Raw genomic sequence first — 69,271 nt, forward strand, 5'->3', positions numbered from 1 at the left:
GATTCTCCTCCTGTTTCCCCTGGATTTACCCCATCCACCCCAGTGGGGTGACTCATGATTTACACCTGTGTGGAGCAAATTCAGGCCCTTTGCATACCGAAAAGCTGATTGAAGGCTGGAGCCAAATCCTGGCCCTGAATATCCCCAGCCCCCAAGAGATCCGGATCCCCATATGGTCCCAAATCCGGATTTTGTGGCCGAAGCCCTGCGTCTCCCTTTGCTGCTTGTCCTGGCGCTGGGGGAATCTGCCTGCGGCAATGGCCTTTCCCAGCCTCCTGTCGACAGAGGTTCACATAACAGGAGGAGCCAGACGCTGACCGTGGCCAAGCACCTGCCCCATCCGGGGAGCCAGCTGCTCACTTCCGCTTGTCCAGACAGAGCGGAGCCGCTCACTAAACTATTCCAGACTTAAAGGCACAGTGCCCCAATTCGGGAGCCTCTCTGCTCACTAGGCATGTGAACGTGCAGACCCTGGAGTGGCCTGGCAGAGAGCGGGTCCTTGCTCTGGTGTGTAACTGTTCAAGGGAACTTCTGCAACATTGGGCCCAAGAACCCTGCTGCCCCAATGTGCTGGGCTCTTTGGCTCATGGATCCGGAGCTCGTCTGGGCTGGAGCCTGACACCAACGGTCTGGGCTGTCCAGATCCAGGCTGATCCCCGATTCTGACAGCTGCCCGGGGAGGTGCCAGCCAATGGGAACCCCCGACACGCCCAAGCAGCAAGGCCAGCTGGATACAGGCTGCATGACCCGAGGCAAGGTCAGCACCCTGTCGAAACACCTGCTGCAGACCAGAGACTCTCCTGCAGCCCCACACCTCTGCCTTGCTGCAAACCGATCTCCCCACACTTAAGGGATCCAAGCTGCAGCTCATAACCAGAGGCCCTGCTCCTGGGCTGCAGCCAGACTGCTTAGTGAATCTCTCAGGAGGAGAGTGCAACATAGACCTTAAACCTCCTTTGTGCTTCCCCCATGGACTTTGGGCCAACTGGGGCTGGACCAGTGCCCTTAGCGTTATGTGGAACAGCCCAGAGGCTGCTGTTAGCTACACTGGCTGGCTGGCCTGCAACGGCTGTGCTACTAGCCACAGATAGCCAAGATACAGGGGGACCTGCCCAGCCACAGCTCCTTCCCCCCGGCCACGTCCCAGGAGCAGGGCCGCCCAGAGGACTCAGGAGGCCTGGGGTCTTCAGTGGCGGGGGGCCTCCACTTCGGCGGTAATTCAGCGGTGGGGGGTCCTTCCGCTCCACGAACCGCAATCGAAGTGCCCCGAAGACCTGCGGTAGGGGCCCCCCACTGCCGAATTACTGCTAAAGACCCAGCACTTCAGCGGCAGGTCCCGCTTCGGTGGTAATTCGGTGGTGGGGAGTCCTTCCGCCCCCCTCTGCTGAAGACCTGGAGCAGAAGAAGCTCTGGGGTCCAGGCCCTGTGAGAGTTTTCCAGGCCCCCCGGAGCGAGTGAAGGACCCTGCTTCAGGAGCCCCGAAAAACTCTTGCGGGGGCCCCTGTGGGGCCCAGGGCCTGGGGCAAATTCCCCCACTTGCCTCCCCCCTCTGGGCGGCCCTGCCCAGGAGTCAGGAGCCGGATGGAGTCACTATGCCAGAGAATCCCCCTGCATTGGTGAAGCCAGCTGTAAATCAGCGGCACCCGACAGGGAAATGGGGCACTTTGCCTCCTAAGAGGGGTGGTGACCGCATCTCCCCCTGCCTGGCACCTTGTGCCCTCTCTGACAGCCATGCAAGGGGAGTGCCAGATGCTACCAAGGCCGGGACAGCACCCATTGGGCACCAGAGTAAATCTCTCTTCTGGCAGCAGGGGATCAGTATCAGTGTCGTGAGATGCACTGGATCTCTGGCGCCAAAAGTCTCCAGGGCTCCTGCCCCTCTAGCTCCCCAGGCTCTGGGGAGGCCTGGAGGTTTTCTCTCCCTTGCCCCACAAGCTGGCTCTGTTTGGCCCCAACAGGAGATGTGGGTGCAAGCGAAGGTGCTGGGGGGGGGGTGCTGCTGTCGATAAAGCCAAGCACAGGGGTGAGGGTGGAGTGGCCACAGGGCGTCAAGGAACATTCTTGCAACTCATCTTCCCAGTACATCACGAGCCCTGCGGGGCTGGGAGCGGGGAGTCCTCATGTGCACCCAGCCCTAGACGTTTGGGCTCCCCACCCATCTCCAGGCCAGACCATAAGAGCATACGAATAACACTCTGCCTTCGATCTCAGGGGCATCCTCACCCCCATTTTGCAGATGGGGAAACTGAGGCATGTGGCAGGGCAGCGACTTGCCTCGGGCATGGCGTGAGTCGGGGATAGGACCTGCCCCTGTGCGATGGACCACATGGCGTGGACGGGAGGCTGCATCAATTGTGTGGGGCTGGGCGGGGAGCCTGCTCTGGCACTGCCAGGAAAGGGGGGGAAAAGGGCAACTGTGGCAGGATTTGCCAGATCATCCCCAGCAGCCTGTGTGCCCAGAAGCTGCCGCCTGGTCTCTACCCAAACCCGCTCTACAGCTGTCCTGTGCTTCCAAAGCGTGGGGGGGCTCCTGCCAGGTGCCAGCCCTCGGTAATTCCCAAGCAACTTCCTGGCACAGGCACAGCTCCAAAGGAGAAAAGGTTTGGGATCCTCTGTATGCATCTGTCTCCTCTTTCATCCTGCCCACCCCGAGTCAGGCACGCCCTGCCCGACAATAGATGCCAGTGTCAGCTGGAGGGCGGCCTGCCAGGCCTGTGAAAGGGGCTCTCCGGCTGCAGGCATCATCCGGGGCAGGCACAAGGGCCGGGCTGGGTCAGCACCTTAGTGCCCCAGGTTCAGGACCAGGCACGTAGGCAACTAGGAAGGTCCTGTCTCCTTGGCATGGCCATTTTGGGACACTGGCTCCATGGCAGTGGGCAGGTGAGTGACCTTCCTGTGGGCCGATGGCCAAGACCCTCGCGAGAGCCGCTTGCTTCTGACACTGAACAAGGAACTCTGGTCGCAGGAGGGAAGCAGCCTTATCCCCAAAGCTTCACTGCAGAACTTCTGCCTCAGCTCTCCCCTGCCGCTCTGGTGGGCTGGCTCCTTGCTACACATTTAAAGGACCAGGGCACCCAGACTCACACCCTGCCTGCCCTGCGGTGCTGCCACTGGGGAAGGGAAGTCCTGGTTCCTATTGGCCCCTGTCGTGAACAGAGGGTTAATAGATAAAGGGGGCTGAGGTCTGGTGGGCAGAGAACTGGGAGCTAAGACGCCTGGGTTCTGTTCTCAGCTCTGAGAGGGAGTGTGGCCTAGTGGCTAGAGTATGGGATTACCAGGCTGGCAGGGCAGGCTTTAGGAAGCGCGGGGCCCAATTCGGGGGAATTGGTGGAATAGGCCTAAAGCAGGCCCTGCAGGCTGGGCTCTAGTCCTTGCTCCGGGAAGGCGTGCCGCTTGGTTGCCAGAGGAGGGGAGAGGGGATCTGGACGCTGGTGCTTCCCTTCCCGTGCAGCGTGATCTCTGGGCCCCAGCATCCCCAGCAGGACACCAGGGCCAGCGGGAAGGAGGGGCGAAGCGTCAAAGTGCTGTGATCAGGGATGGATGATGCTGGGGTAGCACAGGGCGGGAGCAGCCATTCCGTCGGCTGTTTGGCTGTGGCCCGTTCGGCTTTAGCCAAGCAGTGTCCGGAAGCCACAGGAATTGCAGAAACTCCCACGGCCAAGTGCCGCCCTGCTCTCTGGCCGGCCTTCGGGGCAGGAAGGAAGGGCTTCTGCAGCTCCGGGGGCAGGAAACGCCAGCTGGGCCGGATCCGCATTCCAGCACCCCCGCTGACCTGCGCCCTGGATGTGCCACCGGCCTCCCGCTGGGCCTGAGGGGCGGGCGCCCCAGCACACAGGCGTGGGGCCAGGCTTTGGGCTCAGTTACTGGGTGGGCTCAGTCGGATGTCTCTGCTTTACACCGGGGTAACTAAGAGCCCAATCTGGCCCTGAGTCGGGGCCCACTCCCTGAGCCCGCTGCCCCAGCTTTCACCCCACAGAACTTGCCCTTCTCTCTTGGGCCTCTTGCCAGCCCCAGCGGTGGAGACGGGGTGCCCGGGAGAGTGGCTGGCTTGCTGCTGCAGGGAGACGCGCCAAGAGCAGGGTGGGCTCTAGCAGCAAAAGCTCCTCCCCCTGCTCTGGGGTCTCCCCAGCAGACTTGTGTAAGTACGTGCACGTGTGTGTGCCGGGGTCTGCCCCGATCACCTGGGACAATATCTTCCTTGCCTCCTCCCCTCTCTGTGATGCAGCGTGCGAGATTGCTGCTCACCCCAGAGGTGGCTGCATCTCACCTGTGTTCTGCACCTGTGCAATCACGAACCCTGAGGATGACGCCCCTCATTGAACCAATGCAGAGATTGGCACGCCCTGCTCCTTCTTGGCCGTGCACAAGGTGGGACCAGTGACGGGCCAGCCTCCAGAGCTGGGGGTTCAGTGCTTTTCAGAGGCGTCTCCGCATCTTGTGTGAATAGCCCTGGGCTGGAGAGCGCAGGAGGGAGCCCGTCCCAAAGAACAGGGTTTTCTGAGAGGCAGCCCAGCCCTGTCGAGAGGGCCCTGGCCTAAGACCTGAGAGACCACATTGTATTCCTGGCTTGCTGTGTGACCTTGGGCAAGTCACATCACTGCCCGTGCCTCAGTTTCCCTTCCTACTCTTTGTCTATTATGCCAGCTTAGCTTAAGTTCTTTTGGTCAGTGACTGTCTCGCACAGAAGACTGGTAGATGACAAGACCAGGCGCCCTGGAGGCTTGTGGGCAAGGGCTGGCAGCCCATCATCTGTCGCTCGTGGGAGCTGCTGTGGCTGTGCAGCCTCGTTTGCATACACCTCGAGTTAGCAGAAAGCCAGATGAGTTCATTTCCTGGCTGCCCGACACCCCTGAGCCTGAGAACTGGGGGGTAACCTTACGGTCTGCCTGACACCCCAGAGCCTGAGAACTGGGGGGGTAACCTCACGCTCTGCCCGATACCCCAAAGCCTGAGAGCTGGGGGATAACCTCACGCTCTGCGTGACACCCCAGAGCCTGAGTGCTGGGGGATAACCTCACGCTCTGCCCGACACCCCAGAGCCTGAGAGCTGGGGGATAACCTCATGCTCTGCACAACACCCCAGAGCCTGAGAGTTGGAAGTAACCTCACGCTCTGTCCTACACCCCAGAGCTGGGTGGTTGGGATACCCTCACACTCTGTGCTACACCCCAGAGCCTGAAAGCTGGGGGTAACCTCACGCTCTGCCCAACTTCCCAGAGCCTGAGAGCTGGGGGATAACCTCATGCTCTGCCCAACTTCCCAGAGCCTGAGAGCTGGGGGATAACCTCATGCTCTGTCCTACACCCCAGAGCCTGAGAGCTGGGGGATAACCTCACGCTCTGTCCTACACCCCAGAGCCTGAGAACTTGGGGGGTAACCTCACGGTCTGCCTGACACCCCAGAGCCTGAGAGCTGGGCGGGGGGTAACCTCATGCTCTGTCCTACACCCCAGAGCCTGAGAACTGGGGGGTAATCTTACGGTCTGCCCGACACCCCAGAGCCTGAGAACTGGGGGGGTAATCTCACGTTCTGCCCGATACCCCAAAGCCTGAGAGCTGGGGGATAACCTCACGCTCTGCCCAACACCCAGAGCTGGGCAGCTGCCTGGTGGTGGGGCCGAGTGGCACTGCTGAGGGATGCTGATGCCTGACCAGAGAGCGTGTTACTCTCGATTCACAGGGCGTTAAATATGTGCCTGCTCAGCGCCTTGCGCGATGGGCCCCTGACCTCAGCCGCTGCCATGATGGAGCCGTTAATCTGTCTTGGGGCCTCGGTTCCTGGCTGGGGTGCACGGCTGCTGCAGTGAACATGGAAAATGACGTTAACCACAGCTTTTTCCCAAATCGCAGGAAATGTTTCGTTTGTGTCGGCTCCTACTGGATCCAGCCCAGCTTCCCGCTGCCCCCTCCCACCTCGGTGGGACATAGAAAGGGAGGAGGGGCAGGGCACACTTTCCACCGAGCAGCAGTAACCGTCTGGGTACCGCGTTTCCCTGAGTCAGCGTTTGGGAGGCAGCTCGTGAGGGAGCAGTGGGCTGGCGCAAGACAGAGGGAAATTTGGGTCCAAGAGGGGAAACAAGTGAGTTACGGGAGGAAGAGCTGCGGTGTGGCTAAGACGCAGGCCTGGCAGCGCAGAGCCCTGGCTCCGACGGTGATTTGTTTGTATTGTGGTAGCGCTCGGGAATCCCATTCGTGGCTTCGGGCGCCGTTCTGCTAAGCGCTATATAGACAAGTAACAAAGGAGACAGGCCCTGCCCTGGAGAATTTGCTGCCACTATCTTCTTGGGTGAGCTTGGGCAAGTGCACCGTGCCTCAGTTTCCCCATCTGTTAGGCGAGGCTAACAATGCTGCCCTGCCTCCTGGGGAGTCGTGTAAAGTGCTCTGAGATCATTGGCCAGCAGGAGCCGCAGAGCAGCCACAGGCTCCTGGGTACTAATTTCTGGATGAAGTGAGTGGGAGTCAATCCTTCCTTGCTAGGACTCCAGTAACCCCCAGGGAGATGCCATGGGGGTGAAATCGGCCCAGGAAACTACAGCAACCCCCTTCAGGCTCCCCTAGGAATTGGGGCCTGCTGGCTGCCGGGGATGGAAACGTCTTCCCAGCTCCATCTGACTGCTGCACCTCCCCTCCGACCTCTGTTCCCGCCTCCGAACATCCTGCAGCTTCCCAGCTCCAGGAGGGTCTTTGCCCCACTCCCTAGGGCCCAGGCCTGTCCATTGACATTTGTAACAAAGGCAGCGGTGGGATCAGACAGACCCTCCATTTCTTTGTGGATCGTTTGCTAAATTCCTGAGGATGGACTGTGCCCATTGGCTGTGGCGTCAAGGCTTCCCCCTTGGCAAGCTGGCATAAACCACTGGCTGCGCTCCAGGGGCAAAGGGATTGGTCGTGGCTGCTTGGCTAAGGGGGCTGGCACCCGTCACTCCCAGTGGTAGCAGATAACAGAACAAGGAGCAATGGTCTCAAGTTGCAGTGGGGGAAGTTTAGGGTGGATATTAGGAAACACTATTTCACTACGAAGGTGGTGAAGCACTGGAATGGGTTGCCTAGGGAGGTGGTGGAATCTCCTTCCTTAGAGGTTTTTAAGGTCAGTCTTGACAAAGTCCTGGCTGGGATGATTTAGTTGGTGTTGATCCTGCTTTGAGCAGGGGGTTGGACTAGATATCTCCTGAGGTCCCTTCTGACCCTGATATTCCATGATTCTCTGGTGTGCAGAACCAGAATCACACTGGATCTGACACTGGGGGCAGAGGTGAACTCATCCGGAGCCAGACGCCTGGCGCTCACCACCTGCATCCAGAACCAGACGGTAGCAGCCACCTCAATCCCACTAGGACATCTGTTACTGAATCCAAACACCCCAAAACCACAGCGCAGCTGGAAGCTGGCCCCTGATTTGGCAGCCTGGCCTCATCTCGGTGTATCTAAAGCATAGGCCTTGTCCACACACATGGCCTGAAACCTGTTCGGCTTAAATCGGTGTCTAAACTGGGTTAGCGAAGCCTCTGCCGGCCCCTTTGTGGGCACTCACATTTCAGTTCCAGAAGGGCTGATTTTAGCTTCGCTTTAACCTCTTCCCGAGCATTGACCCCTACCGGGGTTTGTGTGGCTTCAAGACAAGCCACACAACCTCAGAGGTCCTATGGTAGCCTGGGCTAGGGTAGGGGGCTGACCTGACCTGTGTGAGTCGGCCCAGTGGGGAGCCCCTGCTCTGTGTTGTCCCGGGGGTGTGTGTGTGCGGATGGCTGGCGGGGGTGGGGTGGCAGGATTGTAGATAGTGACCCCCCTCCGCCCACCTGCCAGCACATCCAAGGCTTTATGGAGATTTAACGGCAGAGGAAGCAGCCCTGTGTGACACCAGAGCCCTATTCAGACCGGTTGCGCCATCCTCCCCCAGCGATACACATACAGCTTCCTCCCCTTCCCCCCTGGTAACAGCTTTACGAGGCGGGCTGGGGTTTTCTCCCTTTGAATGAGCCGAGGCCCATAAAACGCAGGCTGCCCATGGCAGGGGCTGTGAGGAGCAGCACCTGGTTTACAAGGTGGAGGCAGGAAGCTGGGGGCACAGGGAGGCGATTTAGCAGGCCGGATGGTTGCAAGGAGGGGGCCAGGCTGGCCCTCGGACAGCAGATGGGGAAGGGCAGAGAAGGACCAGCTCAGGGTAGGCATGGGTGCCCCACCTCGCGGGCACCTTACAGACCAGATTGCACCCACCTTTAATAGAGATGTGGCCACAAGACTACCGATTCCAACGTGCCACGTTCCATCTTGCACGGAGCAGCCGGCCACGTTGCATCTGGGCGCTCATGGGCGTAGACGGAGGGGGGGGCACCCCACCCTCCTGCAAAATGCAGGGGTTGTATCGATGACTACAGTGATTTCCTCTTTGCACCTTGAAAACAGATGCTTTGGTTTGGGGTTCCCCTCAGTGAGGCTGGTGTCGGCTTGCAGACCTAAAACCCCCACACACCATGGGTGGAATGGACGAAGCCACCCCTAACTTCTACTGATGCTCCTAACCCCCGTGGATTTCAACGTAGCATGGTTGGAGCTGTGTTCGTCCCAGGAGATGAGGGAGACAGGGTGGGCAAGGGAGTATCTTTTACTGGACCAGCGTCTGTTGGTGGGAGAGGCACACTCTCGAGCTCCGATCCACCTCTGGGAACCATACTCAGCTTTCCAGGGAAGTTAAGCCCTAACTAGAGGTTAGGAGCCTACGGGCTGGTCTGCACCGACGTCACTCAGAGCTGTGAAAAATTTTCAACCTTGAGGTTGAACTGGGGTTAGGTTGACCTGACCCCTGGTACGGCTGCGATTGGAAGCAGTCTTCCATCAACTTTGCTATGCCTCTCGGAGAGACAGACTAATCACACTGATGGAAAAACCCTGTCCAGCGACGTAGGACGTGTCCATACAACAGGGCTACAGCAGCATAGCTGCTGTGCCGTAGTGTAGACAGATCCGAGTGGGCTTTGCAGCTTGCAGCCAGTGCTCCTTGGCCAACTGATGCATTGAACTGGCCCCTTGCTTGTGACCGATAGTCCTAGTAGGTCAGTCTGGAAAGTGGCTGTGGGGAGAAAGGGGGCAGCCAATGCCACTGGAAAACAATGGTTCCTCGCCCCCAGCGACTCCGACGCGGAAAAGACTGCCAAGAAGGTGGAAGCCCTTTGACCCCACCCCAGGGTGGATGGGCCTGGGGTGTGAGGCTGCGAAAGGACAGCCAAGGAGTCTGCCAGGCGCCATGAGCTGGGCTGTTCTGGGAGGAGCACGAGGCCCTTGTGCAGGAGAGGGGGGAGGAAGAGCAGAGAAGACACAATCGGGAGGTTCTGGAAGTCAGCCCCTGAGGCGTGACAGCTGGCTGGACCTAACCCGGGTCTCTCTAGAGAGCGAGAGAGGTTCAAAAGTCTCCATGTGGCTCCGTGACTTTCAGAAAATGACACTTCCCGCAGCCGTGCACAATTCCCCATCAATTCACAGCCAGGGCAGACCAGGCTCACTGAGCCCGCCCAGCCAGGGCAGCGAGGAGCCTGAGCCTGCTGCAGGAGAGCCTACCCCCTGGGCCTGGCTACCAGAGCCAGCAGGGCAGAGAGCAGAGCTCAGCCGACTGGAGAGAGCCTGGGATCCCTTCTCAGAGGACGCCTGGCTACGACAACTGAAGTGTAGCGAAACACCATTCAGCCGCTCGGATTGTAGCCCCTCTCCTCCCGATGAAGAGTTGCCTCCGCCCCTGAACCTAGAGCCTGCCAGGGCTTCGTCTCTTCCTATATGAATGGCGAACCCCGGGGCTGCCTTCAGCTGCCCTGTAGGCGCCACATTGGCCATCTTGGGCCTTGCTGTGTTGCAGAAGAAGCCAAACACCTTCCGAAGCCAGTGGCCTCCTTCGTGGGCTGCCATTAACAGCCTAGTCCGTGCCGGCTGCTTCCCCAGCCAGGGCACCTCGTAACAACAACGGCTCCGGTCTGGAGTTCCGACGCTCTGGTCCAAGGCTGGTAAAGTGGGGTGAAGATCCTCCTGCGTGTGGAGGTGATTCTTTGCTCTCTTCCTGCTCTGATCCCCGGTCTCTGGGGGTCCCCAAAGCCAGGAGAACCCTTCCCCTGGTATTCACACACTGAGAAGTTCTTCCAGGGGATCAGATAGTAAGTGTGAAAAATCAGGAGCAGGGGGTGAGTGGTAATAGGAAAAAAAATCCCTATATATAAAAAAGCCCCAAATATTGGGACTGTCCCTATAAAATCGGGACATCTGGTCACCCTAAGCTAGATGGCCCAGTGACCAATATATGCTAAGGAACATGTGTGCCCCAAGACCCAGTAATGGACAACATGGGACCCAGTGGGCTTTTCTGTCTGTCTCATGTGGCTCTGAGGAGATGGTGGCCCCATAGAGGGTCATTAAAAATGGTGCTGGTGAAGCACTGGGCACCATGGTAACAGTGATGGGGGCCGCTGTGCTGGGAGCGGGGAGATGGCCTCAGGAGCCCGCTGGGCCTTTCCCATCTCTAATGGTGCTGCTCCCATGTGGGGTCCTTCCCCAGCATCGCCCAGCAGCTGGTGGCCCCTCCCCTGCTTTACTGGATGGGAGCAAGGAGAGGCCTTACCTTGCCTCAGGGTATGGTGAAGCAAAGACCCTGGAGCTAAAGGAGGAAACCATCATCTTAGACTGTCAGAGGAAGGCTGGCCTAATGGGCTGGGCACCTGCCTGGGGCTTGGCCAACCTGGGATCTATGCCCTGCTCTGCCACAGGCTCCCTGCGTGACCTAGGGCATGTCCCTGAATAAGAGATTCAGCATGGTCGGGGTGCTGTGGGGCGCAGGACTGGAGCAGTCCAGACAGCTCCTCCTGAGATGAGACTAATCCACCATAGTGCAGCCAAGGCAGAGGACTCGCAGCCACTCTTGGCCCATCCTTCCCAACCCTGCTCCACCGCTCACAGAAATCAGCGGGAAAAGCTCCTGCTGATTCCCCTGGGCGTTGAGTCAGGCCCTCAGAGCAGGAACAATGGGCTCCCTCCCCTCGCCCCGACCCCACTCGTGTGCCCAGACGGGGCTTTGGAAACCGGCGGGTTAGATTTGCCTGGTGACCATCTCTCCAGGCTCCGCAAGGGACCTTGTTCTGGGGCTGGGAGCAAGGGGAGGGGGCTGGGATGAAAGGTTAACAAGCCGTTTAATTGCTGATTGCTGTGAAATGGATTGACACAGGCCTCAAATGGCTTCCTATCTCCTGATGGGCCGGCTATCTCCAGCTGTGCTGCTAGCTGGCCTCCAAGCAGGGCAGGGGAGCAAAGAGCTGTGTTATCTCTGGTATTTGCATTCCTGGCTGTGAACTGCTGCACTCCACACCCTTACCTGTAGCTTTCCATTCCCCTCTGGGCCTTGCAGCCTGCAGCCCCTCAGTGAGGAGCAGGCTGGGAGCCAGAACCCCCGTTTATTTCATTTGGCCTTCTTTCACGCTGGTAAAAGGTGCTGGTGTGAGTGGGAATGCCAGACATCTCACAGCCCCAGAGCATGGAGTTGTCCGTCTGTCTACAGACCAGGCACCGAATTCCCCCTGGATTAGTGATTTTGAGTGCCCCATCCAGATTTTCAGAGGTCAGGTGCTGAAGATCATGCACTTTTAAGGTGTCTCAAGTTGCCCCCCAAGCAGAGGCACCCAAAATCAATAGTCAGTCTGGAAAACTGAGCCCACTTAAACTCCTATTTCTGTCTCCTCGTCTGTCCAGCCCTAAGCATCTCGGCTGAAACTGCCCACGCAGGAACCAGTGAGCACCAAGAGCGCATGTCGGTTTGGATTCCCACTGGGAAAAATGCTGAGTCCCATCCAACTCATTTCACAGAGGCCGGTGAATAGCTTAGTAGATGGGAACAGCCCCCACCCGCTCCTGAGTTTGCAGGCATGCAGACCAATGAGCTGTAGGGGAACCCTGCTGCATCTCATTGTCAATTCTCTGAGCCACCCGGGGCCTCTTGGGAAGATGGGCCCAAGCCCTAAATATTTCTGGAGTACTTGTGGCACCTGGTAGAGGCTAACACATTTATTTGAGCATAAGCTTTGGTGCTCAAATAGATTTGTTAGCCTCTAAGGTGCTACAAGAACTTCTGTACTTTTTGCGGATACAGACTAACATGGCTGCAGCTCTGAAACCTAAATATTTCTGTGCTTCTTTGGCTCCATTGAAGCCTCATTTCCTTTGCACTGATCCTGGTTAATGTGCAGCTTTTGGAAGAAGAACCGCAGATGATAATGAAAGGAATTAACTGGCAGCTTTGTGGTTTAGTCTTTTAAGACTTTTTCTCTGGGGGCTGGGTCCTTCGCTGTCTCCAGTGGGTTGCTTGGCTCTTGACTAGACATCAGCCGTCTTTTTGTGCCTGGCTCCTGGCTCAGGACACACGATTCTGGCCCAGCAGTGGGAGAAATAGCGATGGGGAGCGAGATTAAGATGAGGGCTGGATAAACGATGGCAATCAGTTCCTGGCTGCTTTGGGGTAAACTGGGGGAAGGGATTATGGTATAACTCAGTGGTATGACCATTGGCCTGCCAAAGCCAGGGGTGTGCGTTCAATCCTTGAGGGGGCCATTTAGGGATCTGGGGCAAAAATCTGTCTGGGGATTGGTCTTGCTTTGAGCAGGGGGTTGGACTAGATACCTCCTGAGGTCCCTTCCATCCCTGATATTCTATTCTATGATTAGAAGAGGAGAATGAATGAATGAATTTTCTTGACAGAGATTTGGGAAAACCAGGAACCCTCAGAGCACTTTGTGGAAAGGAGGAGAACTTTCCTGTGGAAGCCCCACACTTGCAGTCTTGGTGGCACCTGCCTCGCCTTGGCAGATGAAAGTTGTCCCACATGATGTGCTTTGGCTCAGCCAGACGGGGCGCTGCTGAGTGAGTGACAGGAGGGATTCGCTTTGCCCATCTCAGGGAGCTGTGGAGACAGAGACTTGACCCCAGTTTCTGTTGGGAGCAATGCAGAAGTGAGCTGCTGGGCTGAAGATTCAAGCCCTACCTTGCTCCCCACCATCAGTGCAGAAGCACAGAGTTTGCTGTCCTGCCGGAGAAACTCACAGATGTTGCCACCTCCCAGCTGTGTTGATCTGGATGGAGAGGTGGGGTCTCCTTTGATGATAGGCCTGAGGCTGATGCTTTCATCCCTGCCCTTGTGCTGAACTCCCCCCGGGATCCCCTGTGGGCCCTGGGCTTTCCCACACACTAGGTTTCCTACAGGCTCCTGGCCTGGCACCAGAGTCCTTGGGAAAACTGATTGGGAAAGGGCAGGAAAAATTGTCTGGTTGCTAGAAGGATGAAAGAGGAAGGGGAGGGAGAATGGGCTCGTCAGTGCCCCGAGATAAGTTGCCACTTAGCAGGGTCACGAGTCCGTGGCGTGTGTTTACCCACCGGCCTCTCAGGGTGTGAAAGGCTGGAGAGGGCGTCCCCATGAATGGCCCCTTGTGTGCAGAGATAACCCTGGTGAAATGGGGCTGTTTCCAGGGCCCCCAGAGCTCAGGGCTTGGAAAACACACTCCAGAGCTGCCAGGTGGGTGCCAAGTACCTGCCTGGCCGCACCGCTCTGTGGCCACGCCCCCTGCCATTGACAGGAAATGGAGCGGCACAATTGGATACTGTCTCGGCTGTAACACTGTCAATCAACCTTTTGCTGAATGAATAAAATGTAACTGACTCAGTGGCTCTGGTCCTGTTTAACTCTTTCCTCCCTGCACTCTGCTGTCTTTTTACAGTGAAAGCTGTCACACGAACGCAGCAGCGGGGGTTTTAAAAAATGCACCAAATACCACAAGGCTTGCCCTAAAATCATTGGAGCGGGCAACCCTGGCATAGGTCCAGAGCCCAGGATGGGAATCGCACAGGGAGCAGCAGGTCAAGCTCAAAGACCTCGGCAGAGCCATTAGGACCTGGGAAGGCACCAGGTGCGAAGGCAGGACCAGACCATCAGGGGATGTTGCAGAGAAGCACTGAGGTGCAGCAGATAAACTGTTTGGAACAGCAAAGTGGAGGACGCTGCTGGTCAGAAATAGAGAGAGGCATTGGCAGGACTAGGATGAGGCAGGCTCGACTAGCCAGGCAGTGGCAGGGCAATGGCAGAGGTGTTGGGGAGAAGCTCCCGTGGCACCTGGCTCTAACTTGGTCCCTTCCTCACCTAGCTGGGCAAGAGAAATGAACCCTGGAATTCCAAGCCAAAAATAGCACGAGACCCGGCAAACAGCCGAGGAGCCTCTGGCACCGAACCCGGAGAGCAAGGTGTGGCTGGCAAACCCCAGGCAGGCGGGAGGTACAGTTACACTGGCTGGCTAATGGGTAGGATTTTGCAGGAATCGACTTCAAAGGCTACTGTGAAATGTGACTGATCCGAGCAGGACGTCACCCTGAAAGCAACCGGAGCCAGCAGCAGATTGCATGAGGGGAGAGAAAGAGCAGCACTCAATTACCACACAGGGACTTTCTGCACAGGGACTTCAAACGCAGCTCACAGTACAATGAGCCGCTGCACCCACTGAGATGTCAGCAGAGCCAGCCGGGCCCGCTGGTTACACCCCATCCCAGCACTAGCGGGGGAGCAGGGGAATCATGCTCCATCTGGGCCCGATAACCCTAGAGCCAGGGATACCACAGGTATCTTACCATCCTACTCATCCGGCAGAGGATCTCTTGCCCTGCAGGGTGAATTTCATTGAATGACACCTAGGTCCTGTAAAAAATGACACTCCCTCCCTCAAGGACTGGGAACTTTCTGACCCCCAGGACCGTTGCAGCTCGGCAAGCTGCCCCACAACCCTGGGACTGCACCTCAGCTCTGTTCGGCAGCCCCTCTATGATTCCAGTCTTGAGGTCCCCACACACATCTCTGCTAGTGCCCCTTAATCCAGACCTCCAGCCCCTGCTAGTCCAGTCCTTAGTTTCCTCCTCCCAAGAGCTGTCAGCGCACCTCAGTCCTGATCTGAATCACACTCTACAAGTCTAGTTCCTGAACCTCATTGATCTTCGCTTAGCACTTTGCAGGGACAAGTCTGGTCCCCACTGAAGTCCATGGAGCAGCATTTCATGTCTAACCAAGGGCAGAGTTCAACCCACACAGTGCATAGTTTTGTACCAGATCCATGCTGCTCTATGTCAGCTTTGGAAAGGAGATAAGAGGGGACACAACATTTTTTCCCCTGTACAATGTTGCTGAAAAAATGTCGCAATTTCACATTAGACAATTACGTGATGCAAGATGAAACCGCCTGGTTCCCACTGAAAACATGGGACATCTGAACCAAACCCCGGTCCTGAAATTTTTGAGCAATTTGTGAGTATTGCTTGAAAACAGGATCGGTTCAGAATGCAGGGCAGCCTCATTCCTCAGCGCAGCCCCCCACTCCCGGCTACATTTCAAAGCTTTTCTTCTTGTCAGATTGAACCCTTGGGGCGATCCCTCAAATGAAACATGGAAGACTTGATTTTCCCCTGGGATTTTACATGTTATTCCAGCTAGATCTTTGCCCCCAAATTATGACTAGTATATTACATCTAGGGCCCTCAGACAGGGCTCGAGGCCTAGCTGCGCTACCGATAACACAAAGACGGTTCCTGCCCTCGAGAGCTCGCAGTGCAGGAACAAGACAAAACAGAAATGGTGGGAGGACAAGGTAACAGCAGGGAACGGGGGCGAGTGTGCAGTGGAAAAGTCCTGGTGGTCTCTGCAGTCACAGGTTAATTTCCACGTCTGGAAGTCATGTCCTTCAGTGATTGATTTGGCTGCCCAGCCTGCGAACCTTGCATGCATGGAACTCTGTGGAAGCCAGATCCTGGTGCTTGTTGCATGCAGGCTGCCACACACAGCCTCTTGGGATGTCAGTAGGAAGGCATCAAGCGGTGGGATCAGGGCCTTCCCTGCAGGAACCAAGCTGGCAGGATCAGGCCCAGCCATAATATGTTTTCCACTTGAATAAACCCCACTGGGGTGACGTCCCTGCAGCAGCCAGGAGCTCAAGGCAGCCACTCGGAGGCTTGGCTAGCCCATGATAAGGGATCATGGGACGTTATCATAATTCACGCCTCCCAGAAAGGTGTTGCCATCACATTACACTTCCCAATACACTAAACAGGAGGTTAAGGCTGGAGTTTTACAAGCGCTTTGTCGGCTTGGAATGGCATTCAGCACCTTGGGCCCTTCCCCGGACTTTATGGGAGAGCTCCTTCTTCTTTATGGTGGCAGCATAAATACCACCTTCGATTATTTTTATAAGGCTTGCCTATAATCTTCCCTTCGTAAAGGCTGTTCAGAAGGGTCCCCTGGGGGGCTGTTCTCAACTGGTCAGAGTGCAGGACCAGGGGGGCTACATCAGCTTGATAGAAAATCCCAAATACATACAGTAGTAGGGAATGATCCTGCAGTACCGGGTGTAGATAGGATAGGTCCTAGTGCGAGGGAACAGATTCTGATCTCACGTCACCTGCTGGTCCCAGTGCTCAAGAACATGGCCAAGCATGTGAACAGCCCCCTGGATCTTTGCACAACTAATTCCAGGCTTAAAGCTGACAACAGGACTAACTCCGCTGTAGCCAGCACCTTGTGCGAAGCCAGCCAAAGAGGGAGCCTGGCAGACCTCCATAGGATATGTCTTGAGTAGCTCAGTGGTTTGAGTATGGGCCTGCTAAACCCAGGGTTGTGAGCTCAATCCTTGAGGTGGCCGTTTAGGGATCTGGGGCAAAAATCTGTCTACAAATGGGTCCTGCTTTGAGCAGGGGGGATAGACTAGATATCTCCTGAGGTCCCTTCTAACCTTGATATTCTATGATTCCTCAACTGTCACATCAGCGTTTGTGGAGCCACTGGCATCAAGTGCAAAATCAATCACACAAAAATCAGCCTCCCCAGAGAAGTCAGGGCCTGTTTGCCCTCTGGCTTTACTCCAGCATTGGTTCACTCCCTGCCGTGGAGTGACTCCTCCTGGTTTACTGGGGTGAGACACGGATGACTGAGTCAAACAGAATTTCAGTGGAATTTTCAGGATGCTTTGGAGGGCTTGCATGACGCATGGCGGTCAGAGAGCAGCACGTGGAGTGATCTCTCTAAAGCGCTTGGGGCCAACGTTTCGAGTGCCCTGCACCCGGAACGGGAGCTGGATTTTAAAAACCGCTTTGCCCCCATTGTGCTGAGCGCGTCTACAGATTGGGTTCTGACTCTCAGTAATGCAGCGGGCAGTTTTGGAAATCCAGGCCTTAGTGCAAGTTCTACTGCAGGCATTAAAAAAAAAAAAATCTTACCCTGCTGAAGACATTAAAAAAAAAAAAGTTCTGAGCAGGTGAAAAGAAAGTCAGTATCTCAGTGTATCAGTGTGAATTACGTCGACGGAGTGTGGAACGGTTGCTGGAGGATTGGGATATTACAAGGGCATTTCCTGCCAATTATTTGTCTCCTTTGAACTAAACTCCTGTGTGTGTGTGTGTGTGTGTGTGTGTGTGTGGTGGGGGGGAGGGTCCGGCGGTAGTGGGAGGACAGAGAGGATATTTCTGTGTGTGTACCAGGAGTCCAGCTGCAAATGGGTGCGAGATCTCTTAAATACATTCGACTTTAACACCCAAATGTGTCCTTGTCCCTAAGCAGGAGGCGGGGTGGGCAGCGTTTCTCATCTTGCTCTGTTCCCAAGGATTTACCATATGCCCCTGCGGGAAGCTTTGCTCCCCGGTAGGAGGATCCCCCCCCCTCCCCATGGGATGAACAGGATAGCACCGGGATGAGGGGTGATAAAAGATCAAAGCGCCGGGGTCACACATGCTGGGGCAGAGGAGTCCCCTTTGCCGCGCATGCTGGTGCGCTGTCTCTTTAAGGCATTCCTCAGGGCGTGGCCTGGGTGACATCAGCTCGGGGCATGAATGAACAGGACTGAAGTTTCCCACAAACTCCCAGTAAGTTGTTCATGGCAGGAGGGCGCAGATAAGGGACCAACGGGCGCAGCCGCCGCTGCAGAGGCTCGGATCATTTCAACCTCTCGGGCAGGAGGGCCCAAGGCTAGAACCATGGAAAGCGGCTGGGCCCAGGCGCACCTCTGCATCGCCCTTCTGCTGCTCCCCGGCGCCCTGCTCAGCTCCCGGGCCAAAGAAGGTAAAAACTAGGCTTTGCCCGGGGGGGTTAAGCCTGGTTCTGCCAGATGCAAGCGACCTGCGGGGTCCCCTCCTCCGGGCGGCCCCCTGGGAACTCGGCGCCCCTTTCTGGGGGGGAGGAGTGAGGGTCTTTCCCTGCCTTTACTTCGCGCTGCTCCGCTGCCGATCTCCTCGCGTGGGGGGGTGAGAGAGGGGCTGAGAACCGAGGAGAGGGGGCTGTGGCCCCGGGGGTGAGTGGGGGGCAGGAGCTGGCTTGGCCGGAGCGGAATCCAGAGGTGCCCGAAAGAACAACGCGCCGCGGAGAAGATTTGCAGGGCAAAGTCCCGCCGGCACTTCTCTGGCTCACAGACAGGTTGGTTTAGCGGCGCGTGGGATTTGCTGGGGTTGGGTGTGACTCCGGATCGAGAGGCGCACTCGGACCCGGCGCGGACCTTGGCCGATTGGCTACGAGCGGCATTAGCGAGCAGGCACATTTCGGCCAGCGGGGTCTGGGAAGCGTCACGCGTGGGAGGTTTGTTCGCTGGAGGAACCTGCTGCCGAGGGTAGGTGGGAGAAAATCGCCCCGGGTGAATGGATTTTCCCCGGCTTCAAATACCCAGGGGAAGGCGAGGGGGGTCCTGCTCCAAGGCTTTGGAAGCTCCCTGGGGCCCCCGGGAGAAGTCGCTATTGCCCCACGTCGGCCCAGGGTGGCTGATTAAGGGCGATGTCACGCTTGGCCTGGAAGTGCAAGCAGTGACACCCCGGTTACACAACCGCCCCGACTGGGACAGGGCCCCGCAGGGCCAGGCAGGAGGGGAGGGGGTGACTCAGTGGGGAGGTGTTGCGTTGCATGGTGTGAACCATTAAAGGGTGTGTGTGTGGGGGGGTCTTTCCTCATTTTGTCCAGGAGATTCCTTCTTTACATGCAGTTCTGCCCATTGTTAATTGAGAGGCATTACTGAGGCGTTGCCTGAATGCTGCTTTTGTGAAAAAGTACATTGCAGGAGTGGTCTTTCTCCTGACTTAGAAACACCTCCCCCCCCCCGGCAGCCACACCCATGCGATATCAGAGAGGGGCCCGGATTCTGCTTTCAGTGACAGCAGAATAAATCTGAATTTACCGCCGCTGATTTCTGGTAAAGCTGTTCCAGATTGAGTCTGGCCGTTAGCGTTCGGAAGCCAGAATTGTTAAATTCAGCTTGGGGAGACCGGGGGGCAGAGGAAAATTGGTCCCAAATTCCAAAGCGTACTTTTACCACGTCATACTTCCAGCCAGGCGGGGCCGAGGTCCAGCGCAAAGCTTTTCCAGAGTTTGGATCTAGGCTTTTGGGTTCGGGCCCATGTCTGAAACATTCCCAGCGTTCTAGGATTTCACCTACACTCCTGGGGATTGCTGCCCTGGGAGAAAAATCAAAGCAGGTTGAAGCAGAATTCCTGCCTGAAATAGTTAGGACAATATTAAGAGTTGTTTAAAAATCAAATAAACTTTCCTCATCCTTCACTCACTCCTTCATGCTGAGTGATTACAATGACCAGGACAAGGGTGCTTCAGGGGATTGTCTTCTTTCTGTGTCCTGACTGAGCAGACGCACCTTTATGCTGGTATAACTGTGCATCCATGTGCGGCTTTAACAAGATTTGTTTCTAAACTGATATAGTCCTCAGATATGCTGTGCAGACAAGCTGGCAGGGGTCAGTAACTGATCTGCACAGTGGTCAGACTCCCACTGGCTTCGAGCCGTGGCTTAGGTCCAGAGAGCAACTCAGGCATGCTGCTTGGAGGCCCCCGGGATGGCTCCCAAATTTTGATCGGCTCCAGATTCAGCTCAGAACTTTCCCAAAGCGTGGGGCTGTGCCGACCTGGCGTCTGAGTCCTCTCCCTTATAAAGCTCCGGGGCTATTTGGAAAGTTCCCACCTAGAGCTGAATGTTGGGACAGAGGATGTTTGTCTGGACCCGTCTTCCATTCAAAGAAGCCATTAGAAAAACCATTAGATCGAACTCTGAAATGTTGTGTGTGTATCTTTAAAAAAAAAAAAAAAGTATTGTAAAGCCATCCAAACCCTAGGTGCTGGCACAAGACACCAGGATGGTTTTGGTCCGATGGATTTCTTTTAAAAAACCAAGCTGAATGTGGCTTAGGCATGGAGGAATTTGGAATAATATGCACAGTTGGGCAGATGGGCTGTAATTGCTCAGAAAGAAGCATAAGAATCTTATTGCGTAAATAGTGATTTAAGGCACCATCCTCCTCCCCCCCAACCCTCCCCCAACAATTTAACAGCAGCTGCTAATTTGGGGCACTTGGATTTTTAAGTGCTCAGCATGGGAGCTCGTTTTGTGGGTGCCCAAGAATTGATATTGCTGCCACTCAGGTTGGCCACCCGCAACTAGCAGCCACGTTGGCTATTAGACCATCCTTAAAACCAGGCATCGCTACCACAGCTTCCCTGGGCAGCTTGTTTAGCTCCCGCGAGAAGGAGCCGCTGGAGGGTTGTGGCAGTTTTTCAGATTAACATTTGCCTTTGTTGTTTTCCAAGTGCCAAAAGTAATTGGTGTCTAATGTGGACTAATCGCTTGCCAAATTGCAGTTTCCAATTAACGTTTCTGTGGAATGAGAAAAGGGCTCGTTACTTGGTGAACTCTCCAGGTCTATTTTTATGCTGCAATAGACCAGCAAAATCAGCTGCTTTAAGAAAACGTGCTTTACATCAGTCCTCGGGCTATAACCTTCAAAGTATATTCAAGGATGAAATTCTCCCTTCCGAGCTGCATGACCGATCTTGACATTACTATTCTGTTTCCCTGAAGAGTAACAATTCTGCATTAGGGAAGAAACCTGGAGTTCCTTCATGTGTAGGGAGCGCAAAACATGCTAGATGAAGTCCACAGCTGAGGGGCCAGCGGAGATCTTTGCTGTTAGTCCAGAGTCCTGTTATTACAGTTAAGATGCTCTGAGGGTCTGAATGCGGATCTGCAAAACTGGAGATCTAATAATCCCTGCTCTGACAACCGGCTCCCTCTTGAGGATGCCCTGCTTGGGCTAGAATAGGCTAGGTGATTCTCCACCAAAGAGAGAAGGTATAGTGTAGACAGGTTTCAGGTGTTCTTGGTGGGGCAACGCATGCGGGGGCAGGCGGGTCCCATTTTATCGACTTTTGTGTCCTTGAGCAAATCGCTTCACTTCTCAAATAAGATTTTTCCTTTGTTGATTTAATGTTTTTAATAGCCAGTTCAAACGGATTAAACACGGCACTGAAAAGGGAAGGGAGAAAAGAATTAAAATGGGGTGGAGGTAAGGGGGGGAATCTCTTCCAGCCTGGGAAAGCTTTGCCTGAATGACAGCACAAGCAGAGAGACAGACAGACAGACTGTGATTGGGGTTCCCCCCGCTTGTGTAAAACAGTTAAATAAAACCTCGGAGCTGGGGCTGCTTTGGTGGCCAAGCTTGGTGAGATGTTTGTATTATTCACATCGCCTTCCGAATAGGTTGGAGGGGGAGATAGTTAAAGTTGCACACTCATGGCAGACACAGGAGCTTTGCTCACTGAGGCCCCGAACCGGCACAGCCCTTAAGCACATGCTGAAGTCCTGGAAAGCACTAAGCGGAGATCCTCAAAGGTATCCTTTGGGGATCAGAGCCTCAGTGCCCCCAAAGTCAAATGGGATTTAAACTGGGCCTGAAACCAGCGCTTGCAAAGGCTGCGGCTGTGTGAGTCAAGAGATCCGGGTTCCAGGCTCTGCCACAGATTCACTGTGCAGCGTCACTGCCTCGCTCTGTGCCTCGATTTCCCCAGTGGAGGTGTTGGGGAGCGATCAGCCCTGCAGCTGTCCTGTCAGCTACAACCAGGGTGATAATTCTGGGAGATTCACATGAATCTTTGCAAAGCGCCAGAGGGTGGGAGGGTGGTGGTGGGGGGAGATAAATGGGTGAAGAAAGCAGAGGAAGCAGCACCACCAGACGCCCTGGAATGACAGGGATGGAAACCAGCTGAGCCCACCTTTGCGTATAAATAAGCCAGTTGCATTAGTTGGGCAGTGGCAGAGACGGGTCGCTGCTGGCAGTTTGCCTGTAGCCACGAGAGAGGAAATGAAGGGCCTGAGTGAGATCCCTGGTGAGGTGTCAACTCCCTGCATAGCCCGGTTTCTGAGCTCCCGGCTGGGGGTTCCCAGGCCTCCCTGGTGACTCGCCAGGAGCCTGTGCACCACACCTGGTTTGCCTGCAGATTGCAGCCACCCTCATCTTTAATGTGGTGGCATGACTGGTGGAGGGGCAGGTCCCAGCACGCGATGTAGCAATGCTGAGTGGGGCGGGCTGGGAAACAGGATGCTAGGATGGGTTGCCTCCATGTGCTGCAAGGGGAGGGTGGTAGGAACCTTGTTAGATTAAGCGATAGCCAGCCCCTTCCAGGAGTGCAGATCGGGATGTAGGGAGACGCTGGGTGGTGATGTTAGGTGGCACGGGCTGTGTTAATTAGTGTGGGGGCCAGCGGGAACCCCAGTGTCTGTCTGTATCCGGCAGCCTCAAGGATAAATCCTGTTTGCGTTTATCACAGGCCCTCCTATGCCTGGGCTGCTAAATTCTTCTCCCAACAGCCACCCAACTCAGGGGCGTAGCTCACGAGACCTGCCCCGTCCCAGGTGCACGGGAGCTCAGAGAAAGCCCCTGTATAACACTAGTCATCAGCATGGCTTTATCTCCTTGGCTGGTCTTTCAAAACCTGCTGTGACTTGCCAGGTGCAACCTGCTGATGGAGCAGGAGGAGTGCCCTCTCCCTGCGTGGGCCAGGGGCTTGCCTCTGCTGCTAGCCAATATGCAGGGGGGTGGGACTGATGCTCAGGCTGAGAACTCTCAAACTCAGCTCGCTGCTGCTGTGCAAGATCCCGGCTGTGCTTTGCCTCACTGCCACAGGGGAGGAGAAGGTTTGGGGGTGCAGGAGAACTGGGAAGACACCTCCTGTGTTGGAGAGTGTGTTCGGATCGGACCCGCAGCACTAGTCTCCCATGTCCTTTATCCCTGCACAGAGAGGGGATGCTGGCACCTGGATCGAAGAGATGGCAGGGGCGGGGGGAGCCTGTGGAGCTAGGCTGCCCCAGGTTAGCCGGGTGGGCCTGAACCCCACCCCCAAGCTCTCTGCTGGGGCTCTTCTTAGCCACGGGTTCATTTTCCCCCTCCCAGCTACCCCCCGATTAAAGGCATTTCCAGCCCTAGAACTGGTCTGGGCCCGAAGCCAGGTAGCAAATGATGGATCCACAGAACCAAAGGGGCTTCACTGCCCAGTCTGCTTCCCAGAGCCAGTCTGCCCCACGGATCCACCCTGCACTTGCCCCAATCCAGGAACCCGCCCTTAGCCGCACCACCGCAGGCAGCGCAGAGGGGTGCTTGGCTGGGTATAAGCGGGAAACTGTGAAGGCAAAATGGGGTCTGGAGCCACCTTCGGCAGCTGCCCTGGGTTGGAGTCGAAATGCAAGGGCTTGTCGGAAAAGTGGAGCCCAAGCTGGGTCATGTGGTGGGGGGGTGCAGTGGGGCTTAGGGACTCTCTGGGGTCCAGCACGTGGTCCTCCTGCAGTCCAGCCCCACCCAGGTGCCATCTGGTCGGCTCGGAGGGTATATCTACATGGTGAGAAAATGCAGCCACCAGTCTCGCGGCCCGGGTCAGCTGCCTCAGGCTGCGGGGCTCTAAAACTGCAGTGTAGACGTTCCGGCTCAGCCTGGTGCCTGGCCTGAGAGACCTTTGAGCCTGGGCGTCTACACTGCAATTGTACAGCCTGAGTCAGCTGAGCCAGGCCAGCCGCAGGACTAGTGCCTTGTAGCTCCTCCCCGAGATGTGGCGGCAGGGAGCACCCCCATGAAGCCGGCTGGTGGGTAGCAGGAGCTGCAGGTCCTTTGAGAGGAGCAGAGGCCCTGCTGTTTCTCATGCCCACCTGGTGGGGCTGGCATGGGGGGCGTGTTTCTTTAAGGGAAGCTGGCGAGCTGGAGCAGGGGGATCTGGCCAGTGCTGGTTTATAGAGGGAGGGAGGGTGTGGAGGCAGCACTGCTGCCCTGGGAGAATCACCATGAAGAGATTTCCCCACCCCGCTCCCGAGCAATGAGTTAGAACAGAGCGGGGTGAGCCTGGGGACTGCAGCCCGTCCCACGCGGCCCGGGGCCCCTCGGTGTCCCGGCTGCAGCGTTCCTCCCCCTGACTCCATCCAGGCTACCCCTAGCTCGCACAGATCTGAGGGGGGAGAGTCGAACCCCTTCCCCAGCCTGAACCCTGGGCTCCATAACGGCCCGAGCCAGGAGCCCATGGGGTTCGTGTGCCTCTGGTCTGGCCAATGCCGTCCACCACTCGCTCAGAGATCCCTGATGCTAACACATTCCTGGCTGGCTGATTCACCGGGGCTTGGCAGGGCCCTGATGGGCTGGCTAATTGCTTCCGCTCAGGCCTGGGCCGCTCGCCCTTTGATTTCACTGCCTCTGTCGTGCGGCTCTGGGTTATTTGTTTTTCTTTCCTTCTTTCCTTCCTCTTTTCAAACCCATCTGATCCCTTGGCAGGTCCCAGCCTCCGCCCTTGTGCTGATGGGGACAGAAGGCTTCGGCCCCGGCATGTCTGAACATGTCTTAGGAGGGTTTGGCTGGCTGAGGACAGGGGCTTGCCATGGCAGATCCGATCGCTGGCTAGTCAAGGCCAACAATGGCCAGTGCCAGATGGTCCCTGTGTGTTATGTGCCTATGCAATGGTTCATGGCTCTGATGGGTGGGACTAGGGGTGTGTTTCTTTCCTGACCCTTGTGCCATGATCTGCCTTGTTGTCATTACCTTCGCTTTGCACGGCTCCAGTTTTTGCTTGCGGTTGCAAAATAGACTCGTCCTCTCAAAGACTCCCAACCGCAATGTTTGCCTTGATGAGGAAAGATGGCCTTGTGGTGAGAGCCCTGGGCTGAGACTCAGGAGGGCTGGCTTCTGGCCCCAGCTTTTCCACAGGCTCCCTGGGTGATCTTAGGCAAGTTGCTTACTCCTTCTGAGCCTCAGTTTCCCCACTTTAGAGTGAAGCTAATCACACACCCCAATCACACTCAGAGGGTTATGGGGGTAAATCTATTGGGAATGAATTAGGAGGTACTTGGAGCAATGAGGCAGCGGAAATGCTTAGAAATCCTGCAGCAGTGAGTTACACAGGTTGGCAGTATGGTATGTGAAGACGAGAGGGTCTTGTGGTTACAGCAATGGTTTTTGGGAGCCAGAGCTTGGAAAATGAGGGTTACCCGCTCCCCACCCCAGCCCTTCTTCCAGGCACAGATATCACCAAGCAAGGCCTGGCTCCTGGGACTGATTCTGCTCTCACTCCCAGCGATGTAAAGCAGGACAGCAATGGGGTTACAGTGCTGCAAGTCAGGGAATAAGCGAGAGAAGAGAGAGTGGGGTGAGGCTTCCTCCAGCAATCCTAGCCCAGTCCATGTGCTGAGACCCAGAGAATGGAGACAGACACCCCCCACCCTCTTCTCCCCACCCCGTTCCAAGCCCCCTTGGAGGCAGAAGGGTTGGTTTGCAAGCTGCAGCGAAACAGTAATGAACGGTTTGCAGCCTTGGCAGCTGCGAGCAGCCACTGGATCCAAACCGGCGTCTGGAAAAGATTTCGTTCCCCCAGCGCCGCTGCTCCGTCTCACACAGTGGAAAAAACTCTGGAGAATAGGAGTGCTGAAGAGGAAAACCCCGGAGGTGACAGGGATCATGCCTGTTTGGGGTGAAGGACCAGCAAGTCGGGGGCGGGGAGTGCAGCAGGAAGGGCTGAATCAGATGCTGCCAGCACAGGAGTTAGCAGAGCAAAGGGGCATCCTGCCTGGTATCCTGTCTCCGAAGCCGCATGCTTCCAAGAAAGGCATCAGACTTGCTACTGCAGCGATAGGGGGAGGAAATTCCTGCCTGACCGCTGCTGAGCTGGTACCCTGAAGCATGAGCGCTGATAACCTCATAATCCTTATCCCAGCTAGCACAGATTCATCTCTGGCAAAACGGCATTGACTTCACTGGGGTTATGCCAGGGATGATTTGGCCCTATTATCTGACCCAACCTGGCTTCCTCTTAGCCATGAGCAGATCTGGGCCGGCCTGATCTTTGCAGGAACCTCCCTCCTGCACCTTTGGATCCTCTGCCCTATCCCCTCCGGCTGCCGCCCTCTTCCTAAATATAAAGCCTCTAGCTCATTAGTCAGCTGATCAAATATGGGGAATGAGGGCAAATAAAAAGCAGCCTGGAGATAAGCGTGCAATAAGGGCACTGGTGTCTCCACCCCGATGGTGACTGCCCAGCACAGGGGGTATGGTGCTGCTGCAGCCGCTGCGGCTTTGTGGACCCGGCGCAAAGGGGCAGGGGAGAGTAGAGACCAAGCCCATAGGAAGCGAGTGCCTGCATTGGGAGGTTACTCCTGGGCAGAGCTGTCCTGCTCTGGCTCTGTGCTGAGCTGCAGAGCCACCCGGATTTCATAAGCCCTGCTCTGGGGGACGGCCACCATCGGCCCCTCGGCCTAGCCAGAGCAGGGAGCTGAGTGCTTGTCGGGGCAAGGGCTGAGTCAAGCCATGGGGCTGGGCCCTTTATGGTCCCTTGTGGTTCCCACAGGAGGTGCAAGAGGTTTGTTTAAAAGAAAAGCTGCTGCCTCTGTGCACCACGGGGCCGGTCGGGCCTTTGAAACCCAGTCTCGGCAGGGGGGCTCTTTGGTCACACAGTGGGGCAGAGCCAGAGCTTCGAGGGGGGCGTGGCTGCTGGATCTTTAACAAAGAGGGGTTTTCTCCCCGCTGCACAGCAGGTGTTGGTGTTTAATAAGCGTGAATGAAACCAGCCCCTGGCCTTGCACCCTCGCTCACACCTGTGCAAAGTGCTACGAGTGCCAGTGTGCCAGAGCAGAGGGTTCTGATCTGGGGGGGGGGCTTTTGCCCACACGGCTGGGATTGGTGCATGCGCCAGGCACCTGGTTGTCTGTCGGCGGGATGAGGTGCCTGCTCCCGCGTTGTATATTCCCCTTCCCCTGGTCTGACTGTGTTCGTTTGCTTTCCCTTTCAGTCGTCCTGCTGGATTTTGCCAAGGCCCACGGGGAGCTCGGCTGGCTGACCCATCCTTATGGGAAGGGGGTAAGTCTGAATCCCTAGCGCTAGGTGGGAGCTCTCAGGACGGGGGGAAGGGGAGAGGCTCACTCCATAGATCCGCTCCTGATTCACCCTGGGATTAGCGAGAGGAGAATCCGCTTCGACGTTCATTGGGAGGCGAAGGACACAGGAGGTGCCCATCCTTTGATTGCCACAGGGCATCAGTAGAGCTCTGTGGGGAGGCCCAAGGGTGGAATAGCAGGGGCAGGTCTGCAGTGGGGCTGCAGGAGTGAGCGGCTTCGGCACAAGGTGGCCAGCATAGCAGGTCGGTGCTTTGGGGATGACCGGAGGGCGGCTGGAGCTCTCAACACACTCTGAACTTTCGGTTGTGGGGGAATCTCTTCTCCGGCCCTGCCAGACTGCCGGGAAATATTGCAGCCCCTGGGGGCATCGCATGGGGTGGGAGCGGGGTGAGGAGGCCGGGGGGGCTGCCATGTGGGATCGGATGTTCCTTGGTTGCAGCACTGTGGAGACCCCCAGGCTGGCTGCCCCTTCCTCTTCCTCCCCCCGCCCCAACCCGAGCGGCTATTTGTTTTGGTCTCTCCTGGCAGGTTTCCTATCTCCTGCCCCATGTCAGGAGGTTAATTGGCCGGTGTGTTCTGCCCTCTGCTCGCAGGACTGTGCTGACAAGTTAATCCCCTGGGTTTGCCATTTCCAAGGGCCAGGTGGAACCTGGCTGGCTCCAGCCGCAGTCCCAGTCCTGCCTGGCTCTCCCAGACACAGCCTCCGCCCCAGCCATGCTGGCAGCCCAATCTGGCTCCCTGTGGAAAGAGACCCACTGACAGGGCCGCCCAGAGGATTCAGGAGGCCTAGGGAAAAGCGGGGGAGCTGTGGTGCACTTTGGGGCTCCCTGCCACCGAAATGCCACCAAAGACCCGGAGCGACTGAAGGGCCCCCCTGCCGCCAAAGACCCAGACCACCGCCAGGTCAGGGCTCGCAGGGCCCCTGTGGGGCCTGGGGCAAATTGCCCCACTTGCCCCCCCACCCCAGGAGGCCCTGTCCATTGATGTCAAGGAGCGCTGTGAGTCAGAGTGTCCTTGGCTGGCCAGGCTTCCCAGGAATGGGATGAGATTTAATTTAATTTCCCGCATGTGGAATAATTTGGAAGCAGGGCCCCGCTGTGGCTGGGGTGCGAACCGGTCGACAGCCCTGGCTGTAGCCGGGAGTGGGCAGCTTGGTCCGAGCTCTGTCTTTGCACTTTGCACGCTTGTGCTGGGCACTCAGAATCAGAGGCCCCTTAATAATGTTGGGCCTGAACCGCCACATGCCTCAGTTTCTCCATCTGTAAAACCAAGGTTGGTCTCTTGACCTGACGAGCGCACTGGAGGGTCGAGGGTCAATATCCATCCGTGGACAATGGCAGTTTGTCTGGAGGAGGCCAGGCTATAGGCAGCGGAGGGAGCGGGCATGGGGCGAGCACGCTGAGAGGTATTGGGATCAAACCACCCGTGGCTGCCTTCGGTTGCAGGGCAGAGCCGAGGTAGCTGCTGGGTTCGGCAGTTCCCAGCTCCCTGCTTCAGGGCGTGAGCCAACCTCCAGCTGAGGGGTTCAGGAAGAAACGTAACCAGAGGCCCTACAGGGTTTCTTGCACCTTCTGACCATCCGAGAGGGGAGCCGGGCTGGCAGTGCCTAGGCTTCATTCCCAGCAGCCCATTTTGCTCTCCTTTAACCCCTCGTCTCCCCCGGGCAGTGGGATCTCCTCCAGAACGTCATGAACGAATCCCTCATCTACATCTACTCGGTCTGCAACGTGATGGAAGGCGACCAGGACAACTGGCTGCGAACCAACTGGATCTACCGCAGTGAGGCCGAGCGCATCTTCATCGAGCTGAAGTTCACGGTGCGGGACTGCAACAGCTTCCCGGGCGGGGCCAACTCCTGCAAAGAAACCTTCAACCTGTACTACGCCGAGTCGGACGTGGACTACGGCACCAACTTCCAGAAGCGCCAGTTCACGAAGATCGACACCATCGCGCCCGACGAGATCACCGTGCGCGAAGACTTCGCCTCCCGCAACGTCAAGCTCAACGTGGAGGTGCGCACGGTGGGGCCACTGAGCCGCAAGGGCTTCTACCTGGCCTTCCAGGACATTGGGGCTTGCGTGGCCCTGCTCTCCGTCCGCATATATTACAAGAAGTGCCCCGGTGTGCTGCAGAACATGGCGCTCTTCCCCGAGACCATCGCCGGTGCCGACTCACAGGCGCTGGCCAAGGTCAGGGGCACGTGCGTGGAGGACGCGGTGGCCAGCGAGGAGCCCAGCATGCATTGCAACTCGGACGGGGAATGGCTGGTGCCCATCGGGCAGTGCCTGTGCCGGGCAGGATACGAGAAGGTGGAGGAGAGCTGCAAAGGTACAGGTGTCCGGACAAGGGTGCGCATGGGGGGCGGGGAGATCTCGTGTGTGCGAGGCTGCTGGGTACTGTGGTATCGCAGGGCCTTGGAGCCCCATTCCTCGTGTCCCGTGTATAGACACTCACCCCCTGCCAGGCCTGGCCTCCAGCACCCTCTGCTCCTGCTCTAGGCTTCCCCGTGCACAGCCCTGCCAGCGGCCCTCAGTCCTGATCCATAGCATCCTCTTCTGTTCCCAGCCGTGGGCTCCCACGTTCAGCTCTGCTGATGCCCCTCAATCCTGACCTGCACACCCCCAGTTACTATTCCCAACCCTGGACTTCACAACCCGGCAAGTCCAGCCCTGAGCGCCCCCCTAACCTCCCCAGATCTAGTGATGCCTCTCAGGCCTGTCCCAGCCCTGGGCCTGGGTGCACACTGCGCCGACAATCAGACTCAACCCTGATCTGTGGCCACGTGATATCTCAGCCCTGGGCTCCCCACACAGCTCTGCTGATGACTCTGAACCCTGCCCCGCACCCCAGCCCGCTCTCCCAGCCCTGGGCAAGTGCATCTATTTCCCTTCATTCTCTTCTCTGCCCCACTCCCCCTTGGGGGCGCCCTGCTGAGCCGGGTCTCCAGGCTGTTTCCTTGCTCCGGGAGGGCACCAGCCAACCGGAGAGCAGAGATCTGAGCCTCCGTGATAAAACCCTCCTAAACAATAGGCATCAGTGTTGAGAGTGGTGGGGGAGGGGGCATGGGGTCCGACCATGGAGCAGATGCCTGTGCCGGCCTGGCAGCTCTCTCATGACATGAGTGGTGAGGAATGCAGTGGGAGAGGGGCCGGCGGGATAAACCCCGGCAATGCGGAAAGCAGTGCCGGGGGCTCCGGGGAACTCAGAGTTTGGCAGGGTGGACTCGACCCCCCCCCCCCACACATATACCTGCTGTCAACCATCGACAGCTCAGGGGAGTCGGGGGTCCCCCAGGTCAAGCAGCAGGGAAGGGTTTGATTTTTAGCAGCTAACAAAGCAGCCAGGAGTCCTGGGACAGTGTGGGGGGGGTAGGGGAGGGGGCTGAACACCCAGGCCATGTCTTGCCAGGTGGTGGTCTTCCTAGCCCAGCATGTCTGCCAGGGACACCCCCAGTGCAGTGCTGGCTTGATGGCCCTGGTTGTCTATTTCCTGCCCCCCCACCGACAAGCCCAGCAGCCTGGCATGCCCCTGCCCCCAGAGGTCTCCCCCTAGGAGAGACCCCACGGCCCGCTCAGTCCTCAGCTGCCCAGCTGCTGTCAGCTCCTTGCCTCGGACCTGAGAAATATCTTCCGCCAGGTGGGAGAGAGGAGAGGAGCATGGAGCCCTGCTCCGCCCTGGTGTCTGCGGGGGCCTGAGCTGCATCTGGGCTCTGGATTGGCCCCCCCTTCCTGGATCAGGGCCTTGCCGGCCCCACAGGAAGGGGGTTACAGTACCATGGGTGAGCCCTGCCCTCGCGGGGAGCTCCTGCGCGTCAGCGGCTGGTGCGGTGGGATCCCCTGGCCAGGTGTTGTGCATATGAGGTGGCCTGCTGGAGCACTCATGGTTATGTCACGACTGAGAGCTGCTTTGATCCAGCCATTCCCCTCCCCTTGGGCTGCCAGGGCCCTCACTCCAGCACCTGTGGCTCAGCCCCCCGGCTGGTGGGTCTCATGGGCTGTGCAGGGCCTACGCCCTCTCCCTCTGCCATGGCTGCCCGGCTCCCTCCAGCCCAGCTGGGTGAGAGTAGTGCCGAGCCCCCACGTGGCCCAAGAGCCCCCTGGCCAGGCAGGGAGAGCCGGGATGTGGAGGAAGGGAGCTGCCCCTTCCACCCCAAATTGCTGAGCCCGGGGGGCTGCTAAAGGCCGTCCCCTCTTCGTACAGCCTCAGCCAGCTCTGCAGCCAGCAGGAGCCTCCTGACCTCAAACCGCAGGTTCCTGGGGCTCCATTTCCTCCCCAGCTTCCCTTGTGCAGAGGGGGAGCTTGACCCATCAATGCATCAGCCTCCCTCTGACACCTGCACTGGAATCTGCCTTGGGTCACAAGTGACTCGAGTTTGTTGGTCTCAGCCCCACTCTTGGAGGGGAAGGTGTGCTCAGGGACCTTCAGAGACGGGCCCAGGGCTGTTGGAGCAGGGGTCAGGTGGGGGCACGGGTTGGCATTGTCTTTACTGTGCCTGAGCAGCCATAAATTGGGACGAACCTTCCCCCAGCTTCTGGCACGGGATCTGCAAGGGGCATCAGCTCCCATCCCAGGTGCACTGTCACCTTGCTGGGTTCCCTGGTTACTGGGAGCAGGTGGGCTGGGATCAAGGCCTTGGGGTGCTGGGGCTGGCATCCCTCTGGAGATTCGGCTCTTCCAGCTGTGTGCCCCCGAGTTGGGAACAGAGGGTTTGTACACAGGAGAATCCTGGGGCTACAATAGCAGTGGGGGGCTCAGTGTGATTGAGGGGGGCTGGCAGAGCTGTGGATGGGGAGCTCAGTGCTGGGATAGCTGGGGGCTGCAGGTCGGGACTGAGGGGCACTGGAAAAGCTGTCCCCATGGGTCGTACACGTGGAATGGCAGAGTTGTGGGTGGGGAGCCCAGGGCTGGGATAGCTGGGAGCTGGGGATCGGGACTGAGGGGTGCTGGCAGGACTATGTGGGGAGCCCAGGGCTGGGATAGCCAGGGGCTGCGGGTCGGGATTGAGGGGTGCTGGTAGGGAGCCCAGATGTAGAATGGCAGAGCTGAGTAGGGAAGCTTGTCCCACCCCTGCCTGGGCCATGCCTGGCTTAGTCCAGGGTTGTCACAAGCCCAGTCCAACCATGTCACAGGCTGGTCAGCCGCCCCTGAGTTGTGGGGACTGTGTCCTGGAGCAGGGCACGGCGGGTCAGGCTCTGCGCTGGCCACCTGGCAGGGCCTGGGTCGTAGATCCCCGAAGTTAAAGGGAGCTTTGTGCCAACTCAGACCACGCCTGGTGCTGAGCCAGCCATGGCTGCTGTCAGTGGGAGGGGAGGGTGCTGGGCCCCAGTATTACCCTGGGATCCTAGCAATGGCCCTGGGCGTCCCCACAGCTGGCCTTGGACCTGCAAGTCCAGGTAAGGGGTGATGGGAAAGCAGCAAGTCGGGGTACACCCCCCACACATTTACCTGGGGGTTGCTGTGAGCAGAGGGGCCTTCACAACCCACACACAGAACATGCCATGATGGGGGGCACCATGTGCCGCCAGCCCCCACTCCCTGCAGAGCTCAGCCTTCCTGGAGGCGGAGGGGAAGGGAGTGAAACAAACAGGAGATAAACGGTTGGGGGCTGGAGAGGGAGTGGGAGGGGCCCCCTCCATTTTGTTGAGATCAGGAATGTGACGGGAGATAATCCACAGGTTTGCATAAAGCCCCCGCTCAGTGCCGGATCTCCAGCCCTCGCCCACAGGCGCTCCGGGGAGAGCCAGATAAGGAGCCTTCCAGCACCGGAGATGCTCTGTTCCCCCCTCCCAAGTCAAGGGTTGTTCATAGAGACTCCTCTCCCGCTCCCCGGTCTGTAGAGGGCTCTCCAGCCCCTCCCTGCTGCTGCAGAGGTCACCCCAGAACTGCAGACCCTGTACCCCCTTCCCTCCAGGCCAGGCGTAGGCCCAGCGGGTCACCATGGTAACAGCATCCTTGCTGCCCTCCAGTCCCCTCTGCCTCCAGCTGGTACATGAGGAGAGGAAGCGGCAGCTCCTGGGTGGGCTCCCTGGGGTGGGGTGGGGAGGGGTAGGTCAGACCCCCGGGGGAGCTGTCCTCAGCCAAGACCCAAACCGCCCCATGCTGACATCAAGTGGGGCTCTGCTCCCTTCCGCTCCTCCTCATTCTTACTTCATCAGGTGCGCAAAGGGATATGCACAGTGCCCTCTTCCCGGGCCCGCTGAGAGAAGCGTTAGGGCAGGGCCCTGCAGTGCTCCCCCTGGCAATGGCCAAGCCTTCATTCATCCTGCCCGCCCCCTCCCCCCCGAGTCTGCTTGCCCCTGTGCCCTGGTAGCCAGGTGCCAGCTGCACAGCGAGGCCCAGCGGAGACTGCCCGGGCACCAAAGCACGTGTGCAGAGTGTAATTGCACTAGCATTCCCTAGGGCATGTCCTGTGCCAGCCGGCCTGGCTTGCTGGTGCCACCCGCTCGAGCCCCCGACCCTTTGGCATTGACAGATGTCTCCCCTCATCTCCTGGGCAGCATGGTGCCTCCTTCCCGCTCCCCCACGTTCTTGTTTGTCAGCCACACTCCATCCGTCTGCCTCTCACGCCTTACTTGTGTTTTCCCCTCCCTCCCCTCAGCCCATCCGCCACCCCCCATCGTCCTGGGAAAACAAGACTTGCTAAGGGTTTGCACCCCCTCCCCAGTGCAGACACTAGCTCTCTATGCTGGCTGAATGGAGGCATTGTGTCTGCAGGAGTGTGTGTGTGTATGTGTGTGGGGGTGGGGGGACAGGGACCCCGCCTGCTGATGGTCTCCCTCATTAAGTCAGATGGCCCTTTGGGACTGTGACCCGTGCGGGCTGACGCCTCTCTTTGTCCCAGGCAGGCCCTGCTCTTCCCGCTGTCTCTGGCGGTGAGTCAGACGTGCTTTGTTGACAGGCCCTGCAGTGGGTGCCCTTGGCCTTTTGGGGGTCCCCTGCCGCCTGGGGCGGAGGGAGTCCTGACCACGAGGCCCAGATGCGGCTCACAGAAATCCAGCACCCAGAGTGCGGCTGCCCCTTCACTTGAGCCCAGTGGCGCAGCCTGCAGAGACTCCAGGGCCCAGCGTGTGATGCAGGATGGCTGCCCACCAGTGCAGCTCCGCTGGTGTCACGATAGAGCACTGCACAATGGAAGCTGCGCTGCCCCTTTGTTTGGGGGTGGATGGAGCACTGCACGCTGGGACCTGTAGTCTGTATGGGCCACACGCACCCCTGTAGGAACGATGGCAGCTGGGTTCACTAGCACTTTGCCTGGGAGCCCAGAAGGCCTTCAGCTGGGCAGAGCGTGGGTGACCAGGAAGTAACAGTTCCACACAAATCCCCCCTCCACCCTCCCAACCAGCTCACAGCAGTAGCCTGGGGCTGTGGGCCCTGAGGCAGGACACAGTGTTATGGGGGCTACCCCAAAGGTTGGGTAGGATCAGCCCCAGCTGCTGCTGTGGGACCACGAACCCTCAAGGAGCCTTAGTTCCTGGGGGCCCTGCATGGAAGTTGGACTTAAAATGGAGGGTCGTTCCTGGCATTGCGTGGAGAGCGTGAGGACAGTCTGTGTGCTTTGTGCCCATCACTGTCTGTCTGACTCTGCCCCCGTGCCCATAGGAGCTGAGTGCCTGTGGCGTGCCCTGGGGGCAGGGAGAGAGGGACCACAATCCGTGCCACTGGCAGGGCCGCACATCCTGGCAGCGGCTCCCAACCTGACTGGCTTCCTCTCCCTCCGGGCAGGCCAGCGAGCACCTTGCTCCCCTGGCCAATTGCCACGTGCCTGTGAGCTGCCCCTGTGATCTCTCCCTGGTCGGATGGAGGCGCTTCCTGCCAAAGATGGGGGGCGGGGATGGAGAATGGAATTTGCCCTTTGTGCAGCCTGCTGGCCTCTGTGAAAGGGAGCCCAGGGAGCAGGAAACAAAGGAGTTTATCTCCAAGAATAAACACAGATATTCTTAGCCTCTCCTCCTGCTGCCAGAGTCCCCATCCCTCCTCCATGAAAGCTTCACCCCCTCCTTCCGTTCAGGGAACACATAGAGGAGTCCGTACCCTGTGCAGCTCGCAGGGGTCTGAGCGAGTCATACTCTGCATTCTGCATCTATCTATCTATCTATCTATCTATCTATCTATCTATCTATCTATCAGGGCTGCCCAGAGGATTCAGGGGGCCTTGGGCAAAGCAATTTTGAGGGCCCGTTCCATCAAAAAAAGTTGCAATATTATAGAATACTATATTCTTGTGGGGGCCCCTGCAGAGCCTGGGGCCTGGGATAAATTGCCCCACTCCCCCCGCCCCCGGGCAGCCCTGCTATCTGTCTGTCTGTCTATCTATCTATCTATCTATTCTCCATACATCCCATCTGTCTGTCTGTCTATTTAAGCATCAGTGTCCAATAGCTGGAAGTTAATTCCTATAAGTCTAATTGCTCCAGAGAGGCCCAGGGTCCCTCCTGCCCTCTCCCACTCCTCCCCTGCTCGGGGGAAGGAAGCTGGCCTCTGGGCACCAGTGAAATCCTGACAGGTTTACTGCCCTATTGTTTCAAGGTGCAGCCGAAGCCACCAAGCAGGGCAAGCAGAGACCACCCATGAAATAGGGGCAGCCTCGCTTTGGGAGAAGTGTTGTTTTTTTCTTCAACCGCCCAAGAAAAGAGGCAGTAGGGAGGGGAAACTTTCCTAACATTAGGGCTGGAGGGGTACTTAGCTGCTGTGGGGGAAGGGGCTTCTGAACCTCTACAACACCCCTTCCCTATAACCCTCCACCACTGCGGGCTCAGCACCGCTGGGCTGGCTCGCAGGCCCTTTGCTTGCTTAGCTGCCTGCGGATGGGTGCTGGGGCCAGGGCCATCTGAGTATTTGGTCGAGACTTTTGTGTTTTTATTAAAGAAACACAACAATTGAGAGGGGGAATCAGTGCCCAGTGTCACTGCCCCGGGCAGAGCGGAGGAAAGGGCCTTCCTGAAAAGTCACACTGTTGTGTGGCTTCCGAAACCGCTTCCTCTTCGGAACACTGGAGGAAGCAACCCGCAGAGCCTAGGGCGGGGTGAGGAGACGGAAACTGGGTTCCTGTGGAAAACCCAGATCAGATGGGGAATGAGTCAGGCTCCCCCCAACCCCTGCTAGTTTCTTTGTTTAAAGATACCAAAGAAAAGAAACTAACTGAGCCTGCAAACAATCCCAACCCAACCTTGAGATAAGGCCTTGTCTACACAGTTCTTGTGGCACTTTAACTGTATCCCTTAGAAATTGGTCTAGCTCCAGCGGTACCACCGCCGTGTGTGCGTGGCCGTGGTGGTAGAAAGGTGCCGTAGCCTGGTATAGCTGTAGGGAAGGGGGAAAAGGCACCTCTGTGCTGGGACAGCTGTGTGCACATCGGGGGTTGTACTGGTCTAACCATATTGGTAAAAAGTCGCCCCTCTAACTGGCAGGGTTAAAGCAGGATAAAATCAGTGTGTGGATGAGGACTGTGTTACCTCCCCAAACCGAGTGAAAATTAATGTGAGGCTCTGTATCTGCCCCTGATTCCCCCTGGCCAATTTCTGTGGTTTGTCAGCCACGTTCTCCTGCATTTACGCCCAGTTTTCTCATCCCTGTTGCTGTGGAAAACCCCCCACCGCTGGGGGGAGGAGGGTTCTTTGAAAAAAGGACTCTGAAGGGGAGTTCGGACAGACTGAGCCATAGGCTTGTTCTCTGTAGCGTGACTGCGATTGGTTGGCATTACGGTCAAGACCCCAAGCAGACAGTGAGGGCCCATCACGCTAGATGCTGTACGAAGGTGAAGATGCTGCCCCACCCTGCAGAGCTGACGGCCTAAGCGCTGTCCTCTCCTTGCATGTATCTGGGATCCGTTCCTACGCTGAGGGCTGCAGGGGGAGCGAGCTGAGCTCCTCGGGAGAACAGGAGTCCTCACGTCAGTCAGCAGCTGCTCATTCAGGTGGGCGCCCTGAGCAGTCCCCTGTGCTGGGGTTGGCTGCAAGCCTGGAGGAGGGAAGTTTGAAGTGCCAGATTTAGGGGAGGAATGTACTGGTCTTGGATTGGAAACATGCGTGTGTCTGTCGGCCTGTCCCATTAATAATACTGGATGGGAGGCTGGGCAGGCAAGGAGGGGGAACCTCCCCCATCTGCCTTGTGGGAGCCTGAGCCCGGGACTGAGGGGTGCAGGAGTTGAGGCTGCAGGGCTGCCCCAATCTCTGCGGCGAAGGGAAGATCTGTGTCTGGACAGGGAAGGTTAACACCAGAAGCTAAACCTACCCCAGGCCTCGGAAAGTCCAGGCCTCTCCCCACACCCTGGCTGGTCTCCATGCTTACGCCGTGGCTGTCAGTAACTTTTAGAAAGGAAGCCCCCAACTCCACCCGCTCCTGGAAACATACAACCCCATCAACATGGCTTGGGGGGGGCAGCATTGGAAGCTGTACACACCCATGGTAGTGCCCCCATGCTGCTTCCTTCCCCCTGACTGCAACGCCACCTCCCAGCGTCCCCTGGTTGTTAGGTTGTCTGAAGAGCTATCCCCGGCATCTGCAGACCCACTGGTCACCTTCTCCTCTCGCATTCCGTCCTGAGTTTCCTTCATCACTTTGCATCTCCGGGGTCGCAGGGGGTCAGGCTGGGCTCCGGGGAGGCTCTGCGGGAGCAGGATGTGTTGGCTGCCGCACGTTCAGGACCGTGAATGGATGTTACCCCAATGAGTGCCCCTATTGCCTAACTTGTGCCCTGTTCTCCCCTCGCAGCCTGCCCTGCTGGGTTCTTCAAGCCGGACATCTCCGGTGATGCCTGCTCCAAGTGTCCCCCCCACACTCTCTCCTCTCCCGAAGGTTCCACCTCGTGCCCATGTGAGGAAGGCTATTTCCGGGCGGCAGAGGATCCAGTGTCTTTCCCCTGCACCCGTAAGTATGAGACCCTGCTGTGGTGACAAACCTCCGCTGTTCTCACCCACGTTCCCACTCCAGCTGCCTCCGGGACAGGTCAAAGCCTGCTCCATTTTCCTGACCTGTAATAGTAACCCTCTGCTCATCTAGAGTAGTAGTGACCCCTGAGGAGCTCAGAGCGCTTTGTGAACATTAGTGCTTTCAGCGTGGGAGGTAGGTAAGGGCTCCCCTGTGTCTTATAAGTGGGGAAACTGAGGCACAGAGCAGTCGAGTGACTTGCCCATTGTCACACAGTGAGCCAGTGGCAGAGCTGGGACTAGACCCAGGAGTCCTGCCTCCCAGTCCCCACCTCAAAGAACCAGACCACCCGCCCCTCAACTCTGTCAAGTGGCCCACATAAAGCTCCTCCCGCCCATCCTTATGAGGCTGTGAATTGGTAGGAGACAGCCCAGTCTCGACCCTTGGATCACATCAGCCCAGTGAGCGCCACCCCCTGAGAGCTGGATCATCACCCACCAGGGGAACACCCCAAATGATAGGAAGTCCCGCCTCTCATGTCCAGTGACACGTCCCACGCCTTTGAGGGCGGCACTTCCTGTAGTGACATCATTCAAACAGCGAATATATTGGCGGAGCAGCCACGGGGGATGGATCTGGCTGCTGTTCCCCAGGGCTGGGATGGGGCATGTCGGTTAGCTCTCCCTCCTCCAGTTCCAGAAGCTCCAGCTCCTCTCTGCTCTGGGGCCATGTGCCTCCAAAAGGAAGTGCCCTTGGCACCATGACCTTCCCCCCCACCATCCAGGTCCCCCTTCCGCCCCCCACAACGTCATGGCCATTGGCTTGGGTGCCAAGGTGCAGCTGCGCTGGTCCCCGCCCCGTGACACGGGGGGCCGTAAGGACATCACCTACAGCATCACGTGTGAGCAGTGCTGGCCGGACTCGGGGGAGTGTCGGCCCTGTGACAACAGCATCCGCTATTCGGACCAGCCCCAGGGGCTGACCAGGACGTCTCTGACCATCAGCGACCTGGAGCCACATGTTAACTACACCTTCACCGTGGAGGCCAGGAACGGAGTGTCCGCCTACGGCCCCAGCCGCAGCTATGGCACTGCGAGCATCAGCGTCAACCAGACAGGTAACGGGTAGTGGGTCTATATAACTGGTGGGCTTGTATCAACATGCCTGTTACATTCAGTTGTCGGGGGTGATTTACATACAGATGAGGGAGGTGCACTGGTTAATATGGGAAAGTGAACGTCAGGTATGGGTTTGGTGGGGCTTGGCAGGCAGGCAGCAGAGAAGGGGTTAGTTAGATGGGGTGTGATAAAGCAGCTGAAGTCACCTATGCAGCAGAGGAGATCATCCGCTGGTGACTATGGCAAAGCAGACGCACTGCTGCGTAGTTAGATGTTGGGACTGGCCATGCTTGTGTATGCCAAAGCCCTGGGGGCTGCTGGGCCTGGCATCCTGCCACCTGCTGATTGAGGTGATGGCTTCACGCCTCCTAGTACCCACCTGACCGTCGCCGCCTTCTCCATTACCCAGAGCCTCCCCGGGTGACATCGGTGAATTTGGACAGCCAGACTGAAACCAGCCTGAGCATCTCCTGGACCATCCAGCCCCGGCAGCAGAGCCGCGTCTGGAAGTATGAAGTCACCTACAGCAAGAAGGTAGCGCTGGCTGGTCACTCTCTGAGCTAGTCACGCCCTCTGGGCTTAGAGGGAAGGAGAGGGGACCACAGCTTCCTAGCGGATCTGCCCATGGAGCCAATTGGAAGGGGAGGGCCTGGCTCGGATGCACAAGCCACAGCATGAATCAAGCTGTTGGAGTGGTCTCCAGCAAAACTCAGTGGGACATCAGGTCACTGGGGAGGGGGAAGGGGGGAGGGGCTTCGTAGTGAAGCCAGATTGTCCTCACTGGCTTGGCCTCAGCCACTGATCCTTGAGCCAGACTGATGCTGTCACTGGCTCGCCCCTCTCTTGTCCCCGGCTGGGCTCTGGGGCGCTGCCTGGTCCCGCGAGGCTGCTGATCTTTGTAGTGGATGTTGTGTGTTTTGCTTTCTGAAGATGGATGAGAACAGCTACTCGGTCCTGCGCTCCGAAGGGAACTCGGTGACCCTCTCCAAGCTCACCCCGGGCACCAAGTACGTGGTGCGGGTCCAGGCCCTGACACAAGAAGGCCAGGGGGCCTACAGCATGGAGTATGAGTTTGAGACGCGTGCTGAGGGTGAGTATGTGAGGGAGGGGCAGATCCCACTGTCACTACCTCCATTTCCCAGCTGAGGAAACTGAGGCATGGGGCGGCGACGTGACTTGCCCCTGGCCACACACCGAGTCAATCGCAGAGTCTATGGGAATAGAACTCAAGTGTCCTGTCTCTGAGTCCCCAGCTCTGATCACTTGCCACACGCGGCTTCCAACTCTGCCTCTCCTTGCGCCCCACCTTCGAAATGTACTGACCCTCAGCGCAGGGCAGAGATCAGAATGAAGGGCGCCGAGAGCGACAGAGGCAGCGAGCGCTCTTTCTGCCTAGATCACCCACCACGCTTGGAGAGGCCTGGGCAGAGCCCGGCCACTAAGGAGCCACACTGGGAACGTGCGGTTAGTTTCCCCGTGGCTTCCTTCACCGTCTTTCCTTCCTCCTGCAGGCTCCGAGAGTACAAACACGGCGGCTGCGGTCGGCGGCTCTATCTCTGGGATCGTTTTGATTCTGATCGTGGTAGCTGTCGCCCTCTACCTTCACCGACGGTATTTCCATTTACCCCCCTTTGTTATTAGGGTGTCCATAGCCCAGGAGCGGCTGTCTGTCCCTTCCCCATTGGAGCTCCCTTCCCTCATAGCCAATGCACCCGCTGGCCTGGAGGTGTGGAGGGGGCAGTACTGCAGGCAGCTAACCTGGGCCTCGCTGCTAGCCCGGGCATCTGTTATCACGTGATTCCCCGCTGCTGACCAGGCATCGGCTGCTGAGACGTGCGTGGGCCGGGTTGGGTCCAGCGTAGGCTGTGTAAGAGCAACCGAAATGTTTACTTAAGGAACTGACCTTTTGCAACCCAGACACCATGGCAGGAGAGCTTGGGTGTGAAACTGACCAGAGACAGAAGTGAAACAGACTAGTCTGTTCCCACTATGCCCTCAGGCCCTTACTCACTGGTTACCCAGCCTGGGCATCACTGGGAACTTTGCCCAAGGAAGGACTGAGTGCAGGACCCCCTGGAATCTGGTCCCCCATATTAAGAGGCAGAGCGGGGGGCTGGATGGATCTGAGATCTCTTCAAAGCAAAGAAGGATATGGGGGAGAGGAGCTTGTCTGGCGTGTTCTCTCATGTGAACACGATGCAGTGGGGAGCGTCTCCAGGCCTAACCCGCCTTGTTGTTGTAGGAGAAGGCGCTCGCGGGCCCGTCAGTCGTCCGAGGACGTTTACTTCTCCAAGTCTGGTGAGTGAGAGACTCCAGCGGGAGCTGGGTCGGACCCGCACCAGGGAGTCTGGCAGGGAGCATGTGCCCTTTAGAGACGAGTGTGGCAGATCCCACCTCTGTGCTCGGCTGGGGCTGGGAGCTGCGGCACATCCTGCAGGCAGGGACAGCGCTTCCCCCGCAAGATGGTGGGCAGACCCAGCACAGTCCGTGTGTCTTTCCTCACCTGCCCATGCAGGGGCTGGGCAGAATGTGGCCCTACAAGCCCCAGCCCCCTGTGAGCGGCCTGCTGGCCCCACAGCTCGCTGCTGAAGAACGGCCCTAGCATGGGATCCTGGTGGTGGTTGTGCAGGGTGTAGCTCGGCTGCAGGGCCCTGAGTGAGCAGGAACCCGTAGAGTGACCCATAAATGTCCGTGCAGGCTCAAGGGAGACCCCACCACCCGCTGCCAGCCTGACATCGGCGGAGTCCCTGCCTGCAGCAGGGGGAGGAAACGGGTGTTGGGCTGAGGATGCCGGGGCGGCTGGGCTTCAAATGGCCATGAGTTGAACTGTACTTTCAGTAGGATGAGATCTTGCTGGGGTCCTGAGCCCCAACCTCATGCCTGCTTCCATGTGTCCCCTCTCTCCCTCCGCCCCACAGAACAGCTGAAGCCCCTGAAGACCTACGTGGACCCCCACACCTATGAAGACCCCAACCAGGCGGTGCTGAAATTTACAACTGAGATTCACCCCTCGTGCGTCACCCGGCAGAAGGTGATTGGTGCAGGTAGGTCGCTCCCTCTTCCTGCTGCGAGTGGCTGGTGCCGGTGGGGCCTGCCTTCCTCAAGCAGGCTGTGATTGGTGTAGGGGGATACAGCCTGCTGGTGCAGCCAGTAGTTGAAGGGGTTTTCCCTCCAGAGAAGCGACAGGTGGGCCTTTGCATCGCCCAGCGGTGGACATGCCTAGGTCTCTAGTAGCATCAGGAGGGTCACTCTCTTCTTCCTTTCCTCCTGCCAGGCGAATTCGGGGAAGTTTACAAGGGGACATTGAAACACGGGAAGAAAGACATCCCGGTGGCAATCAAGACCCTGAAGGTTGGCTACACGGAGAAGCAGCGCGTCGACTTCCTGAGCGAGGCCAGTATCATGGGCCAGTTCTGCCACCACAACATCATCCGGCTGGAGGGCGTCGTCTCCAAGTGTAAGCATCCCCCGTCCCCCCATCCCATAGGCCCCTACCCCGTGGTCCCTCTCACCCGACAACCAGTTGTTTTTCCTGCCAAGAGCACTGATTTAGCTGCAAAAATGGCAAGGTTTGTGCTGGGGGCGACTGGGGGAAAGTCGCTGTTCTTAAACCCAGCTTCAAAAAATCCCCTCGCCCCTCACTTCGGGACTTTGACCAGGCATCATTCCTACCGAAAGGTACCCGGATCCTGGGGTTACACCAGAACAACTGCTTGAAGCAGGATGTGGCGGCCGGCTTGGCAGGGCTTGGCTACAGACACACTGGATTAGACCCCTCCCGCTAACATGACCCTTTCACAGTCACGTTCCCTGCCAGGTGCCCATCAGCACAGATGACACCCATGCTTGGTGGAATCTTGATCACCTCATCTGGGCTTGTTCTCCTGGGAGGCTGTTCCTCTCCGCCCCATGACAGCACCCAGCTCCCCTTCCTGCTCTGCGTGCACAAACGCCCACGGGCTGTCGCCAGGCGGTGCTGGGGGCCTGGGGGAGGGAGCTGTGCCAGGGCTTCTTGTGATTTACCCTTCTCTTTTCAGACAAACCGTTCATGATCATCACTGAGTACATGGAGAACGGAGCCTTGGACAAGTTCCTGCGGGTGGGTGTTATGGTTCCTCGCTCATGAACAGAGAGAGGAGAAGCACAGTTCAGTCCTAGCCAGGCCCGCCCATTTTTAAAGAACTGTTGAGAACTGCAGGCCACGCCCTCAGATTTAGGTTTTGTCCAGTAACAAGGAAGGGAATCACCAAGATTTAACACTCAGGGTGAACGTTATTTGCTTTTTCAGTTCAGCTGAAATAGTTGTAAGCCTGTGGGAAGATGAGAGTCTACGAAACTCTCCTCTATAGCCTTTGCATCCCTGGCATCTCCACCCTGGGCTACTGCGTCCCAGACAGGAAGGGAAACCGACGAAATGAACCAGCCTCGTCCCATGGCTGGAGCTGAGCTGAATGCAAAGTAAATGAGCTGCATCAGTGATGCAAAGTCCGTTGGGTTGTCAGAATGCTCCTGATCCGAACCCCGGGAGCTGGAATATGAGGAAGGGAATTGGCTCTTTAAATGTCTCATTTTTTTTACCACGACGTTAATAAGAAAAAGAGCTGGACTGTCTAACCCAGTGTTCTTCAGTGTTTTTTGCTCAGCAACCCACAAACCACCATATCCCACAATCCTTTGCAGGTGCAGCGAGAGGACAGTCAAGCCTGTAGATTTACATGCAGTGTCCTGTAGGGGAGTCAAGCCCATAACTCCTGGGGTTCCACATGGGTGTTAAAGATCTCCCAGCCCTTTCTTTGAGTTTGGATTTGTGCCAGTGGCCGCATCCATGATTCACCCTGTCTGCCTCCACTGTTGTGCTGTGCACTGATGGGCAGCCACCCTCCACCCCAGAGGTGGCTGCATTTTGGCTGCATGGCATAGCTGTAGTTTGTGGCACGCTCTGGGTTCAAGGAGCCATGTAAACGGGAGATGCTGATAGGAGCACAGTACATGCGGGGAAGGCGGTCGCTTTAACCCCTTACCATCCTGAGCGTCTCTTCTCATCAAGCAGGAGAAGGACGGTGAGTTCTGCATGATCCAGCTGGTGGGCATGCTGCGGGGCATCGCCGCGGGCATGAAGTACCTTGCCAACATGAACTACGTGCACCGGGACCTGGCTGCCCGCAACATCCTCGTCAACAGCCAGCTGGTCTGCAAGGTGTCCGACTTCGGCCTGTCTCGTGTCCTGGAGGATGATCCCGAGGCCACGTACACCACCAGCGTAAGTGCTCGTCAGCTGCACTACCCTCCTCCCCTAGGGTCATCGGGTGCCTTCTGCGGTGGGGAGACTGAGTCCCCCTGCTATTCTGGGGCAGAAGGCCCACCAACGTCCCTGGCTACACAGTTCTGCCACTGCCCCTCAGTCCCAGCCCGCAGCCCCTCCTGCTATTCCAGCCCTGTTTCCTGATTTAGGTCCACTGCTGCCTTTGTATCCCAAACTGCAGCCCCTCCTGCTAATCCAGTCTTCAGGCCCCCCCAGCCAGCTTCCCCAGCACAGACTTAGGCTTGCAAGAGAGTGGGAGAGAGGGCTGGTAACACGAGACAGGATCCAAGAATTGGCAGCAGCAGTAAATCAGCACTCAGGTGTCAGGGTCCCTCAGTGTAGGGGCAGACCAGTGGGGTTGACTATGGGACGCAGGGGCACAAAGTGAGGTTGGAGCCAGCACTGTCGTGGCAGATCCCGGTGTGACTGTCCCTGCTGCTCGTGGGAGTTTGGAGAACGCCCCCCCTGCCCTTACACTGCTCCCCTTGGCCGAGAGGGGTTCGTTCTGTCTCTCCCAGGGAACAAGGCCCAGCTGGTGGACACGGGGGAATGCAGGTGATCCTGCCCTCCCTCCCCCTACCCCGGGGCATGGGGCTGATCCTGTCCCATTCTCAGGAGGGGGAAGTATCATGGAGTCACCGGGCAATGCTCTGGAACTGCTCCCCACAAAGCCAGTCGGGACTTTGGGGAGCCTCCTCTCCCTTGGAGCAGATTGTCTTCAGGGCAAGAAGCTCACACGGCTTCACCTCCTGGGTCTCTCCTTGGAGCATTCAGCACCCTCTGCCCCTCCATGTGCTTCCTACAGCAAGTCTGCCCAGGCAGGGTCCTGGGGAAGCCGGAGGGTCCTGCACCCCCATTTTGCAGTCAGACGTGACACTCAGCCAGCCAGTAAAACAGAGGTTTATTAGATGACAGGAACTAAAACAGAGCATGTAAGTACAGAGAACGGGACCCCTTGGCCGGGTCCGTTATGGGGTCCAGCAAGCCAGACAATCCCGTCTACCCTCACTTCCCAACTTCCAACTGAAACCCCTTTCAGCCCCTCCTCTCTGCTCAGCTCCTTTCCTTGGCCAGGAGGTCACCTGACCTCTTTGTTCTCCCCCACCTTTAGCATCCCCTTGCAGCGGGGAAGGGCCCCGGCCATTAGTTGCCAGGACACAGAGTGTCAGCCAGAAACTGAGGCCCCCACACAGTATTCAGAGGAAACATTGAGTGAGAGCAGTCCCACTTTGTCATAGGAAGGGCAGTAGAAGAGCCCCCAAGATCACGATGGGAGCCCACCCTCCCCCAGGAAATCTGCTCCGTCAGCCATGGTGGGCGGACACACTCCTGGGCTGGGGGCAGCTGAGCTCTCTCCGGCAGGGAGGGATGGCAGCTGTGGTCTGAGCCTTCCCCCATTGTTGGCGTAGGACTTACACTAAGTGGGCATGGTGGTTGGGGCTGATGGGATGTCAGAGAAACTCTTCCCCCGCCACACACCCCCAGCAAGGAGCGTGGCCATGATGACAGCCCGCCCTGCTCCTCGAGCCTTTGCCCAGCTTGGTCTGGGCCCTGTTGGTGCCACCCCCTGCGTAGCCCCCTCTGGGTCCAGTGAGCTCTGGCATGCCCAGTCGTGGGCACCGGTGTCGCAGCCTCCAGCGGTATCAGCCAGGGACGGAGTAGGCAGGCAGCAGTGTCAATCCCTGGGCTGTGTGGTTCTCGCAGGGCGGCAAGATCCCCATCCGCTGGACGGCCCCGGAAGCCATCTCCTACCGGAAGTTCACCTCGGCCAGCGACGTGTGGAGTTACGGCATCGTCATGTGGGAGGTGATGTCCTACGGCGAGCGGCCCTACTGGGAGCTGTCCAACCACGAGGTGAGCGCAGCCAGCAGCGGACGAGGGGGAGCAGAGCTGGCCTGTCTGTATCTGAACGGCCTTGCAGGGGATGGGACTGCCGGGATCCCCCTGGGAATGGCTGCAGCGTGTCCCTAGAGTGGGGATCCGGCCCCACACGCCGGCTATTCGCTGTGCCCGCTGCCCTGGCACTGACAATGCAACGGACGCGTCTCAAAGGGGCCTAGGGGGAGGATAAAACAGTTTCTGTCTGTCCATGTCTCTCCACCCATCCATCTCTCTTGAAGAGCTTGGACATCCGAGAGGCCTAGGACGGGCTAGGGACCAGACTCCAGCTTGGCTTGGTTGTGAAACGCTACTCCGTCTGCTGGCTCTTTGTTGCCCATGTGAAGTGCCCTGAGGGGGCCACATTTCTGGGGCGTCCACAGGACAAAGCCCACCCAGTGGCCGGCAATCTCAGCTGCGGGGCCAAGGAGCGAATGGGCCATGAAGACCGAGCTCCTCTTTTGGGCCGGAGGGGTGGGGGGACAGGTCGCAGGGCAGCGTGGGGGAAGCCTGCACTGCTGTTAGCCTGGCAGTGCCACAGCGCTGCCTCCTTGGGCATCTGGAGTGGGTGTGGTTAACATGACAAGGGGCTTTCTTGAGCCCCCACACTGGGCAGCATGAGGCCCCCCCCTTACACAGCAGAGCCCCCGGGCTGTACCATTGCAGCCAGCCTGGTATATGCTCTGGGTTGTCTGGCGGGTAATGAACGAGGTGCTCTGGGATGGTCTGACCTGTGTGTCCGTTCTCAAAGGAGGAGACAAGGGGATGCTCCCTGTCCAGCCAGGGATTTATGGGAGAGCTCCCTGCCCGCAGGTGGGCTCTGGGCAGCTCTCCACAGCACCAGGTCCGCGCCAAGCTGGGAGGTCACCCCCTTAACTGCAACAAATGGCCCAGAGCTAGCTGCGTTCGCCTTGCCAGCACGTGGGAGGCGGGTGCCTCTGATCTGCAGGCCACATCTCTCACCCTTCGTGCGCCTTCCCTCGGCAGGTCATGAAAGCCATCAATGAAGGCTTCCGACTGCCCGCCCCCATGGAGTGCCCCTCTGCCATCTACCAGCTGATGATGCAGTGCTGGCAGCAGGAGAGGAGCCGCCGGCCCAAGTTCAATGACATCGTCAGCATCCTCGACAAGCTCATCCGGGCCCCTGAGTCGCTCAAGACCATGGCGGACTTCGACCCCCGGTAGGCAGCTGGCCACCAGCCCTCTCCGCATGCCCCTTGTCCGGAGCCCACCCGCCAAGCCCTGGCCCCGGCTCAGCCAGGGATTCCTCTGGGTGGAGAGGGGTTTGCAAACCAGGGCAGCAGGAAGCAGCTGGTCCGAGCCACCTCTGCTTCCTGATGACAAGACATGGCGCCGTGTGCAGCTGGCACCATTGAATAGGGGCCTGGCAGCAGGGGCTCAGGCAGGGCTGGCCCAGAGGCAGGGCTGCTGGCTATACGGGAGAGTGTTTCTGCAGGGCCATGGCCTGCAGGGGGTGGGCACCGCAACAGGAGCTGGGAAAACAAGAGCGGGCTGGGTGCAGCATGCCAGCGTGCCTGAGCGCTTTGTGGCGCTGGCAGGAGGCTGCTGCAGGGAGGTGAAGACCTGGGCTCCTCGGGGTCGGGGCATCCTCGCTGGGAATTCCAGATGGTGCTAACGGAAGGGGCTGCCAGCTGGCTGGTGCCCAGGGGCAGGGCTCGGACCATGCGTAGGGGACGCAGGGCTGAACCCAGCTCTCGAGCCAACAGGGCCACGCCAAGGCCGAATTCGGGGCAGGCCCATGGGGCAGCAGACATGGTCATGGGGAGCACAGACTGGCCGGGGCTGGAACCCTCCCACTGTAGCGCACAAGCAGGCTGCCAGGGCTCCCCCGTGGCATCTCTCCCCCATCGCACCCCCAGGGATCTCCTTGAAGCCGAGCCCCTGGGAAAGATGTGAAGCAGCTGGGCCCAGCGAGCCCCCACCAGACTAACAATGAACAATAATTAAAAATCATTTAGCACTGACCCAGCCCTTTACCGATACGATGCAATTAACCCTCCCAGCCGCCTTGCCCCATGGAGTGGGGATTTGTTCCCCCCACCTTCCTCTGACAGATGGGGAAACTGAGGCACAGATCAAGCTCTTTATCCAAGGTCACCCAGCAAGCTGGTGGCGGTGCTGGGTTAGAATATCAGGGATCCTGGCTCCCAGCCCTGTGCTCAGTCCATTGGAGCATGCCATCCACTCATCAGCCCTGACATGTCAACGCCTTCTCCCACGGGGTTTGATGCCTTTGAGATGAAAGGGACGCGTGGCGAGGGGGTGGAAGCATGCCATACCTTGGGAATGGGAGGTGTGATGCTCCCTGCAGAAGGGGTGCTGGGGGAAGGGGTGTGCTTTACTCATGTGGCTCATGGAGGAAGGAGAAGTGACCTGTGTTGGGTGTCTTCCCCCTTGGTCTAACTGCCCAGGGTGTTGGATAGAGGAATCCATCCCCACCCAGCTGCTGCCCTGCCCTGGGGAGATGGGACACTAATGTCTGGGGGCTTTGTGTCCTTGCAGGGTGTCCATCCGCCTGCCCAGCACCAGTGGCTCGGAGGGCCTTCCCTTCAGGACCGTCTCCGAGTGGCTGGACTCCATCAAGATGAACCAGTACACGGAGAACTTCCTGTCGAGCGGCTACAACGCCATTGAGAAAGTGGTGCAGATGAGCAACAAGTGAGTCACACTGCCCCCTCCGCTGTCTTTGTCTCACGTCTCACCCGCTCGCTGGCAGGCCCCGCTTCTGAGGGCTTCCAGGGCAGGGCCTGGGGCTGATCCGGGCACCCTCCCGCCCGTGCGGATCTGATTGCTCATCACAGGCCCTGTCCTTCACTGGGGGCAGACTCTGGCTCCGCAGGCAGATACATGCACTGGCTTCCCAAATGGGCTGCTTAGTGTCTTGCCAGGGCAGGGCAGGTCCTGGCCATTCCAGCACTGGTCAGGGTAGAGGGGCTGCAGCAGGCGGCTACCCCGAGCTGGATTGTCTCTGCTTGTGGCACTCGGAAAGGAGTCAGATCACTGGGCTGAGTCCTGGGTGTGGGGGAGAGAGCTCTGACCCGGGGGCAGCACTGGGCCTGGCACCAGAGACCTCCATGGGCTGGTACGTAGGGCCTGATGCCCACTGAGCTGCTCTTCCTACCTCCAGGGCTGTGCTGTCCCTTTTCCCCTGGTTCCCTGCCAGTGTCATTCTCCTGCCTTTGTCAACAGCTGGCATCACCTCCCCCCGAGTCCTGTCTGCTTTCTGCCCAAGGAGGGCAGGATCCCATCAGCTGTCCCTGATCAGATAGCGGGGGCACCTGCTAGCTCCCTGCCCCCGGAGTTTCATCTTTCTCCTGTTCTCCCAGCTCCGGCTGGCCCCAGAAGAGGGAGGCCGGGCCTGGAGATCTGAGCCCAGAGCTGCTGTGTGGCACTGCATGGTGCTAACCACTGCCCCCTCCCTGCTCTGCGTCGGCCCCGTCCCGGCTGGGCCAGGCACGGGTGAGGTGCCAGGGGCCGAGGCGGGGGAATGGAGCCGCCCTTTGGGCTCTCTCTTTCCTTGGAGTTAGTGGTTTGGGCTCAGTTTTGCCCCCTCTGCCTTCCCTGCTCCCAATCCCACAGCCTGAGGGTCTGAGTTCCTGGCAGAGCCGTGGGAAGCTGCGTCCCTCTCCGCGCTGGGACCCTGCTCAGTCACCCAGAAGGGAGAAGTGCTGTAATCTCCCCCCTGCTCCCTCCCAGGCGCTCTTGGAAGGAGGGGGGGGCTCTTTTCCTTTCCTCCCCTCTCCAAATCCTCATCGCCCAGGAAATACCAACACCCCAAGCCCTGTAGCATAAATATAGCCTGTGTAAGCAGCAGGGCTGGCTGGCTGCTGGACTAGGCTGGGAATGTTTTTTGTACACCCCAGGGACGGGGATGGGGGTGAGCATCCGGGGGTAGCTGCAGAACATCATGTTCCCTAAACAAAGCTGGCTCAGCTAGGCCCCAGGGAATTCTCCTCTGCCGCCCAGCCTGGCGAGCCTTTGCCTGCAGTATGCCTGATCTAAATGCAGAGGAGGCAGTGTGTCCTAGTGGCCAGGGCACTAGAGTAGCACTCAGAAAACCTGGGCTCTATTCCCAGTTCTGCCACCAGCCTGCTGGGCAAGCCCCTGCCCCCGGTGCCTCAGTTTCCGTTTCTACCCTAAGCTGTTCAGGACAAGGGCTGAGTGAGGTGCTTGGATTTCTGTTGGGGCCTCTCGGTGTTCCTGGGCTGCCAGCAGGGCTGAGGGAGTTTGGCTATTTCCAAGGCTGGAAGGCAGACTAGCTGGCCTGTCCCTCAATGTCTATAGGGAGGCAGCATGGTCTAGTGGCTAGAGCATAGCACTGTGCGGGTGGGGGTTGGATCTGATTCCTGGCTCCGCCATGCCTGTGACCACTGACAAAGCCGCGCCCGCCCACCTGGTTCCCCAATGAGGACAAAGCTCCCTTTGTGAAGCGCCTGGAGACATGCGGTGGAGCTGAACGAGACTAATTGTCCTTGTTAATTCCCCGTGGAGGTGTGTGGAGCTGCCTGTTTTCTCCACTGGCCTTGCCCTAGCCCACAAGGTGGCTCCGCGATGTCTCAAGAGGTGGTGCCGATCTGAACACGCACCTTGTAATTAACTGGCTTTACAGGGAAACAAGGGGAGAGGCTCATTAACAGACATGCTGTCCTGCCCTCCCCTTATTGTTCAAGCGCTGGGGCTGCCAAGAGGAAGCTGTGTCAGGACAGGGCATGAGGAAGATTCTCCAGGCTCCAGCTGGGAACATGGGGCCTCCCCCAGAGCTCACTGGAGGCTGGGAGTCTTTCCCTTGGCTTCACTAGCTTTGGATCGGGCCATCGGCAGTTGTCCTAAGGGAAGGATCAGGCTGGGTCGCGGGGGGAAGGAGAAGACGAGAGAGGGACGGGGAAGGAGAAAGGGCAGGGGGAGATCGTGACGACGCAGGGTGGCTGCCAGTCTTCAGTGGTGGTCACAAGAGGTGCAGGTGGCTCCTTGGTCCTGAAGCCAGTTCAACACCATCTGCTGCATAGTTTAGGGCAGCCTCAAGGCTGCTCTCAGCTCTGCGGTGGGTAATGCACCAGACAGGGGTGGCAGGGGCACAGCCGCCCTCCAGCCATGCCCCCTTTCTCTGGCCGCACCCCACACGCTCAGGCTGCTAGGTCGGATTTCATGGCCGCTTGGTAAATGCAGGCTGAGTCCTTCTCCCCTTGTGGATAGCAGTTCAAACCAGCTTGGACTGGAAGGACGGCCCTCCTCCAGGCCTGGCATTCACGCATCATGGTAGCGGCTGGGCCCTGCTGACATATCCCTTTGCCTTTCTGTTCTGCAGCGACATTAAGAAAATCGGGGTGCGTCTGCCGGGTCACCAGAAACGCATTGCCTACAGCCTGCTGGGCCTGAAGGAGCAGGTGAGCACGGTTGGCATCCCGATCTGAGCAGGAGCCAGCCCCAGCCCAGGCAGCCTGGCCGCCTGCGTGGAGAAGGAATCGCTGCGGGAAAGAAAGCAACGCTCAGCAGCTGTGCAAACCGGGAAATACTTGAAGTGGAGAATTGAAGTGCCCTTCGCATCGTCCCCTAGCCAAGAGCCTCTGAGGACACTGACCGGCTGGATGGCGGTGTCCAGATCGGAGTCAGCCAGTCTCTCGTGCCAATTATACCTGCACAGCAGTTAGTTTTATTTATTGCTGATATTATTGTGATTAGTATTGGGTGATCTCTTGCGTCCCTAGAAACTGCAACCGCTGCTGTGCAATGGTAGCTGGCTCCAGGGGGAGGCGCTAGGCTGCAGCCTGTTCTGAAGGACCGCCCTCCTTGGGTTTGGCCGGGGCACCAGCTGCCATCCTTGGAAAGCTCCAACTGTCTTGCATGCAGCCTCGTGGCCGGATGTCGGGCAGGTTCTGTGCTTGCAGAGGAGGCCCATGGCGAACTCTTCCTCCACCTGCTGCTTGCACGAGACTGGCCAAAGCAGAGCGGGGCTCCTTGGGCTTGTCTTTCGTTCCCTGCTGGGCTGACCCTCTCCTGAGCGGCAGGAGTATGTGGATTTTCCAGAACGGCCTCCATTTCTAAGCAGAGGGTAAGCCGGGACTTTGCTGTGACAAAGCAACACTGATTTTTCCTTTGCTCTTTATAAGAGGATGAAGATTTATAGTCAATAAAACGATGCAGTTTAAACTTCAAGATAACCAAGTTTCCAGGTGCGGGGAACTCGCATCTTGGCCAGGGTGACCCAAAGCCTGGCTCGATCCTTTCCTTTTGCTGGGCACTGAGACACCGCGCCAGCGTGTTTGCTTTTTAAGCAACTGGCTGTATGAAGAACCTTTTGCTGAGTAGTTTTTTTCCTTGTCAGTGCCACAAGAGAAGGGCAGATGCCAGTGCCTTAAATTTGACATTTCTCTGGTAGCGAGTGGAGTAGATGATGGTTGTTAGCTGTGCCTGAGGTCATGTAAACCATTTTCCTTCTCTCTATTTATTCTTCCACTCCGCTCCCCACCCTGTGCGCTGTTGTGTTTCGCTAGACGCCCTCTGCTAGTCTGTCAGTGTTCACTTTTTTGTAATGTAATTTATTATATTTTTTTATATTTATTGATGGAAATCAAAGGCCTTTTGCCTTTTCTCAAAATTGCTGTTAAGATTAAAACCGCCGACAGCCCAATGGAATTGAGTTTGCTCGTGGGTTCCAGGAAAATTTGTTCTGCGATTTTTAATAAAATGTGCGGGTTTTTTTTAAATACTTTCCACTGAGCATGCACTCTTGTGTGGAGCAGGGGACATGCAGGTTCACTTTATTGTTTGCACAACATTTGGAGAATCGACACGGTAATACATAATGACCCATTGCTTGGGTCATTGGCTGGAATTGACTCCACAGCCTCTAGATTCAATGCAGAGACCTTCGCTGCCTCAGCTAATTTACTAAAGCACGTGATATTCCTTTCAATAGGACTTAAATACTTGTTGACGTTGAACATGTGTGTTAAGGGAGCTTTTCAAAGGCATAAGCCCAGCTATTGAACCAGCTGGATTTCTGGCCCAGATGCAGGGAATAGATGGATGGCGAGAAACAAGGGGTGCAGAGGAATTCTGGGGAGGCGCTGGGAGACAAGCCGCGCTCGAGTGGAGCTGGCCTGTGTCCACATTACAGAGCGGTCCCCTTAGCAACTGCTGAGTTGGGCTCACTCCGATATTGCCCTGCGCTCCCGCTCTGGCCGGTCACCTCAAATTAACAGCAGCCTCTCAGGTAACGCTGCCGTGCAGACAAGCTGACCTGCCCGCGGTGCATTGGGCATTGGACCCCAAGCCGGGAGCAGTTGCTGGGGGATGCCCACTCTGAGAAGGGGGATGGGGGGCACACACCACAGACTTGGGGCTTGTCGACACCCAAAACCTGTATCCCTTGGATTGAACCTGGCTCATTAAAGCAGTACAATCCCCTGCTGGTGTGGATGCAGAAGCTGATAGAAAGGTACTGATAACCAGTACAGCTAGTCCCAGCTAGGGAGGGGTATAAGCTACCCTGGCATAAAGCACTTTTTTACCGGTTTAACTGCATCCACACAAGGAGTTGTACTGGTAGAACTATGAGCAAAAATCACCCCACCCCCAGCCCACTAGGACAAAATCTCTGCCTTGTCCACATGGGGTGATTCGCTTTCTGGGGTGTGATTTTGAAAGCACACAGAGGGGTTGTGCATTAATTGGTCCGTGGAGCCTCTCCTGGTGTGCGCTAAAGGTTCCCTGGTGCGCTTTAATGCAGCGCTGTTTCAAACTGCAGTACGTTACAGTGCGTCAGTGGGCTCTACACTGCCCAGTTCATGCCCAGCGTAGGAAACCACACCGGCGGAGCGCATTACTCCACCACTGCCGATGTGGGACCTGCTCCCTCCTGGCTGCAGAAGCTTGTCCCGAGCTGCTGAGCTCCCCAGCAGGTCAAATCGTCGGGCCAGCCGGTGCCAGGTTCAGTTGTTGCTGCCAGCTTAGCCATGTGTATTGGGGGCTCTGAGGCCTTCACTCAGCCCAGCTGGGTGGTCAGACACCTCCGAGGTGCGACTCCCATTGGCGAGTCGCTCTTCAGACCAAATGAGAAAAGGCCAATAAAAGTTTGGGTCTGGACAGAGGCCCGGTGGCATGGAGAATCCATTGCCCACCCCTCTGCACAGCTCAGGTGAGGCCCCCCGTGCAGTTGTGTGCCCACCAGGGCCGTGTTTTCCGGAGCCATGCACCTTGCGTGTCTGGCGCCATGCAGAGAGGCATCTGTGGGTTGCTCCGTGGGAACATGTCTGTGCTCGCAGGAGCAAATTGGCACTGCTAGCCGCCCGAGCCAGTTCTTAGGCCGTTAGTCGGGATTTTACAGAGGCGGCCGAAGGAGATTTATTTGCGTGGCCGAGCCCGGCTTAGTCAGCAGCGTCCTCCTGAGATTGCAAAACTGCCTAGGAAGGATTGCGTTAAAGCCTCTGCTTATGAATCGCTCCAGCCCGGCTCGGAAGCTGAATGCTCCTAAAGAAACAAGCCAGGCTTTGCGCATGAGGACCCAGCCGAGGGCCTGTTCCCATAAGGACGGCTCCCAAATGACAGGAACAAGATGAAACTGGAGGGGCAAAGGGCAGAGCTGGGGTCAGCGCATGGGAAAGCATTTCCCCCGCACAGAGGCATATGCAGCCTCCCGGAGAGAGCCTGTTTCCTCGCAGAGTTCTGGCAGCGATTCGTGGCAAAGGCCGACTATGATGTCAGTAGTTTAATGGCAAATTAAACAGCACAAAGGGACCAATCGATTAACCCATAAGCTTCCAGGGCCAATAAACAGAAACAGGAACTGGCAGTTGAGGCTGTGGGGTCCTAGTCCCAATTCAGGCCCTGATCCTCAAAGGTATTTGAGGTGCCTAACTCCCATTGAAGTCCATGGGAGTTAGGCACTTCCTTTGAGGATCAAGCCCTCTGCCCCTGACCGCGGGCAAGTCGGTTAATGGCTCTGCACTACTGCCTTCCTTTCAAAGGGGCCACGCTGTGGTTCTACCCGAAGCTGATCCAGCCGAGCTGAGGCAAGCACAGTGGTTGCAGGCGGATGTGCTCTCTCCAAACCAATGTCTGCATGAAAGCAAGCCGGAATGTAACCTCGGAGCGCTTGCCAACAGCTCTCAAGCGAGTGTCCCTTGGCCCAGAGGAGCTGCATATTTCACAAAGTCCCGGCCCTGCCTGTTAACCATAAGCAATTCAATTAGGCTCGGATTCCACCTTTAAATTGAAGCCCGGTTCAGAAATGGAAACCGAGCAGCGCTGGCCTCGGAGCATCGTTCCCTAACGGTGTCGGGTCACGCGCACTGGCATCACCCCCAAGCATCTTCCCTGTGCGTCGTATCATGTTTTAAAACCCAACTGTCTCGTCCAGTCATGGTCAGCAAAGTGCCGCGAGGATTTGCTTGGGATAAATGCTGGGTTCAGCATTCAGTGATTGTTCTGATCTCTGGCTTCCGGGAGTCTGGGCCTCTCTGCAAACAGGGAGGGAGGTTAAGGACGGATCAACACGCCTCTTTTTCACTCCTTCAAAGTGAAACAAGAAAGAAATCCATAGTCCTCCCAATAATGCAGGGAGAGGGGAGAAGGCCCTTAAAGAAAGACGTTTATATTGAAAGAGGAACCCAACCCACAGGCTGTTCTATAGATCCGCGGATGGTCAAATCCGAAGGGACCCTCATGGTCATCTAGCCCAGCCTCCTGCATACAGGAGGACCCTCAACCGGCGATTCCTGCAGGAATCGGTTGAGCTAGAGTGGATCCAGTGCTGATTTAAAGCTGTCCCGTGACAGAGTTGCCATGAGCCGCCTGGGGCAATTGGCCCGGTGGTGACTTACACTCACCAGAAATGTGCACGTTAGCTCCAGTCTGAATTCAACTCCCTGGCACTGGAGCTCGTTCCCCCCTTGCCAGCTGAGTCTCCTGGGCCGGGCCGCCCGGGGGGGGGGGCAAGTGGATCAATTTGCCTCAGGCCCCGCAGGGGCCCCCACAAGAATTTTTCAGGGCCCCTGGAGCGGGGTTCTTCACTCGCTCTGGGGCCCCTGGAAAACTCTCGCAGGGCCTGGGGCCCTGGAGCTTCTTCTGCTCCAGGTCTTCGGCGGTAATTCGGCGGCAGGGACCCCGCCGCAGGTCTTTGGGGCACTTCGGCGGCGGGTCCTGGAGCGGAAGGACCCCCCGCCACGAATTACCACCGAAGCGGGGGCCCCCCACCGCCGAGGACCCCAGGCCCCCTGAATCCTCTGGGCGACCCTGCCCTGGGATTTTAGCAACGACAGAGTGAGGCAAAGGAGAGCAGGAAGCCATCAAACGAGGAAGTGCCATAATCAATCCGGGAGTCTTATGCTCCTGCCCACCCTTAACAGTCACCCACCCTGCCGCCCGCTCCAGCAGCCCAGCTCTCTGCTGGCTGAGCTCGAGGAGAGTCTGGTGTCTCTGTTCATAATACAGGGTCGAGGACCCTGCGTCTCAGGCTGTGCTGGCGAGGTCGGCCCTTTGAGATGCTCCAGGCAAGTGCTCAGGGAATGGGGCTCCGAGCAGCTACCTTCTCGCCTGATGCCATTGCCAGAGAACGGGGCGTTGGCCTTCTTGTGCCTTCCTGGCGGCTGCTGAGACCACAGGAGGAGGAATTTGCTTGTGGCTCTGGTCTATTCAGGTTCTTCTCCTGGGCCCATCACCAAGGTATCTGGGCCCAGAGCTTCTGGGCTGCTGAGGCTCTCTGGGAAGCAGCCCTGATTTCCAGAGGTGCTGAGCGCCCGCCTTGCCAGCTGAACTCAGTGGGGGTGTCAGCGCAGGCCCAGCCTGCCTCGGGGGACCCAGGCAAGAGGGGTTAATGTCTTCATTGACAGGCCCTTTTCAGACTGATCCAGTGAGCAGGGGCTGCAGGTTTGTAGAAATTTTGGTGGTGCCCAGAATGCCCAGAGCCCACTCCCCCCATACACCACCCCTGCCTGCTTAAGGCTCTGGGAGGGTGTTTGGGTGGGGAAAAGAGGTCTGGGGTGCAGGTCCTGGGCTGGGGCAGGGGATTGGGGTGCAGGAGGGATGCAGGTTCTTGGAGGGAGTTTGGGTGCAGAAGGGGTGAGAGGTTGGGCTCTGGGAGTTTGGGTGGGGGAGGGGGTCTGGGGTACAGGCTCTGGGATGGAGTCTGGGTGCTGGGTGCAGGCTTCAGGCTGGGGCAGGGAGTGGGGGTGCAGGAGCGGGTGAGGGGTGCAGGCCCTGGGTGGGAGTTTGGGGGCAGGAGGGAATGTGTGGGAAAGGGGGACATGCGGGTGGGAGCACCCGGGGGCGGAAGGTGGGGCCGAGGGAGAGACCCGGCCTCAAACATGGCTGGAGCCAGGCCCCAGGCCAGGAATATTCCTGGTGCCCAGGCACCACGGGCCCATGGAACTCGCCACCTCTGCCAGTGGGGCCCCTGCTCCTCTGGGCCCAGCCCTCCCTGTTGCTTTTGCACAGCCATAACGTGGGGCATTGTCCTAACGCCCCTGAGCTTGATGGGAAGCTCTCAGCAGGAGGCCAGGTGCCTTTGTCCGGAGAAGCTTTTCTTTAGGAAGCCCCCTTTGTCCTGGCCTTGGAAATGCAGCGTGGTTGCATTTGAACACTTATCCAGGCAGCCTGCACTGGCAGCGTCATTCAGGCCTGGCTGGCGAAGCTCTAGTCATTCCAGCGACACTTGCCCGGGGGCTTGCTTTGGTGGTCCCCACCGTAAAAAGTGCCCAGCCCGGTGCTGCCCCTTTCACGAGGAGCCCTCAGCCTGTTGCGGTCCCTCCGTGTCAATGCAGCACATGGCTGCAGCGAGCACACCAGAACCCGGCACCCGGGCCAGGAGCCAGGTTTGGCTTGTCGTTTATGGGGAGGATTCAGCCAGGTGAAAGATACTGAATTCTGCAGCCACCGTCCCAGCTGGGCCCCGCACCCAGAGCGTGGCGCCCCCAGTGTCTGCCTGCATCCTGCACTTTGCCAAGGGACGTGGTGGAGTTACATGGGCACCACGCAGGGGCATCCAGCCCAGAGCTGCTGGCTGCCTGGGTTTGACCAGTGGCTGCTACCCCATGGACTGAGAATCTAGACGTGGCCGACCTGAGATCTGCTGACTTTCAGGCTTCTGCCCACGCCATTGACCCACACTGCCTCTCAAGCGTTAGGCAGTGTCACCTAGTGGTTAGAACAAATAGGAGTGGGGTCACGACACTGCGGCTTGTCTATTCCCCTTTTTATCAACGTGACCCAGGGCAAGTCACTCACCCACCTTGTGCCTCAGTTTCCCCACCTGTAAAGAGGGGATGGTAAGCCTGACCTACACCCTGGGGTTTGATCACTGTGGAACTCTTGGGTGAAGATTGCCATTGCTGCAGCTGCCGAGTGGTTCTCTGGCCCACTGGGTTTTAGAGGCGGCCCCATGAGCCAAACACTAGCCCAGGGCTACCAGGTTTCCAATCAGGCTGCTAAGTTCCTGTGATTTCCCTTCCCAGCAGCTCTCGAAGAGAAAGATGTGAAAACAGCCTGACCCGCTGGGGTCACTTAGCATGGAGCGAAGTTTGTTTGGCTGAGTGATGACCCAGCCCTGCCAGAGCTTGAGAAAAAGGAGACAGCCGAGTGGGCGCATGGTCCGCACTGCTGCAGTCTCGGAGAAACAAACCGCGCCTCTCCCAGCAGGCCACCCCGTGGACCCCGCACCAGCCCAATGCCACCCGCGGCAGCCCCCGCTCTGCTCCCTCAGGCATGGGAAGGAGGGGGCTGCTCCCTCGGGCACGGGAAGGAGGGGGCTGCTCCCACGGGCACAGGAAGGAGGGGGCTGCTCCCATGGGTACGGGAAGGAGGGGGCTGCTCTCTCCGGCAGCCTTTGCTGGTCACGTGAGGCCTCCCTCTCTGGGCCTGGGAAAGCAGAACTGCTTTGTTTTTAAAGTAGGGCCACGTTGTTTCCTGTCATGCTGCGACGCTGATCCAGGGTGGGGGGCGGGCAGCACAACTGCCGAGGATGGTGTCCAGTAGACTGGCTCCACTCCCTCTGGTAGCTGGTCAACCTCAGGGGGCACAAGGGGCTCTGTTTGCTGGAGTGCCTCGGTTCCCCCATCTCGCACTGGTTTGTTCCCATGACCCTATTTCCCCCTCCCCACTGGGCTGTTGCGTCTTAGCTTCCAGCCTGCAGGCTCCTGGGGGCAGGGACTAGTGCTCTCGATCCAGGGTCAGATTCTCCTGGGTCTGGCTCACTAGAGGGCTGCTTTTCATAGGACTACGTGTGAGTGGATGCTCAGCACTCTTGGCAAGTGGGCCCTACATGTTTGTACAGCGCCTGGCGCAATGGAGCGCTGGCCCGGCTCCCACGTGTTTGTACAGCACCTGGGGCAAAGGGGCGCTGGCCCGGCTCCCACGTGTTTGTACAGCACCTGGCGCAAAGGGATGCTGGCCCGCCTCCTACGTGTTTGTACAGCGCCTGGCCCGGCTCCTATGTGTTTGTACAGCACCTGGTGCAACGGGGTGCTGGCCCGGCTCCTTGATGGGTGTACAGCGCCTGGCCTGGCTCCTATGTGTTTGTACAGCACCTGGCACAAAGGGGTGCTGGCCTGGCTCCCACGTGTTTGTACAGCACCTGGCACAATGGGGCGCTGGCCCGGCTCCTATGTGTTTGTACAGCACCTGGCGCAACGGGGCGCTGGCCTGGCTCCTTCATGGTTGTACAGTGCCTGGCCCGGCTCCTATGTGTTTGTACAGCATCTGGCGCAAAGGGGCGCTGGCCTGGCTCCTTGACGGTTGTACAGCGCCTGGCCCAGCTCCTACGTGTTTGTACAGTGCCTGGCACAAAGGGGTGCTGGCTTGGCTCCTATGTGTTTGTACAGCGCCTGGCGCAAAGGGGCACTGGCCCGGCTCCTATGTGTTTGTACAGCGCCTGGCCCGGCTCCTATGTGTTTGTATAGAGCCTGGCACAAAGGAGCGCTGGCCCGACTCCTATGTGTTTGTACAGCGCCTGGCGCAACGGGGCGCTGGCCCAGCTTCCCTCCAGTAGCCTCAGCAATATAAACATGACTGGCTAAGTACGCCAGACCAGGCCGGTGCAGCCTTTGGCCTGTGCCGCCCTCGAGCCTGTCAGCGAGGCTTTCCCCCAGCACCTCCCATGCCAGGGCTTGCCGGGAAGCTGCGCAGAGAGCTCTGCTCAGGGGTGAGTTCCAGCCCTCAAGTCCCTTTGGGATGTCCCTAGCCAGGCCCATGTGCCGTGGGCTTTCCCCAGGGAATGGCCAGCCGGCCCTGCTGTGTACAGCGTGTTCTGGGCTGCCCCTCCTGCCCCCCACGCTGTGTACAGCAGCCCTAGGCAGAGCCTGCTGGGGGAGCTGGTTTCCGGGCTGGCGGAGGGGCTTTCCCAGTCCCACACAGCACCTCAGTGGCGAGGAGGGGAGAAGGGGCACAGCGGGAGGCAGATTCCCAGCCACAGTACAGTGCCATTAGGCCAAGCTAAGCCTGCGAGGCTTGGCTCAGGCGGGTGGGCCAGTACCGTGACCCCCAGGCACGCAGGGGCCTGTAGCAAAGCGTTCGGTCACACCCAGCACTGAACACAGACTGCTGGTTAGGAGTCCCTGGCCCTCGGTTCTCCCCACGGCCTTGTCCCACCGTGGCCACCTCCCTGCTCGGCTTGTGGCGTTCCTGGGCGATGCCCCGTCTCGGTCCCCTCCCTGCCCTGGCCCCGGAGCCTGGCTCGCTGCCAGGGAGGTGAAATTAACACTCTGCCCAAAGGGGATTAGCCCCCTATGCAGGGGCCAGCCAGGCCACTCCAGCCAGAGGGGAAAGAGGAGAGCAAAGACAGACCTGCCAGAGCCACCCTCCCCTTGCCGGGCAGCTGCTCTGGAGCCCCCACCAGCTCCCTGCACACAGTCACTTTTCCCCTCTGTAAGCACTCGCTTCGCAGGCCCTTGAGGAAGGCTGGCGTGGCAGGGGTGGGGGCTCTAGTCCTGGCTTCCCTGCTCTGTGGCTCAGTTTCCCCAGCTGTACGATGCAGGTGTTACTCGTTACTGCTCTTCCAGCAAGGGCGCGAGGCCGAGGGCGTTAATAGCGCTACAATGCTAGCCCATCACAGCTACAGGCAGGGTGAGACCTCAGCTCCTTCTGCTGCAAAAGCCCAGGCCTCTGCTACTTGAGCTAAAGGAGGATCGCCATCATCTGTGAGCAGTATGAGGGCTATGACACACAGACCAGCACTTCCGAGTCCACCCAATAGTCGCCAGCAGTGACATACGCTAGCCACACCTCGATAACTGCTGCAGGGACTCTAAACCTGTCCCAGGCCAGACACAAACCCAGGGATCTCTGCTAGGCCCGGGGTCAGACTGTGTATGGTGCTGCATGGCCCAGGGGCCGTGTGCCTGCCGGCCCAGCCGCTCCCTGGGAACTCCACCTTGCAGGTCCTGCTGCACTCCATAGTGTGGGGCTCTGGTGGGGCTCCAAGGCAGTTGGCAGGGCTGGGCCGTGTCCCGACTGAGGCCTGGTTACCATGTGGCTGCTGAGATAGCTGTTCCCCACTGTGCCAGATGTGCTGTTATAACCCGTCTCCCCCATCCCCCGGCCTGCTGTGGCACCCTGCCCGCTGAGGCTGGTGCCTGCACGGCTACTTCCCCCAAGCCCTGGCCTCCTGCTACCCCTCCTCCCCAGCCTCAGCTGGGATGAGGCCGCCTGGCTGGAGCCATGCTCCGTGGCCCTCTATGCCTGCCATTGGGCCGGATCTCCCTGGACAGCCATGTGCTGCTGTGTGGGGCTGGCTCCCTCCGGCTCCCCTCACTACCAGTGGCCAAGGCCATGGCAGCGCCATGTGCTGGTCACTGATCTGCCCAGCCAGCAGCTGCAGGAAGCTCAGGGTCTGGGGGCGGATGCCAGGGGGAACAGGAGCTCTGGGCGGTGGCTCTGGCATGCTGGGGGTCAAGCCCTGCGTCCAGGCTGGGGCATACGCCACAGGCTGGCAGCACCCTGCCCTGGTTGGGCTGGGCCTCGGGAGCCTGGCACAGATGCCATGCTGGATGCCACCCTGCAGGAGGAGACTATTGGAGGGTGTGCGGGTACCACAACACGTGGCCATTAGCCATCGTCCTGCTGTGAGGCCTCTGGCGACCCATCAATTCCCCCTGGAGGAGGTGCTGCAGGCGCTGGGCACCTCCAGGCCGGGGTGGGCCTGAAGGTCATGGTGAAGTGTGCCCCGATGGCCCTGGGACGGGGGGGACTTGTCCCGAGGGGGAGTGTAGCAATCCCAGGGCTAGGCCCTGACACCAGAGGAGCGGGGGCAGCCTGCAGGGGATGCATTGGGTGAACTAACAGGCCTGGCCCAGCTGTGATTGATACTGTGTTAGACGGCAGGGGCTGAGTTGTGACAAACCGGGGAGGGGGGGAGGGCGGCCCACCCGGGTGGTGGTGGTGGGCTCACCAGGGCCTCGAAGCCATGGATGGCAGGGGAGGGAAAATACAGGGCAGGGGAACAACTCTCCAATGGGGTGAGCCAGAGAACAGGTGGGATGGGGGAGGGTAACCCCCACCCCAGACTGCCTGCTCCTAGGAGTAATTCCCTGGGGCTGTGGGGTGATGCTGAATGGGGCAGCGGGGAGGGAATGGCTGACATCGAGGCATTAGTCCTCCACTGGGTTCAGCAGGCTTACCCCAGGGATGGGTTTGGCCCCTAAAGGCTAAGACACTGGCCTGGGATCTTTGGCAAGCCCCTTTCTGTGCCTCGGTTTCCCCATTTATAACGCAGGGATGATGGTACGACTGACCTTCCTTCGAGCGCTGTGGCTGATATGGGTTAACTATAGTTAAAGCTGCAGACAGTAGCACATAAGGCACAGCCCGGGACACGGGCCCTGGGGCCTCCCCTACTCCTCCCATGGCCTCCCCTAAAGTGCCCGGGTCACCAACAAACAGCCCTGAAGAGGCCCCCACTCCTGCCCCTTCAGTGCACAACGCCCACCAAAATCACAGATTCCAGCCAGCCATGTCGCAGACTCCAGGGATGTTTATTTCAGGCCACCCAACCGCCCTCCCTTGAGCCCACTGGTGACCCAGGTGGAGCTGGGATTTTAAAGAGCCTCCCGTTCCCTGCCCGCATTTCATCACAACCACAGCTATGCCCAGGCGCACTCCATTGGGACCTAGCCACAATTGCAGCCTAACCCTTCATCTTCCACCGGCCTTGGCCAGCCAGCCGGCCAGAGCAAAGAAAACAGCAGTTAGCGGCTGGCCCGGCCCATGTGCTGAGCTTGCATGTTGGGACGGTGGCTTGATTTTAGGATTTTGGCTTGAGAAACAGAGACCACCATTTTACTTCATGGGCTAGAACTAGTCCCTAAGAGCTCCTGAAATTGCTGCTGCCCGGCCTTCATAGCGTCATGGTGAGTCGCCTGGCTAGAACGGCTCCCATGCTGTGATCTCAAAGCGCTTCACCTCCTCGATTTAGCCTCAGCGTCTGCACGGTGAAGTGGCCTGTATTGCAAAGGGTGGGCAGGCAACTCTGCGATCTAGTCAATTTCACCTCTGGCCTTTGGCCGAAGGAAATCCTTATCGTGTTGGGTACGGGCATCATTTGCCACGTGACGGCTGGCTCGTGACACAGATGGGGACTGCTCGGTGTCGGAAATAGGGTGCTCAGGTAGCAAGTGTGAAAAATCAGGACAGGAGGTGGAGGGTAATAGGTGCCTCGATAGGACAAAGCCCTAAATATCAGAACTGGTCCTATAAAATTGGGCCATCTGGTCACCCTAGTTGGAAATACACAAGCTGTTTTGATTGGACGCCGAGCTCACACGGTGTGGTGTTTGGACGAGTGTCTCTCTTTGGGTTTGATTCTCCTCTTGCTCACCCCGCGTTGACACTGGGGTCATGTAACCCCAGTGATGGCAGTGCAGGGACCAGCCCGATTTCTGTGCCTACGCTCACCACTAGGAACCCTCAAGTTGCTGCAATTGTTATTTGTATTCCCACAGCGCCTAGAGGTGCCAGGCAAGACTAGGGCCCCGTTGTGTCCATGTGCTGCACAAACAGAGCATGGGGGACAGTCCTTGCACCAAAGAGCCCCCAGTCTAACCTGTTGTTCCCATAGACTATACTTTTCATAGCATCATTGAGTTTAAGGCTGGAAGGGACAAGTAGACCATCTCGTCTGACCGCCTGTATTTCACATTTCACCCCGTATTGAGCCCAATAACTTGCGCTTGGCTAAAGCATCCCCTCCAGCAGATCCAGACTGGCTGCATCAAGAGTCGGAGAAACCATCGCTGCCTTGGGTGTTGCAGCTACCTTCTCTGTTGACCATGTGAGCCTGACTTTGTATTTCTACGTTTCTGCCTCCAGCTTCCAGCCATTGCTTCTTGTATCCTGCAAACACGCCCAGCAGCAGTAAATGCCTTTACTAGAGCAGTGGTGCGCAAACTGGAGAAACTGGAAACATAATAGTGGCAGAGGGATAAAAACAGAGTGGGTATTGTGGGGCGTGTGTGTGTGTGGGGGATTAAAAAGCATAGTACCTGTATTCTCGCCCCACAAACAACATGAACATCCTGGCCGGCAGCCGCTGCTCTCCAGCCGCTCAGCTCTGAAGGCAGCGCCACTGCCAGCAGCGCAGAAGTAGTGGGAGGGGCACCAAATCCCGTGAAAGGAAAGGGTGGGGTTGCTCCTGGAAAAGTTTGCTCACCCCTGTGCTAGAATATTCAGGGAAAGGGGAAAGGCAGATGATCAATGGCCACTTAACTTTTTGTAACACTGTTCACCCAGTTCTATAGCTTATCCCTGTATTACCGGTGGGGAAACTGAGGCACACAGACATGCCCAAGGCTGCACAGCAAGTCAGAACCAGGGTTAGCGGACACCTCTCCCTGGCCCGTGCTCGAAACACAAGCCAACAATTCCTCCCTTTGATTTGTCATTAATTACCTGCTTTCGTCTCTGTTACTCTATACACTGCTATGATTAATGCAACCCTCACTTCCCTCAGTAAAAATATTTACCACCAAAACCAAACAGCCCCCTGAGATTATGTGATCCTTACAAACTGTCTCCTGCCTCTGGTTCCCATTCCCTTTGGTCTAATTCTCATCCACTGTGGTGGTTGGGTCTGTGGTTAGTACAATATCGGTGACAGATGTTTTCTGCTGCTGGGACCCTGCTTTCAAGCTACAGGCTGACCCTTGCGTTCGTCCCCTTGTTGGTTGTTTATTCCTGTCTGTGGCTATTTTAGATCTTTGAGAGATCTGTGTTCCCAGCGGGTCCCAAAGGGAACGCAGGCATTGAGCAATAGCATCCAGCCTGGGCCAAGGAGGGAGATGTTAATGGCCAGGGCTCTGTACTTATGACCCTAGGAAGTGCAGGTCCATGACCACAGCGCTCCTGCTAGCAGTGATCCAACAACAATGGGCTTCTTTTGATTTCTGGAGGTGGGAGAGCGGGTCGTGCTGCAAAGGAATATGTCCAGGACCCCAGAGTTAACCGCCTGTGCTTCATTTTCTTTTGATATGGCCTCAAGAGACAGACCGTGGCAGACACTGTCTCCTAACAGGTCTGTGAATTTCAGGTCAGTGAAATTCCCCCTCTTCAGAGGCCTGGCACACATTACTATGTGGGTGTAACTAGGGCTGGTCAAAAAGTTTCCAGCTGAATATTTTACCATTTCCATGGGAAAGCACCAGGGCCGCCCAGAGGATTCAGGGGGCCTGGGGCAAAGTGGGGGTGCTGCTGTGCTTGTACTCACACGGCAGCAGTCCGGGTCTTTGGCGGCGGGGGCCTTTCAGTCACTCAGCGTCTTCGGCAGCACTGAAGGGCCCCTGCCACTGAAATTCCGCCGAAGACCCAGACCGCCGCCGGCCCAGGGCTCGCTGGGCCCCTGTGGAGCCCGAGGCAAATTGCCCCACTTGCTGCCCGCTTCCTTCCCCCGGGCGACCCTGGAAAGCACCAATTTCAACACCATTTTGTTTAGGGGGAAAAATGAGGGGGAAAAGCATTGGGATTAGGTCAGAACGTTCCGTACCGGAAGGGAACGTGTCCATTTTTCATTTCACAATCACTTTTCATTTTGCACTGTACGTTGTATTTGTGGCAAAGTGCAACAGCAAGACCCAATTCAAAGGAGTTTTTAAAAAGTGCACCTCTACCCCGATATGACGCAGTCCTCCAGAGCCAAAAAATCTCACCGCGCTATAGGTGAGACCGCGTTATAGCAAACTTCCTTTGGCCCCGCCTGCTCCTTGTTCCCTGATCGCCCCAACCCCTATCCACACCCCCACGCCCCCTGACAGGCATTCACCAGCAGTGAATGAAGCTTCGTCTCCTGCACCGCTTTCCTTGCCCTGGCCCCAGCTGTGTCACTGGGGGTTGGGGAAAGGTCCCACACTCATCGGCAGCGGGAAGCAGAGCAGCCTGGCCCCAGCCATCTCCACTCCGCCAGCTCCCATCCACGGCGCTTCGCTTCCCGCCACAGGTGAGTACAGGGGGGCGTCCTTTCCCCAGCCATCCCGCGCTCACCAGCAGCGGAAGTGGATGCCCGGGGGCTGGGAACTGATGCGCTGAGCCGCGGGAGCGCTGCTTTACCGTGTTGTATGCGAACCCGTGTTATATCCGGCCGCGTTATACCAGGGTAGAGGTGGACCCAGATTTATTTTAATTCAGAAAGAGAGAGAAAAAACAAACCAACAAGGAACATCTGCCAGGCCAGAACTCCAGCCAACTCAGGATAACCCTTCCTCCTGGAACTGTGATGCCCAGCTGGGAATCGGGGAGTTTTATAGCTGGCTTCCTTACCCAGAACCCTTTGTGGGGAAGGGAAGTCCCATCTCTCTGGGTGATTGACAGCTCATCCAGCTAATCAGCTCTCTTTCCCTCACTCCTAGTTCTATAAGAATTTCATCCCACCACAATATTCTGTTATAATTTATATAGACGATACATGTAAAAGGCTGAAATCAGAATGATACAGCTGGATTTGATCCAAGCAGCACATTTCGCTTGACTTGGACTGAAAATTGTTCAAAACTGTTGTTTTGCTGGAAATTTTGCGTTGAGGATGGGGGATGGGGGCGGGGGGGAGGGTTCATTCCAATTCAGAACAAAAATGAACGTCAGACGGTTGGTATTTCCCGTGGAATGGATATTCCAGGTTTCAGCCAGCCCTGGGGAGTTGGCATTAGGGGAGCCCTGCTGTGGATCGGAGGCTGTGACAGCCCCACTTACAGAGGGTTGACTGTCTAGCTCCAGCTGTCGCAGTTTTAGCTGTGGAGGTCCCAGGGCTCAGCAATATGTCCGTACACGGACACAAGTGTCCATGGTAAAAATGTTGAGGTTGGTGGTAATTTTTCAAAAAATGCAATGACTGAATGACTTACCACCACCACCACTCCCAATGTCCGTCACGAGCTTCGGTCATTTTGTCAAGTGTCCGTCATGCAACATGGTGGTGCTGACCCCTGGGAGGTCCCAAGTTCAATCCCTGCTATATCGGACATTATGGCCACCAACATACCATGCATCATGGCTGGGTGTCCGCAACATAGCTAAAGCAGGATTTCCACGGGGCTAGGCCTGGTGCCGAGCCTCTGCCGTGGGGGAATTTCATTGTTCTGACTGTCGCTTGAGATGGGAAACATGAAGGCTCTGACCTCTCCATTTACACTGGCCGTGGCGCTGACCCGCCCCGTGGTGGAAAGGCCCTGAACCCTGCTGAGACGTGATGTCATCATCATCTCTGTGCCAAATGGGAGGAGAGCGTGTGGCTTGATCCGGGCTGGGTACAAGGCTATCACACTTGCCACGGCACCAAGCCTCATTGAGCATCAAACCCAGCAGCATCCTCTGTGCCAGGCAATCGGCGCCGCGTCGTTCAGCCTGCATGCCTGGTCCCTGTTCAGCCACCTGGCTGTGCGGCCAGATGCTCAGCGGGGCTGAGGGTCAGCAGCTCCCCTTGGACGCAGAGCAGATGGGCCCAAGCGGCATGGGAATGGTGCCTACACCTGACGCTCTGCTGGGCCTAGCGCCACATCCTGAAATAAACCGTCCCAAGAGAAGCGTTAAGTGTTTTCATCTCTGATTTCTGGCAGGATAAAGGGATGAGGGAGTTTAAAGAGCTCAGGAAATGGCTGTCGTTTAAGGCTCTAATAAATCACATTGCAGGCGGGGAGATGGGTTGGGGGAGGAATCAGGCTGAGCTAGCTGATTACCTGTTGGCAGGACAGGCGACTGGATGAAGGATCAGCCGGGCCAGGACTTCTCACAACAAATGTTTTGGTGGCCCCAGAGTGCGGCCAACTCTTGCTGGTGGCAGCTTCTGACACTTTTTCCTAAAATATTTTATTAACTTTAGGAAAAATAAATAAATATGTGCATATAGACATCCACATCATTGCTGACCCCAGGTGCAGTCCCTGGCTGCCGACCCCTAGCTCCAGCCGAGTAGCAGTGGGCGCAGACCCTGGGCTCCAGCGAGCACTGGCTCCTGGTGCAGATCCCTGGTGGCAGGCTCCAACCAATGGGTCAGCAGCTCGAGGATCAGTGGCCAGGCCAGTGTGCCACAGTGGGGGCCAGCGCCAGGGGTTGGCAGCAGCTGCCTGGGATTGGCACCCGGGACCAGCACCCGCTGGAGCCCGGGGTCGGCGCCTGCAGCCACACAGCCCAGGCTAGGGAGTGATGTCCAGGGCTAGTGCCTGGGGTCAGTGGCCAGGGCTGGGGTTTGGAACGCAGAAAGCCGAAGCGCCAGCACCTGGGGCAGAAGCTGAAGCCTGAGCAACGTAGCTTCTCAGGGCCCTCTGTGGCATGGAGCTCAGGCAATTGTCCTGCTCGCTACCCACTAATGCTGCTCTGGCTTTTATATGCAGAAAACCAGTTGTTAAGGCACAGGGAGGCTGTGGAGTTTTATAGCGTGTGGGGGCGGGGGGGTAG

General features: G+C 57.8%; 1 protein-coding gene across 1 annotated transcript; it reads left to right on the forward strand.

Moving 5' to 3' along the window:
- The first annotated feature begins 17,924 nt into the window (after positions 1-17,924).
- EPHA2 (EPH receptor A2) lies at positions 17,925-52,631 on the forward strand. The gene is made up of 17 exons (XM_032787592.2): positions 17,925-18,099; positions 27,118-27,185; positions 28,891-29,551; positions 37,934-38,089; positions 38,874-39,206; positions 39,617-39,741; positions 40,138-40,297; positions 40,719-40,818; positions 41,450-41,505; positions 42,126-42,251; positions 42,482-42,664; positions 43,245-43,306; positions 44,258-44,467; positions 46,214-46,363; positions 47,375-47,568; positions 48,911-49,066; positions 51,714-52,631. Exons 1-17 carry the CDS (start codon positions 18,015-18,017, stop codon positions 51,817-51,819), a joined length of 2,931 nt encoding a protein of 976 aa, XP_032643483.1. The 5' UTR covers positions 17,925-18,014; the 3' UTR covers positions 51,820-52,631.
- Positions 52,632-69,271: the final 16,640 nt, after the last annotated feature.

This window comes from Chelonoidis abingdonii, chromosome 23 (genome assembly GCF_003597395.2).
Source record: "Chelonoidis abingdonii isolate Lonesome George chromosome 23, CheloAbing_2.0, whole genome shotgun sequence".
Classification (NCBI taxonomy): domain Eukaryota; kingdom Metazoa; phylum Chordata; order Testudines; family Testudinidae; genus Chelonoidis; species Chelonoidis abingdonii.

What these genes read in the sequence shown, in the direction of transcription:
- EPHA2 (XM_032787592.2), top strand. Translation starts at nt 18,015, where the DNA reads ATGGAAAGCGGCTGGGCCCAGGCGCACCTCTGCATCGCCCTTCTGCTG. An exon ending in GGAGGGCGTCGTCTCCAAGT is followed by an intron (nt 42,665 to 43,244) that starts GTAAGCATCCCC and finishes TTCTCTTTTCAG; the next exon opens with ACAAACCGTTCATGATCATC. An exon ending in AGGCCACGTACACCACCAGC is followed by an intron (nt 44,468 to 46,213) that starts GTAAGTGCTCGT and finishes TGGTTCTCGCAG; the next exon opens with GGCGGCAAGATCCCCATCCG.